The sequence below is a fragment of the Phyllobates terribilis genome, unplaced genomic scaffold (genome assembly GCF_046119375.1).
Source record: "Phyllobates terribilis strain yellow unplaced genomic scaffold, ASM4611937v1 Scaffold_3__8_contigs__length_932513732, whole genome shotgun sequence".
NCBI lineage: Eukaryota > Metazoa > Chordata > Amphibia > Anura > Dendrobatidae > Phyllobates > Phyllobates terribilis.
Genome location: NW_027362763.1, coordinates 533,852,734 through 533,924,822, shown reverse-complemented (window position 1 = coordinate 533,924,822; position 72,089 = coordinate 533,852,734). Strand labels below are relative to the sequence as shown.

The 72,089-nt window shown below is 40.9% G+C and overlaps 1 protein-coding gene across 1 annotated transcript; it reads right to left on the bottom strand.

The window, feature by feature from the left end:
• Positions 1-24,301: 24,301 nt before the first annotated feature.
• SLC35D3 (solute carrier family 35 member D3) lies at positions 24,302-54,027 on the bottom strand. Its single transcript, XM_073671316.1, has 2 exons — positions 53,296-54,027; positions 24,302-30,996 (listed from the first exon to the last, which is right to left on the bottom strand). Exons 1-2 carry the CDS (start codon positions 53,729-53,731, stop codon positions 30,176-30,178), a joined length of 1,257 nt encoding a protein of 418 aa, XP_073527417.1. The 5' UTR covers positions 53,732-54,027; the 3' UTR covers positions 24,302-30,175.
• Between the last annotated feature and the right edge of the window lie 18,062 nt (positions 54,028-72,089).

Sequence of the window (72,089 nt, the reverse complement as noted above, 5' to 3'; positions counted from 1 at the left end):
TTGTTTTTTTATTTTTTTTTCTTTCCATGTTCACTGAATGCTAAAAATGACCAGCCATTATTATTCTCCAGGTCATTACGAGTTCGTAGAAACCAAATATGTATAGGTTCATTTTTATTTAGGCGGTGAAAAAAAATTCCAAAGTTTGCTTAAAAAAAAAAATAGCGCCATTTTCCATGACACATAGCGTCTCAATATTTTGGGATCTGGGGCCGGGTGAGGGCTTATTTTTTGCGCGCCAGGCTGACGTTTTTATTGATATCATTTTGGGGTAGATCCGATGTTTTGATAGCCCGTTATTGCATTTTATTGCAATGTTGCGACGATCAAAAAACTTAATTCTGGTGTTTGGAATTTTTTTCTCGTTACGCCGCTTACCGATCTAATTAATTCTTCTTTTATATTGATAGATCGGGCGATTTTGAATGTGGCAATACCAAATATGTGTATGTGGGGTTTATTTTTTATTTTATTTTGAATGTGGCAAAAGGGGGGTGATTTAAACTTTTATATATATTTTTTTTTTAATATTTTTTAAAACATTTTTTTTACACTTTTTGCTTGCTTCTATAGTCTCCATAGGAGACTAGAAGCAGCAACTGTCTGATCACCTCTGCTACATAGCTGTAATAGGTGGCGCTCATAGCAATCTCTACATGACAATCACTGGGGTCTGCAGCAGACCCAGGGTTGTCATGCCCACCCATCAGTTACCCGCGTTCACCGAAGGGCGAGGTAAGTGTCAGAGATTGACAGTGGCATTTAACTAGTTAACAGCCGTGAGAGGATCGTGATTCCACCCGCGGCTGTTGCAGGCACATGTCAGCTGTAATAATCATGTAATAATGCCCGCACTGAACCGGCCTTTCCGACGTGGTGCGTACTATTACTGACCACGTCGGAAAGGGGTTAAAGTTATCCATGTAGAGGTGATAACCTTTATCCAGCAGTGGGTGCACCAAATCCCACACAATTTTCCCACTCACTCCCAGAACAGGAGGGCATTCAGGGGGATTCAATCCAGGAGTCCTTCCCTTCGTAAACTCTAAACTTGTGAGTGTACCCTGAGGTACTCTCATACAGTTTATACAGCTTGATTCTGTACCTGGCCCTCTTACTGGGCAGGTACTGCTGGAATCCAAGCCACCCCTTAAAATGGATTAAGGATTCATCCACGCAGATGTCCCTTTGAGGCACGTACACTTCAGCAAACTTGTTGTTGAAGTGCTCGATGACCGGCCGAACTTTGAAAAGATGATCAAAGTTTGGGTCATCGCGTGCAGGACACCTTGCATTATCGTTGTAATGCAAGAGCTTGTGGATGGCCTCAAAACGTGTCCGGGTCATGACCATTCGGAACACTGGAGTGTTATAGAAAACGTCAACACTGCAGTATTGCCAAACTGGCTTCTTCAGGATCCTTCCCTATATGAAGGACGAGGCCCCAAAACTTCATAATTTCTACTGTGTCTACAGGGCACCAGTTAGAAAATGATGAAGAGGGGTTTTTGTTCCAAAAATTGATGAGCGTACAAATTAGTTTGGCCCACCACGAGGTTTACAAAATCCTCAGAGAAAAAGACTTTGAAAAGGTCTATTTCTGTGAGGCTGGTGGTGTCAAACTTGATTCCTGATTTTGCCACTAAATCAGGAATCAGTGGCTCATAATTTTCGGGGGGGGGCAAGGTCCATATGGGGTCAGTAGTGGGGGGCGCTGGCTCATCTTCTCTCCTGGGACGACTGCGTGGCAGTTCAGCAACACCTGAGGAGGAAGAGAAGGAGGAAGAAGAGGAGGAAGAGGAGGAGGATGACAACGAGGAGTCTGAAAAATAAAGAAAGATGGGATCCTTTCCCTCGCTGTCGCGGTGCCGCATTAAAGCTAGGACATAATAATCCCTACCTGGCCTAAAAGGCCCAGGGCGCAGTTGCGGATTATTACGCCCAATGTCAGAAAGGAGTTAAGCCCTCTCTCTTTTATACAGTACTATATAAAAATAGAAGAGATAATTTATTTTTATCAATTAACAAAATGCAAAGTGAATGTGTAACATGTCGCAGGGCAGTAGACGTGGGCAAAGCACTCATCTTCAGTGCCCCGACACATTACATGAAAGTGTGGGTCCTGGCGGGGTGTGTGGACTTGTGCTGTGAGGGTCTTGCACCCTTGCAGGCCACATATAGTCAGAGTTGTGGACTTGCCAGGAACAGATGTTTCACACTTCAATGAGGGATACCACCATTCCACAATAATAGTGGAAATGCACTTTTTTTTCTTGGCTTGACAAAGGCACTGCATGGCCGAAACATTGCTAACTCTCCTGTATGTACTCTGGTGTCAATAAAAATATTTTTGTGGAAGGAAGAAAACCGGTGCCATGGATTCTTGCAGTGCAGGTAACTTGGCAAGACTTACATACAAGTGATAGCGAGTACAAAGTCTTATGGACGTTTCCTTTACAATATGAACCATTTTCCACACTTTCAAGGCACATTGTTTCTCCCTACTTCACCACAGCCCAACCTTAATGCTACAATCCTGATTCACAAGTCTCCTTCACTAGCTCAGTGATTCCGCGTCCTATTTCTTCCACTACTAGTACCCTGGATCTTCTCCCCGGGACCCTTCACTTGTCCCCATCTCTCAGTCCTGCTAAAGCCTGATATGTTCTGTGTTATATGCTCCAGGTCTCATGGCTAGGCGTCCTCTCCTAGGATCCGTCTCCAGAGAGGTCCCCTCTATCTCTTTCTGTAACTTTTCTTCAGGATCACACTATCTCCTTCTTTAGTCTCCTCTCAGGGTCACCCTTTTATGCAACTCTTTCCATTCCAAGCTCTGTCTCCCCTTCCTAGCTGGAAGCAGTAATTCTCCCTAAGACTATCCCCTACAGTATAGATGACAGATGGTATGGCTGCATTGGCCTTAACTGTAGCCTGTAGATGAATCCATGCCTGATTCATTTAGATAAATGTTCGATTTTTCCAAGCTTGTAGTGGATAACCTTGTCCATTTGAGTTTGACAAAGCCACCATCCATGCTGAACACCCTCTCTGACATTACTGGAGGCTGGACATGACTGTATGCCTATTCTGTTGACCTAAAAGTCCATGGGTTTGGAGTTTAGGATATCTGCTAGAGAAAGTACACAGTGCAGGTATGAATGAACACAGATTTTCCTGATTATATACCACAATTTCTTAACAATTTTTGAAAAAAATGATAATTTTGGAAAAGAGCATTGCAGTCAGGGAAAATTTTGAATTGATGATTTTCAACAACTTTTGCCTTTTGTCAAAATGTTGATCAAAATGTTACCGAGAAAATTCACTCAATATGCAGTCACAATAAAATGGAATTTTACCCAAAATTAGAGAAATGAGTTTGTTGCATCTAAAAATTGATGCATGTTACACAATAAATTTTGATGTTGAAAAAATGGTACATTTTGAACCCAGACTTGGCAGCCACTGCTTTTTAGTACAATAAATAATATCAACTAGGTATCCACCATTGAGCCTGACCACATTATATTCTTCCACAAAAAGCAGTACAATGCAGGTAGTCTAACATCAATTTTGGTAAAGTTGGACATGAGGGAGTACAATTTCTATGTAATTTGATGACTGAACCAAAGTTTCTTTGGCACACAAAAGAAGAACTGAAGATTAGAGATGAGAGAATCTTGCAATGTTCGGTTCGTTCCAGTTCAGTGAACTTCCTGATGTTAGCCGAATAATTCGCTGAATAACTCACCAAATAATTCGCCGAACATACCGAACCCCATTGGATTCAATGGGAGGCAAAACCAAACGCATACATAACACCTTCAAACGGGCCCAGAAGCTGCCAAAACAGATCAAATTAGGGGCAGACATCAGGAAAATAGCATCAATTGACCCACAGTACAAGTAGTATAATTATTATTATTATTCATTATTATAGCGCCATTTATTTCATGGCGCTTTACATGTGAAAAGTGGTCACCGACTAGTACAGGAGGAGAGAGGATCCTGCCTGTGAGGCTTTATAAACAATCTTCAAGGGATGGATGAGGATACAGTAGGTGAGGGTACAGCTGGTTGTGCAGCGGTATGGTGAATCAAGGGTTACTTCAGGTTCAGGGTCAGTCTGGCCTCGCGGGATACCGGGAAAATCCACGGTGGGCCCTTGCTGCAGAGGAGAGGGGGAAGAAGAGGTGTAAAAAAGAAAAAGCCTGCGGTTTTAAGGGGCACGGGCCCTTTAAAAGCTCAGGCAGAGAATATGCAGGGACGTGCGCACACGGCGTTCATTACCTGAATCGCCGAGGCGCTCGACCCGCTGAAGCTGAGCTCCCGATGTTGCTGGCGTATGATGTCATCATCATGCACCTGCTGCGATGGGAGCACGTGAGTCAGACGCCAGCCTCTGCTACGAGCGCACTGGATCTAAGCAGAGGAGGACACCACACAGCGCCGGAAAATAGGGGGAAGGCAGGCTGGACACATGGGGGCCTGGATGGATATATGGGGGGGGTGCAGGCTGGACACACCAGACCAAGAAGGAAATTCTGGGAGCAGGGTGGACACATGGGGGCCTGGATGAATATATGGGCGACAGGCTGGACACATGGGGGCCTGTATGGATACATGGGGGGTCAGGCTGGACTCATGGGGGTCTGGATGGATACATGGGGGGGGCAGGCTGGACCCATGGGGCCACCATGGATATATTGGGAGGGGGCAGGCTGGACACATGGGGGGCCGAGGTGGATATATTGTGGGGGGCAGGCTGCACACATGGGGGCCGGGATAGATATATTGGTGGGGGCAGGTTGGACACATGGGGGCCAGGATGGATATATGGGGGGCAGGTTGGACACATGTGGGCTAGGATAAATACAGTATATGAAGGGGCCAGACTGGACATATGGGGGCCAGGACAAATATATGGAGGGGACAGCCTGGACATATGGGGGCCAGGATAAGGGACATATGGGGGCCAGAAGGGATATGCGGAGGGGATGAGCAGGATGGATATATGGATATATGCGTGGGGAGGGCCGAAGATGGATATATGGGTGGGGAGGCAAGGCTGGACACATGGGGGGGCAGGCTGGGCAAGGGACATGGGTGCCAGGCTGGACAAGAGACTTAATTATTGTTTGCGGGCAGATTGAGGAACATACATTATTAGTTTATGGTGGCGAGTGGGGAACATTATCACTTTAGGGTCCAATTAGGGACATTATTACTTCTGTAATATCATTTATTTTTTAGGAAACTGTTTTCCACGGGGGGGCAAAAGGGTCGTCCTGTTACTGTGCAGAGCGGCACTATGTCACTTTTTTCCTTCAACTGGTGCAGTGAAGAAGTCGGGGGATAAAGTATGAATGTGCTCTAGAAGAGATCAGTTATTGATTACTGTGTGTTATTTTCTGCATAGATGAATCCTGACTGGATGAAGTGATGGCGGTCTGTGCCAGATGAAGAAGAAGAGCAAAGATGAAGGACTTCACCTAGAGACGTCACTGGTGAGTCAGTGTATTACATGTACACTTACACTATACACGATATAGTATATACAGAGCTCCTGTGTATGTCACTGGTGACCACTGTGTTACCTATACACTATATACAGAGCTCCTGTATATAATGTCACTGGTGATCAGTGTATTACCTCTACACTATATACTATATACAGAGCTCCTGTGTATAATGTCACTGGTGATCACTGTATTACCTGTACACTATATACAGAGCTACTGTGTATAATGTCACTGGTGATCACTGTATTACCTGTACACTGACACTAGATACAGAGCTCCTGTGCATAATGTCACTTGTGATCACTGTATTACCTGTATACTGACATTATATACAGAGCTCCTATGTATAATATTACTGGTGGTAATAGTGTTAGTATTGTGGTTTGTATTCATGATCAGTATTGTAGTATTTGGTCACTATGTGGTGGTAATATGTGGTCTGGTCTTGGTGTCTCTGTTTTTGTTCCTTATATGTGGTATTATTCAGTCACTATGTGGTGGTAATATGTGGTACGGTCATGGTGTGGCAGTATTTGTTCCTTGTATGTGGTATTATTCCGTCACTATGTGGTGGTAATATGTGATCTGGTCATGGTGTGGCGATATTTGATCCTTTTGTATGTGGCATTATTGGTGTTGGTATAGTGGATTGTGTTGTGTATGGCGGTCATTTGTTCTCGCTGATATTAACTAGGAGAAGGTTATTTCAGTTAGGCCACGGCCCCCATCCGTATTTGGTCAGTATTCGGTCACTATTTTTTCTCAGAAGTGGGAGCCAAAACCAGGAGTGGGTGATAAATGCAGAATTGGTGACTTGTTTCTATTATACCTTTTCTCTGATTGTTCCTGACCTGGTTTTGGCTCCCACTTCTGAGAAAAAATACTGACCGAACACTGACCAAATACTGATAGTGGGGCCGTGGCCTTAGAGATTAAATACTTGGACCAGAGCGGCAGAGATGTATTTACCAGGGTTCTCCGGGGAAAACAAGTAATCACCTCTTCACAGGATAAGTGATAAGTTATTGATTTGTGGGGATCTGCACCGATTGGCAGGATGTGGAGCTTTTCTCCTCATTAGACTGGAGCGGCATGTGCAACTCGACCACTGATCCATTCATTCCCTCAGTGGCTGCTCTTTTTTGAAAGCCCCCCAAGAGAATGAATGAGGCTGAGGTCAGACATCCCACCTGCAGCTCCATTTTAAAATGGGGATAAGTTTCCTGTCAGGGATAAAACTTCCCCATTCTTCTAATCGATGCGGTTTCCAATGGTCGGACCCAAACTATCAATAAGTGATCACCTATCCTGTGGAGCCCATGGATCGGTGATAACTTGTTTTAACCAAAGAGCCCCTTTAATGCAAGCCTCCGTAATTGTACATCCCAGTTATGATGTCGCCCAGTAGATGTGCAGGAGCCACCTGTGTTTTACAGTTGATGCTCCACTATAACAGGGATAATGGATAACTGATATTTGAATTTGCTGCAGGGTGGGCCCTTAGTGACAATTCCACCTGTGGACCCCAGACACCCCAGTCCGACCCTGTGCAGTTTGTTTGTTTGATGGAAGAGGTGTGTCTTCAGCTTCCTTTTGAAGGTTTCCATGGTAAGCGAGAGTCTGATAAGTTGGGGTAGAGAGTTGCACAGTAGGGAAGATGCATGGGGAAAATCTTGTATGCGATTGTGGCAAGAAGAGATAAGAGGGAAGTAGAGTAGGAGATCTTGTGAGGATGGGAGGTTGCGCGCAGGTAAGTACAGGGAGACTAGGTCACAGATGTATGGAGAAGACAGGTTTTGTATGGCTTTGTATGCCAAAATTAGGGTTTTCAACTGGAGTCTCTGAGCAATGGGGACCTAGCGCAGGGATTGACAGAGGAGAGAAGCCAGGGAATAGCGGGGTGACAGGTGGATTAGTCGGCCAACAGAGTTTAGGATAGATTGGAGGGGTGCGAGAGTGGTAGAAGGGAAGCCACAGAGCAAGCTGTTGCAGTAGTCAAGGTGGGAGATGATGAGGGCGTGCACTGGTGTTTTTGTAGATTCATGGTTGAGGACTGGGCGGATCCCGGAGATATTTTGGAGTTGGAGTCAGCAGCAAGTGGAAAGGCCTTGGATCTGTTGTTTGAAGGAGAGATCAGAGTCAAACTTGCGGGACTGGTGAGAGTGGGCAGCCATTAACTTTGATGTATAGGTCAGTTTGGGGGGGATGAATGAGATGGTGGAAAGATGATGAATTTGGTTTTATCGATGCACACATTGTGGGATTCTGGTTAGTAAGGAGGTGATATCAGGTCCAGAGTGGTAGATCTGTGTGTGATCAGCATAGAGGTGATACTGAAAGCCGTGACACTCTATGAGCTGTCACAGGCCGAAGGTGTAGATGGAGAAGAGCAGGGGTCCTAAAACTAAATCTTGAGGGACACTGACACATAGGAGGCGAGATGAGGAGGTGATGTGTGAGTGGGAGACTCTGAATGTCCTGTCTGTTAGGTATGAGGAGATCCAACAAAGGGCCAAGGTTGTAATGCTAAGAGATCAGAAAGTCTGTAGCAAGAGGGAATTTTTCATTGTGCCGAAGGCAAATGTCAGGTTCAGGAAGAGGACAAACTAGTGTCGCTTGGATTTGGCGGTTAGTAGGTCGTTGGTGACTTTTGTCAGGGCAGTTTCATGGAGTGGTGCAGTCGGAAGCCAGATTTTAAGCAATCAAAGAGGGAGCAGGAGGAGAGGTGGGAGGACAGTTCAAAATTGACGCGTTGTTCCAGTAGTTTGGAGGCATAGGGGAGAAGTGAGATGGGGCGATAGCTAGACACAGAGGATGGGTGAAGGGAGGGATTTTTGAGGATGGGTGTGATCGAGATATGTTTGAATCATGAGACTATGTCCCCACATTGCAGAAAATGTTTCTGCATCTCCCTGGCAGAAAAAACGCATGCGGATTTTACATGCATTTTTTCTGCCAGGTAGAAGCGTTTGTCAAGCATTTTTAACATGCATTTCCGCATGCGTTTTGTCAAGCTCTTTTCCAAGCGATTTTGAGCATCACTTGGAAAAGTGCTTGACAACTTGGTCACACAATATAAATCCATGAAACCGGCATGGATTTATATTGTGTGACCATCTGCTGCTTTAAATGCAGCATCGATAGTAAAAAAAAAATTTAAATGTTAAAAATAAAAAAAAAAAACATTATACTCACCTTCCGATGGCCCCCGGTCTCCTCAGCGATGCGTCCTGGCTCCCCGGCGGCTCGCGATGGTGTAAAAGGACCTGCCGTGATGTCATTTAGTCATGTGACAGGTCACGCAACCGCCGACGTCAGAGGTCGCGTGACCAGCACATGACTAAATGACGTCATGGAAGGTCCTTTTACACCATCGTGAACCGCCGGAGAGCCAGGATGCATCGCTGACGAGACCGGGGGCCATTGGAAGGTGAGTATAATGTGTTTTTTTATTTTAATTCTTTTTTAACTACAGGTACTATGGTACCCGGGTCTGGAGGAGAGTCTCCTCTTCTCCAGACCCAGCTTCCATCCGCAAATTGAATTGCATAACATTCGCATGCATACTTGTATGCATGCGGATGTTATTCGGTTCAATGCAAGTAAATGGCGACGATTTCACCGCGATTCCGCTACATTAATGGACGTGCTGCGGATTTTTCCGCAATGATAATCCGCAGCGGAAATCTCCGCAGCATGTGCACAGCACATGCGGATTATCATTGGGAAACATGGCAGACAACTTAACATGCGTTTTTAATGTGTTTTCGCCGCAGAAATGCAGCTGCGGAAACGCATTAAATCCGCATCGTGGGCACACAGCCTGAGGGGAAGACACCAGTTGTTAGTGACAGGTTAGGCTTGGGATGAAGACTGTGGTAAGGTTTGGAATGAGGTGGGACGGTATTGGGTCATGTTCACAGGTGGTGAGATGTGATTTGGAGAGTATAGAGGAAAGTTGATCTTCCGTGATGGCAGAGAAGCTGGTTTTGGAGGAGGAGAGTTGAGTAATTATTAGGAGGAGCTGTGGAGACTTTAAGCAAAAGTTTTGCTTTATATTGTCAATCTTCTTCTTGAAGAATGAGGCAAAGTCTACAGCTGAGATGAGAGGAGAGGGAGGGAGATCTGGTGGATGGAGGAGAGAATTGAAAGTAATGAATACCTGTTTAGGGTTGTGAGACTGGTATGATATGAAAGATGGGAAGTAGGTTTGTTTTGCTGCAGTGAGCAATTGCGCAGCATTTTAACAACTTCTGTTACTGAATGGGCTACTCCACTTCCCTTCATTGGCATACACAGCGATACGCTTTGTAGATGAGGGCCAGAAACATGTGCTCCAGTAGATGGCAAGCGCTGCATCAAGTGGCCCCTGCTTCTCTTCCTCCACTTTAACATCACACACAGTATAGTCCTCAGTTGTGGCACCCCAATTACCCTTTTTTTTCCATGTCACAACTCTCCAATCGCCCAACTGACTGTGGGGAACCACAGATGGGCAAGTCTGCAGAGCTGTTCACACATTATATTCTGGGGCATCAGAAGTCTGATCCAAAGTTTCACAGACTCAAGAGGAGGAAAGCATGCGCAGCGATACCCCAAATTATTTTCAGTTTGATCCGGGGCCAAACGAACTAGGGTCGAGCAGAATCCAAACCCTCATCACCAGATGTTAACCCCTGGGGGTGCAGGTGACCCTGATGAGACTCAGATACTTGAGGCGCACACTGACTGAACTGTGCTGTCAGGGCAGGAAGAGGAGGAGGGTGACTCTCAGGGCAAGGAGAGGGAGAACAGAGAGGATGATGATGAGGCTGTAGATCCCACTTGGTGTAAACCCAGAGGCATGCAGTTGAGTAGCTCAGAAGAGGAGGTGGATGAAGATGAGGAGGTTACATTGCGGCTTCCCGCACAGACAGAGAGTTATGCAACCACGACAAATACTGCATCCTCAGCCCCAACTCTAGCAGTGGCCAGCAGCGTTCGTGGGTCTGCAGTTGCCTACCCTGGGTCTTTTTGAGACCGCAAAAAATGACACAACTCATGTTATCTGCCAACTTTGTTAAAAACGACAGAGTAGAGTAAAAAAAAATGCAGTCATATGACTACAACAGGCATGAACTGGCACATGCACGATCAACATGCGTTAATATGGGTATCTCACTGTGCTAAAATACAGACTAACGTGCCTCGCCAAACCCTGGCCGCCCCATAAGCAGCATCTTCTGCTTCTTCCTCCTCCGTCACCACGGCAAGTGTTCTCAAACAGGTCTCTGGCCGCAGAACCTCCACTTGTTTCCCGCTACAGTCGTGGTGAGTGCGAGCCCATCAGCTGTTACGGAAGTGGACTTGCATGCTGTTTTTGACTGATCTCAGACACCGAGCACACCCCATCTTTCTCAATCTGTAACATCTCTGTCTGCACCTCTCTCACAGTCCATCAGCTCGTCGTGTTCACCCTACTCCACCCTCTCTCAGCACAGCATCCAGTCCTCAATCCCACAGTTGTGGTCACGTAAAAGATTGTTTCCTCCTACATATCCCAAAGCAAAGAGCTTGAACTTCACCATCTCCAATATTTTGGCCACGGAAATGTTGCCTTTCCATGTGGTGGATACAGACGGTTTCCGAAAGCTGATAGCCGCTGCAGTCCTCCAGTACCAGTTGCCCAGTTGCCATTACTTCTCTAAGAAAGATGTGCCTGTGCTACACAAACATGTTGTAGACAACATTACCCGTTCCTTGAAAAAATCTATGTCTGCCAGGGTGCATTTCACTACTGACATGTTATGATCTGCAACATGTACTAAGGAAAGATAGGGGAAAGCTGTCCCTAGAGTAAGACTAAGCTGAATCCCTACGATGTAGCGGGCTGCCTGTTCCTTGTGAACAGACCCGCCTTAGTCCTCGGCTAGTCTGAACGAAGACCTATAGAATTAAGGGAGGGGTCCCTAAATGAACTAAGGACTGGGACAAAAATGGGCCACCTCCTAAACAGAAGTTGTTTCAGAGCACAAAAAGACAAACTGACAAAAAGTACTAAAGGTCCCAGAGGACCAAGCGAACTTGACAGAGAAAGGCACAGAAGCACCAGGCTAGAGAGACAGTAGAACACTGAAGTCCAGCACAGCCTGGAGGGCGGAGCTGGAATATAAAGGCAGATGGTCACATGACCACAAACCGCAAGATAGAAAAACAAACAGGAGGGTTCTAACATGACACCTGGAAAAGCAAGCATGGCCTGGGGCGTTACATCTCGCTGACTGGGCACTGGGTGACTGTGGGGGCTGTGGGGGCAGGCGGGGAATGGGCTGCTCCACAAGTCTTGAAATCCCTAAGGCTTGCAGGGCACTTTGGAATGCAGAGCTAAACCACTACCCACCAGAAGATGGAGAACTAAGCTTCTAGACAACAGGGGTTCTAGAACAAAACTACTAAACACCTAGGGTTGGAGAACAAAACAAATACACACAAGAACATGGAGAACCAAACTAATAGACAACAGGGGTTGGAGAACTAAACTACTAAACAGCTATTAAACAGCTAGCTCAAATGTGACCTAGTTTGTGTAGCACTGTAGTAGCAGCAAATATTGAGATTTAGTAATGTGAACCCCTGGATGGAGCAGAATATCAGCATCAAAGAACTAAAAGTTCAAATCTGGCCTAGTTTGTGTAACACTGTAGTATCAGCAAATATTGAGATTAAGAAATGTGAACCCCTGGATTGAGAACAATATCATCACCAAAAAATTACAAGCGGAGATGTGACCTGCTGTATCGCGTTAGTTACAGAAGAAATTTGATTTTATATTGTGGATGAGGCCTGGATACAGTAGAATATATGTGCCAAAAAAATGAAAAGCTGATATGTGGCCTGCTGTATCACGTTAGTAACAGAAGATATTAGATTTTTTTTTTCTGTGGACGAGGCCTGTATACAGCAGAATCTCAGCACCAGAAAATTACAAGCTGAAATGTGGTCTACTGTTTGTATTACAGTAGAAAGACAACAAAGTTAGATTTTATCATGTGTACCCCTGTATGGAGAACAATGTCAGCACCAAAGAATTAAAAGATGAAATGTAGCCTGCAATAGGTAGCACAATAGTAAGCAAACCAATTTTGATTTTATCATGTATAACCCTGTATGGAGAACAATGTCAGTACCAAATAATTTGAAACATCTATTACTAATAGAAAAACTATTTTTTTTTACTGTGACTGAGGCCTGTATACAATATAATACATGCTCCAAACTATTTCAAACTGACATCTGGCCTGCTGTATCACTTTACTAACAGAAGAACTAATTTTTTTTTTTACTGTTGAAGAGGCCTGTATACAATAGAATATAAGCTCCAAACAATTTCAAACCGACATCTGGCCTGCTGTTTTATGTTACTAACAGAAGAACTATTTTTTTTTTAAAGTGGATGAGGCCTTTATACAATAGAATACATGTCCCAAACAATTTCAAACTGACATCTGGCCTGCAGTATCACTTTAGTAACAGAAGAACTAATTTTTTTTTACTGTGGATGAGGACTGTATACAATAGAATACATGCTCCAAACTATTTCAAACTGACATCTGGCCTGTTGTATCACGTTACTAACAGAATAACTTTTTTTTTTTTTACTGTGGATGAGGCCTGTATTAAATAGAATATATGCTCTAAACAATTTCAAACTGAGATCTCCCCTGCTGTATTATGTTAGTATCAGAAGATTTTTTTTTTTTTACTGTGGATGAGGCCTGTATTAAATAGAATATATGCTCCAAACAATTTCAAACTGAGATCTAGCTTGCTGTATCACCTTAATAACAGATGAATTTTTTTTTTACTGTGGATGAGGCTTGTATAACATGGAATATATACTCCAAACAATTTCAAACTGAGATATGGCCTGCTGTATCACATTAGCAACAGAAAAAAATAGATTTTTTTACTCTGAACGAGCTCTGCATACAGCTGAATTTCACCACTACAAAGTGACAAACTAAGATATGACGAGCTGCATCACATTAGTAACAGAAAAAAGCAGATTGTTTTACTCTGAACGAGCTCTGCATACAGCTGAATTTTGCCGCCACAAAATGACAAACTCAGATATGGCAGGCTGTATCATGTTAGTAACAGAAAAATATAGATTTTTTTTACTCTGAACGAGCTCTGCATACAGCTGAATTTCACCACCACAAAATGACAAACTGAGATATGGCTTGCTGCATCACGTTAGTAACAGAAAAAAAATATTTTTTTTTACTCTGAACGAACTCTACATACACCTGAATTTCACCACCACAAAATGACAAACTGAGATGTGGCGTGCTGTATCACATTAGTAACAGAAAAAAAATGTTTGTTTTTTTACTCAGAACGAGCTCTGTATACAGCTGAATTTCACCACCACAAAATGAAAAACTGAGATATGGCATGCTGTATCACGTTAGTAACAAAATAAATATAGTTTTTTACTCTGAACGATCTCTGCATGCAGCTGAATTTCACCGCAACAAAATGACAAACTGAGATTTGGCATGCTGTATCATGTTAGTAACAGGAAAAATTAGATTTTTAAAGGTGTACTCATGCACGGAATACAATAGAAGCAGTGCACAACAGAGTTTTATGCTGACATGCGCCCTGCTGTCTTTGTCTGGACCTCACTAATGGCACAAAAGAAAAAAAACTAGAAGGTCAATTTCACAGCCACACAGGACCCTATCTATATAAACTATCAGGCTTAGAAGCAACTGCCTAGCTAACTATCTAAAATCGCTCAGTATCCAGGAGCAGACCAGGAGCCGCTTCTCTGACTTTTATACTCACAAAATGGCGCTAAAAGAACAAGTCTGCTCTTTATATAGAGAGGTATATGTGATTTCAGCAGCCAATGGCACAAGCCATTGTGTCTAGACAGTGTGGATGGTTCCTGCACCCTGATTGGCTAGCTGCAATTTGCATACATAAAGTTAGAGGAAAAAAATTATGTTTCAAAAACTGTGCTGATGTAAAATAAACATGTGGGAAATGTTAGCTATTAACTATTTTGTGTGACATAACTCTGGTTTAAGGGCATAAAAATAAAATGTTGAAAATTGTGAAATTTACCAAATTTTTGCCAAATTTCCGATTTGCTTCACAAATAAACACAAGTCATATCAAACAAAGTTTACCACTGACATGAAGTACAATATGTCACTGAAAAACAATCTCAGATCAGTGGGATCCGTTGAAGCTTTTCAGAGTTTTTACCACATAAAGTAACACTGGTCAGAATTGTAAAATTTGGCTTGGTCATTAAGGTCAAAATTGGCTCTGTCACTAAGGGGTTAATGGTTTGAAATCAGCTTGTGTAAATGCACACTAAATGCTTCTGTATGATGATGCAATATGTTAGCATTTGGGCCCCTCTTTTAATTTTTGCCTAGGGACATTTTGTCTAAAATAGGCCCTGCTGATATGCTAATACATGAGAGTGAATTAAAAACCTCCCTCTATTAATTTACACTTCTCTAAAAGTGCATTTGAAAATGATACTTTTAAACAAAAACAACTTTTTTAACTCCAGCAAGCCACTGCTGTTGTCTTTGGGTTGGACATAGCTGTAACATCCATGACTGAACATTTTCCTACTACTTCGGTATTTGTTGCTAGGGGGCAGGGGCGGGCTGGGCCTGGGGGCAAGGGGGCAAATGCCCCCTGGGCCAGTGGCTCAGTAGCTGTTTAGGATCGCCTGCTGCTTCAGCAGCTGCTGGGCAGCATTGTACCTTTAAGTGTGACTGCCTGGCCACATCAGAGGTGCTGAGGTAGCACGCTGTGTGCGGCCACGTCCTGTCGGGGCGGCTGGTTGGAGGGGATTCCTGGCTCTCTCTCTCTGCAGTCCAGGCCCTGTGTAGAGCAGGACCGCTGGCTCCGCCTAACTCTTCCTGTACCTCGTTTCAGACAGGTGGTGACAGCTGCCTGTCTGGGTATGTACTGTGCACTGTGGTGGGCTGGATGAAGGGCTAATATTATGAGGGTCTGCAGAAATATATTTTATGGGGGGATCTGCACTAATGTGTATTATGAGGGTTGCTGGGGATTTGTTGCTATGTATATTATGTGAGACTGGTGGTCTGCTACCATATCAAATATCAAATATGAGGGGCTGGGGCTCCACTTTATACTCTGTGTGTGTTTGGGGGGGTTGCACTGTTTACTGCTAGGGGCTGGGGATATATTACCCTGTGCACTGCGTGTGGCACTGAATACTTCTGTGCTGGTGGATGTTATACTGTGAGGGGCATGGGGATAAATTCATCCTTGTACACCCTGAGCTGCTGTGAACTTTGATGGACAGGGGGGGTTACAGCATATACTGTTTGTGGGGAGCAGTCTTATAGCTACCAGGGGGGCACTGTATCTGCGTGCATAGTGCGCCAATACAGTTAAACTCTGTGGCACAGCAGGGAGACACAATCTCCCTGCACTACCGCTCTCAGCCACAGTAGGATGATGTAATGGCTGAGGGACCGGCACATGTACAGGAAGGTCAGAACACCTCGGCCCTTGCATCATCCTGCCATGGCTGAGAGCGGTAGTGCAGGGACATCAACGCATTGGGATCCTGGATTAGGTGAGTATTTGATGTTTTTTATTTTGCTTAAAACTTTTGGTGTGACTTTGGGGGCATCATGGAGTGTGGCCGACCCTCATACAGTTGGGGGGCTCTCATACATTTTAGGGGCTACTGTCGGGGCTCCTCAAAGTGCGGAGGCCATTATACAGCATGGGAGCTAATGTGATTGTCCTCATACAGAATGGGAGCTAATGTGGAGGCCAATATACAGTATCGGAGCTAATGTGGAGGTCAATTTACAGGTTGGGGACTACTAATGTGGGGACCGTCATATAGTGTGGGGGCCAATATACAGTTTGGTGACTAAAGTGGAGGCCATATAGTGTGGAGGCCCTCATACAGTATGGGAGCCAATGCGGGGACTACTGTGAGGACCATCATAAAATGTGGGGACTACAGAGGGGGCCATTATACAATTTGGGGCCATTATACATGGTAAGGACTATTTTGAGGGCATTATATTCTGTTTTGGGGGAGCACTGAGGACATCATACTATGTATAGGGGAGCTATGGGCCCATCATATTAAGTATAGGGACCTGTGAGCCCATCATACTGTGTACAGAGGAGCTGTGAGCCAATCATACTTTGTATAGGGGAGATTTGAGCCCATCATATTGTGTATAGGGGAGATTTGAGCCCATCATACTGTGTATAAGGGAGCTTTGAGCCCATTATACTTTGTATAGGGGAGCTATGGGCCCATTATACTGCACATAAGTTAGCTGTGGGTCCATTATACTGTGTATAAGTGAGCTGTGGGGCATTACACTGCATATAATGAACCTGTGGGGGCATTATACTGCATATAGGGAAGCTGTAGGAGCATTATACTGCATATAGGGAAGCTTTGGGGGTATTATACTGTGTATAGGGGAGCTGTGGGCCCATCAAATAACCGTCAAAGGTGCACATTCGCCATTATTATATGCTAGGAGCAAAATGTGGACACTGTTTTCTAGAATACTTGCACAGGGCATTAATATTTCCTATAGAGCAATTTTACCATCTAGAGGGCATTATTACTATGTAAGGGGCACAGTGGTAGCATAATATGGGGTAGTAAGAGGAGCCCTGTTATTGTGCCACACAGCTAGGGCAGTAATAGGGACACGGCAGCAGCAGCTCAATATTGGAATATCAGCAGGATGAGGAGTTTGTGCAAGTTGTGGATAGATGGGGAGGTTGCTGGAAATGTGAGAAGTCAGAGTTATCTCTTGTAATCTCTGCAGATGTGTCGTGGATGGAGAAGTCGTCATGTCGGTCTAGGACAGATGGAAAAGACGAGAAAAGTAAACGATTCTATCAGAAAGAACGTCAGCTGTAAGTCACCATCTATAACTGTACAGTTATCTCTTACATGATCGGCAGGAGTGGGATCTACCACTATATGATCTCCATGGCTGTAATACCAGTGTTGGCCTTTGTATAGAAATTTATTTTCAGTAATGGTGCGGTCATTTGCTGAGGTTCCCCTATACGCACTATTAGGGTGCGCCACCATAGTTGTAATCAGAGTTACCTGGTTTGGGGCCCACTCATATATTTTGCCCTCAAGCTGAACCCTCAGCTATTACTCTGTTGGGGAGCTTTGTGAACTGTCTCTGAATGAATTAGAAGTTTGTGGAGCTGGTTAAAGAGGTTATTCAGGAATATTTTTTTCTATTATGGGCCTAAGTACTAATAGGAAGGTAATTACTAACTACCTGCCTGTTATGCCCTGCGTCGATCTCTGCTGGCACAGAGTGGTCACTGAGTGCTCCTGCAATTCTGCAGAATCCGCTGACGTCACGTTGACAGAGCAGCATCTTTTCTTCTGTTCTGTTGACTGGGCATGACTGCTCACGTCCGGCTGATTGACAGCCAGCTCCCTGCTGCATAACTGTGGGGAGCCATCTGTCAATCATCATGATGCCAACAGTCATGCCCCGACAACAGAGCAGCCCGGAAGAAGAAGAGCAGTCCATGACAGGCAGGTAGAAATAAATTAGTCACGGAAAATACCTTTAACAGCATGTAGAGGTTAATCAGAGAGGTCCAGCGTCAGTCTCCTCCCATGAAGCAATAGATGTCCTTATTAAAAAGGTTGGGCCAGGTTTTTAAGTTATCAAATAGGAGATAACTTTCTGATCGCTGGAAGACTGACCACTGGGACTCCGTCCTACTAGTGATGAGCGAGTATGTTCTGTTAACCCTTTCAGCGAGCATGCTCGGGTGCTCGCTGAGTATCTTTACCGTGCTCGGGTGTTATGTTTGAGTCACTCCATGCGCATGATTTGCGACTGTTTGACAGTTTTAATACATGTGAGGAATGCCCAAGAAACAGACATTCCTCACATGTATTAAAGAAAACACCCGAGCATGCTTGTAAATCTCTAGTAGCGAACATACTCGCTCATCACTACTTCCTACCAATCTGGAGAACGATGCTGTAGAGAGCCCCCCCATCTGAATGGAGCTGGGGTCGAGCATGTGCACCTTTGCTCCATTCATTCTCAATGCAAGTGCCAGAGATAGCAAAGCATTTTATCTAAATTATCTTTTTTTTAATTATCTTGTTTCTGGGTAAATGATAAAATAAAACTGTTTTTTTTCACAGCGCATTATGCAGGGATGACATTGTATGTGGACTGTTGTGGGTTTCTATGCTAGAGCAGCTCTTTAGTCTCAGTCTGAATTGTTTACATACAGTATGTGTTAGTAGATGTTCCTCTCTGTGTGTAATAGTGCATTGTGCGGTTGTATCCTTTTATTTCACAGATACAGCACGTACCGCCTTATAGTCTTTGGTGATATTCACATGTCTGTCTTTTTTCACAGACCGCATGTCCATACAAAACTCATAGAGACATGTCTGTTTTTTCTCTGGTATCACAGATGAAAAGGGCTAATACAAGTCTATGGGCCCGTGAAAAACTCTTCCAGGACACGGATGGCAGCAGTGTACTATCTGTGGGCTGTATGTGTTTAACATTGCGAAGGATAGAATAAGCTTCATAGTGTATCCATTCGTGAAAAATTCTGATGACACTGATGGTAAAAAATGGACACACTGATGACACCGGTACCATTTTTCAAGTTTAAACACAGACATGTGAATGAGGCCTTAGGGAATTCCATTTATTTTTTCTGTTTTAGGAATAAACAAGTGGAATTAATACCCGAAACGATCCTTTGTGTAACTGATGGAAGCTGTGGGGTTCTCCGTTTTGCACATTAATTCCACCGGTCTGTTCCTAATATAGAAAAGACATTATGATCTCGCTTTGGCCGAACATGTACACTTGAAAAAATGCAGATGGAGTATTCAGAAGCACCGAGGAGCCATTGACTGTGATGGTCAGACATAGTGCACCCATTCCTGTGATGGTCAGACATAGTGCACCCATACTTCTGTTGATTCTCCTTATGCCACATATACGTTTAGTTATAAAAGACGCATATACTTGGCATAAAGACAGTTGGACATAAGCATTATTGGTGTGTTTTATTCCGTCTGCAGAGCGCTACCTTTGAATACGTTTATGTGTATTTTTCCAAATATATTCACTTGTCTGATGCTGCAATTGTAATGTAGACAATCCCTTATTCTAGATTTGTGTCACGTTTTTAATTGTATCCCAAGTTTCTTACAGACAAGGATATGCACTGTATGTAAACTATAGGCTGTTTGTTTTTATTATGTTTTACAACGGTGGTAGATATATTTTTCTTATGATTCTGTAAAAGTGTGATGTATTGAGTCCACTCAATTGTGACTTTGGTGTAGTGGACTACTAGATTTGTATTAGGGTTGATTATTTTCTGTGTCTGAGAGAGACAACTAGTAAGTCCACAGCCCCACTATCAGTATTTGGTCAGTATTCGGTCAGTATTTTTTCTCAGGAGCGGGAGCCAAAACCAGGTGAGAAACAATCAGAGAAAAGGTATAATAGAAACAAGTCACCAATTCTGCATTTATCACCCATTCCTAGTTTTGGCTCCCACTCCTGAGAAAAAACACTGACCGAATACTGATCAAATACTGATAGCGGGACTGTGGCCTTATACTGTAATGTTATTATGATCTTATATCACTGTAATACGCTGCATCAACTACATCTAAAACTATATAAATGACAATACTAATTTTTAGTCCTTCTAAATAATCGAGCTTAATAATGTATACAGTATAGAATCGCAAATGTGCTTCCCCCAGGATAAAATTTGCCAACCAGCCCCTGCTAGGGGGGGGCCACACTGAAGCTGTTAATGCCACTGGGTAACAGTAGCATGTTTCAATTCAACTTTTGGATATCTAAGACTTGCCTCTTCTTCCAATTCATTTGTGTTTTGCAGTAGAGAGCAGTTTATTAGTGTATTTAGCTCCCTGCAGGGAGCCATGGGCTGGTCTCCTCCCTATTTAAACCCCCAGCCGTCAGTCTCAGCTGACAGTCATAAGTTATACTTACCTGGTTTATACTCCTACTGCTCTGTCTTCATTGGCCATGCTAGATTTCCATTTTTTTATTTTTGGACAGCTTTGACTTTCCGCCTACCTTCTATCTCTGACTTTGCCCTCCTGGTACTGATCTCAATATCCCTCTGACCTCATGCCCAATTTCCGATTTTGTTCTGAGTCAGTCTTCTCTGGTTTTGAACTGGCTTGACTACCCTCCTATCTGCCAGTTCGCTCCACTGGCCCGTAGCCATTTTGTGGATGTAACCCAGGAGACCCTATGTAATCCAAATCCCTTTGAAGGGGTTTAACTCTGAAGGCCAGTGTTCCTCTGGGATCTGCTAAGTGAATTGGCTTGTGCAATGTCTGTTTGTGGAAGCCCTGCTAGGCTTTGACACACAGTGCACTGTTACAATGGCATTTCTATTTCAGCATAATGCATGATCTGCCTAGTGTACTTCTTTTTTATGATTTTGTGTATGTTTATATCATTCCAGGCATTTGTATTACGCATGTGCACAAGATATCACGTTTTTTAGAACACATGAGCAGAACTCCTCTAGGCTATTAGACATGGAGCTATTAGCCTGGAGCTTTCCTCAGATACAAATAGCTTTGTAGAACGAGAATTACTCCAAACATGTGGGCTAGCTGTTCTTCTCGGAGATTATATGAGGGCAGGCATTTAGTAAGTACATTATTTTTTCAAAGAGAACCTATCAGCACAGTTTTGTAATTTAAAGTAAAGAAAGACATAGCTAGAATGGCGCTGTGATACAGATTAAATTGATACCTTTGGTGAAGAAATCTACTTTGTTGTCCTTCAGTAATCACCATTTGAAGTTTTTTGCTAGTTGGATTTCGGTGCTCAGGGGCCGGACTGTACACTGGGTCTTCTTTTCCATGTCTCTGATTCCTCGGCCAGTCGCCTGCCTCTGGTCTGTAAATAACCTGCATACTCTGTTTGAAATCTCAGCAGTGACCTGTCATTCACAGACCGGAGGCAGGTGGAGGAGGCCGGGGTATCACAGACAGGGAGAAGACCTAATGTATAGTCCAGCCCATATGCAACAAAATATAAACAGCAGAAAACTTCAAATGCTGATTACAGAAGAGCAAAGCGGACTCCTTCACCAAAGGTGTCAATTTAATCTGTATTACAGCACCATTACAGCCCTGTCTTTACTTTACAAAATCGTGGTGACAGGTTCTTTTTAAAGAGTAACTGTCATTGTAGGTTTTATTTCATAAATCAATAGTACACATGAAAAAAAGCAACTTTGCAATATATGTTATCAGTGAAAACTGCTTCTTTCTCTGCCGCCATTGATCAGGCATTATCAAAATTTTCAATTCGGAGGTAAAATCTGTATTCAGTGAAGACAGACTTTCCGTTACTGAGATAGAAGATGGCAGCTGCTACTGATAAGATTATATGTAGGAGGATTGAGAGAGGCGCCAGAGACAGAGCTCCTCCTCCAATTTACGTAGAATCTTATCAGTAGCAACTGCCATCTCGGGCATACAAATAATTGGTGGAGGAAGGTTGAACTTATTGAATCTTTTTTCAACCTATGTAACTATATACGAATTTTGCCTAACGCAAAGACATTAGCTCATTTTGTTGAGACATAACATACAAATATCTGTGGTGAAGAGTGATATGGTAAAACGTCATTCAGTTTGAATGTTATCTATTATTTCTCTTATTTAGTTAAACTCATTGATTTTTCTTCTTGTTAGTTTTTTCTTTTTGGACAGTACTTATTAAAATTACTTATTAAAGCAATGTTACATGTTTTCAAGTATAAATACTGAATGTATTTAGATCAATATTATTAATTTATTTTAAGTTAATGTTACTCATTTGTATAAGGGCCATGGTTCTAATATGACTTAATAAATGAGAGTTGCCTAAAACTGCAGGCATTTTATGCTATAGTTTCTTGTTTATTTTTCATAATTACATTCAAGCATAATATTGTACATAATGTGGTGATACATGATTTTAATATTTTTCAGAGTACCCATAGGACAAACATTATACTGTGTATTTATTTTCTGGTGATATACTAACTTAATATGTTTGATCTGAAAAATCCAAAATTCAGTCTGATGGGATTCTATATAGACATGATTTACTAAGCCGATCTGAGGGTCTAACAAGTACCGTAACTATATGCACATAGTAATGTCATAATACTGGGATATCATATCGCGCACATAAAAAAGAGTAGCGTGCACACTGTGATATCATGGCATGAAACAAAGAACAAACATTTCTCATATGTATACGTTATAATGTCCAGTCCAGTAATGCAGTGATGTCAGAGGAATAATACAAAACATATAGTAATTTCCAGAGACAGGATTTTGTGTGCAACAGTAGAAAACATGGGGTTTTATAGTGAAACTTATGAAGGGGCCACATTCAATCTTCCACACAACCTTCTATTACCTATAGTTATCATTAACTGGACCTTAGTTCTCAGTGGAAATAGGCATCCTTAGTTGTTGGGTTCCATAACACATACTATGCCTGCTACCCTGGTAGATACAGCCATGAAATGGCTATATATTTTTATTGTTTGCAATACCCCAGGCACCTTACATGACAATAGATCCCTGTGGTTATCAAAGTCCATTCAGTAGAACTACACTGGATCAGAGTGTTACAGCCTGAAAGAAAACCTCTCACCAGATTTTTGCTGTGGAAACTGAAATCTGCATAATATAGGGGCAGATACCCTGATTCCAGTGATGTGTCACTTATAGGGCTGCTTGGTGTATTTTTGATAAAATCACTTTTTATCTGTTGCAGATCTGGCAGTTCTCTGAATGCTGAGCTCTGCATAACTCCACCCACACCACTGATTGGCAGCTTTCTGTGTACACTGTACATTTGCAGAAAGCTGATAATCAGTAGCGAGGACAAGTTTTCACAAAGCAGGAGGACTACATGACATGAAACAACTAGTGCTCTAGTGATAATCTCTTGCTGATAAAACACTTATTTGAAATTACAAGCAGCCCAGTAAGCGATACATCGCTGGCATCAGGGCATCTGTCCCTACATAATGCTGATCTCATATTAAATAGCAAAAATCTGCTGACAGATTCATTAATACAGAATAATATAGCACTGTTAGAAATCAACGAATCTTTTGAATTACAATTTTGTAAGCTTTGGCAAATTTTTTCCAAAAATTTGTTTTGCGGTAAATTGCAAGTGCTCCAATAGCCCTGAAGGGATGTGTATAATACTATGAGGTCTCTTAGGACTGAATCCAGCTCATTTCAAGCTGCATAATGCAAACACAGCCCTTTTTATGTCAAAGTGACATTTACATGTATGGCTATGGATAAATGATTGTTAACTGCACTTCACATCTGTGTTATCACATGCATGATTTGTACATTTTTTCAGTGTTTTATGGCTTTCGCTAACTATTTATATTCCTAAGCTGTGAGCTGTTTTGTCCTTTCACTAAACAGAGTCCACTCAAAATAGCTACTGCATTCCCTGCCCCTGCTTTTATAGAGGTTATGATAATCCCTGCTGATTGACTAAGTTTTTATGTGATGTGAGAGTTGCAAGGTAATATGGGGAAGACTGTACGGCAATGCACAATGTCATATGAGCCTTCTCTTACTAGTCTTGAACTGAAAAAAGAGGAATTGAGGCTCAACAATTTTATTTTAGAATTAAAACATTTTTTCCTTTTATTTACTTTTGTTGACAGATCGTACATAGCTTTAGTTTTAAATGAAGGAAGAATCATAAAACAGAACTCCATCCGGTCATGTTTTGCAAATATTTAATGTGAAAGAGAGCATAAATACTTATATGCTAAAAGAAATTTCAGTCTTTTACCATTTCTATCATCTAAAATATATCACATTTCGTCTCCTTGTATATAACTTTATTGGTTTTGTACATTAGGTTTGGAAACCAACATTCATATTTGTCATCTTTCTGGTCTCAGACCATGTTTAAGAACATATAAACTTCAGATTTTACCAATAAATATAGGTTAACACTTTTCATTTATCTTCACATAATTCAGTACATTTACTAGAACGCCATGGTACAAACAATAAATAGTATTTCTCAGTTTTTACAGTTTAAGAAAGTACACATTTTACAAGGCTTCAATAATTGTAGTGCAGCAATGCATCATATTTCAGTGCACAATAGTTAATTAAGTGGTTGTAACAATACAGTATATTCTTAGAAACACTTTGCAAAATGTATGTGAATTTTTTAATATGTTCATTCCTTCTAATAAAAGAAACTGTATGCCTTCAGAATAGTCTTGTGCATAACCAGAGACCTTTATTTTTTATCTTCAAGGAGCAAGTGCAATTTATTATGGTTATTCTTATAAAAGAAAGTCTGCCATTAAAAATATATATTCATAGAAACATAGAATGTGAAAATCATGTTAATTTATCTGGTAAGACTATTAATGGAATATATGCATCCTACTCTTTATTGGAGTTTTTTTTTAGCTAAAAGTGTTATCCTAGTAAAGCAAAAAAATATTTTGCAAGAGTAAACATACACTCTTCAACATTAAAATTGCAACACCAAGAAGGAAAAGTTATGGAATTATGAAAATCACAGGATCAATAGACATATTAATGATATGCAAACGATGAACAAAATTTTCAAAACATTTCCATTTTTCAATATCGAGTATAAGCGTGATGTATAGAAATACCCCCACTTACACGCCTTGGCATGCGATCAATGCGGTTAATAATAGCTGTCTGAGGAATGTTCTGCGAAGCTGAATGTACTTGGGAAGGGAAATTATCAAGATCCACTGCTGACAGCTCCATTTCTGCATGCCGACCAATGATGTTCCAGATATGCTCAAAGAGAGACAAGTCTGGAGACGCTATAGGCTATGTGGTTTGCTCACAGTAGCACGAGCCCAATGCAGCCTGGCGGTGTTGTGTTGAAAAACAGCTTCTCCTAGAACACTTTGGAGACATGGCTGTATTACTGCTTCCATAACCAATGTAATAATCAAGCTGTTAGTGTAATCTAGAATGAAAACTAGAGGGTCTGGCTACCGTACATTATATCACCCAACATTATGCTTAGAAACATTATACTTCCATGATATACCCAACATTATACTTCCATGAGTAGGATCGGTTTGATGTTCCCTTTCTGAAGGCCTCTGAGTTATATTAAATCTTTTTTCACAAAACTATTTATCAATCTGCTCAATTACACCTGCTATACTGTATATAACATGGTGTCAGAATATTGGGCAATATATTCCACACTGGTCTTGATAAACGGTAAGCTGCGCCAAATACATTGAGAGGTGTCCGTCTCTTAATAAATTTGGTGCATCTTTCAGTCTTTCAGATTCTGTGCACCAGCATAGGAAGTGTACTCTAGTCAGTGACTAGAGTACATTTCTGTTGGAATTTATACTTGTGTTGCTATATTTTTGCACAACTATAACAACATTTTTCAACATTTCAAACAGTTTTAAACCAGAATTCTAGTGCAAACTGTTTGATGTATTAGTGCTTAAATTGGTACTTGTTTATCTTCAAAAATCTAAGATTTGTAGAGCACCCATCAGTGGCAACCAAAGGGAATAGACAGCACAGCAAAAGTGAAAAAATAATTCCCTTTGAAGTGCTGACTGGCACCACTACATCCCACAACGTCCAAGAAAGGGTATCTTGTGCCCCAACTCTATGTTCATAACTCCAGTACATTTTTAACATCCCTTTATTCTTATGTTGGAGGCTATGTCCCTGAAACCTCGAATGCAATACAGCATCATGGACTGCTGCTATAGTATGTATGCTATTAGCACCATATAAAAACATTAGACATATATTTCGTTCATTATTAATCGGGGCATGAGTTTTTTGGCTCTTGACTTTTTCTCAACTGATGAAGAGTTATTCATGGGAGATTTATGCAAAGTATACTTCTAGAGCAGAGATTCTTTCCATTGATCACTGGATAGTGAGGAGGTTAACAGAACTTTAAATTTAACATCAGGAAAAACCTTGTAGTCCCGAATTTCAGAACAATTTATACAGCCATCAGCCCTCTTTTAACCACGTAAAGAAATGCTATTTTCGTACTTATCATTTCCATTCTTTAGGTATACTAAATAGGTTCGCCAGGTTCATACTAAAATATCCTGAAGAATAGATCCTTTAAAATAACAAAATCATCATTCCTTATTTCTTGACATCCTCATACTCACTACTCCACTGACAATGTATATGGTTAGCATAGTGGCTCAGTGGTTAGCACTGCTGTTTTGAAGCGCTGGCTCCTGGACTCAAATCTCACCAAGGAGGAGGTTCCGGATCAGCAAGGACTTCAATAGTGTTCATTTCAGTATTTCAAAGTAAATTAAGTCTTTGAGACATTTTACCATGGGACTAGCCAAGCCCTTTAGGATCTTCCAAAATGTTTTTTAAAGACTGTTTTTTACTGCGTGACATTCAGATGCTAACATAACCTTTCCCTTTACCTTGTCGCAAGAGTTCTTTATTATTTGTTGAAAGCCTTCAGAAAATGAGAAAAACAAAAAGTATGATTCTGAATCAGTGGATTCTTATTACTGTGATAAAACAACAGTCTCACATAATGTAAGAGAAGACCAATATCCAAAAAAATGTTTCAAGCATTCAAGGTTCTTGAGTATAGATCTGGGTAAAGACTTAAATTTAGCTTTACATGAACCTAGCCTCCTCTTCCAATTTTTAAAATTTGTATTATGATGGACATGTACCATTATCATTAGTCATTATGGCATTTTCAAATAATCCATTACGGTCTTTTGTACCATTTATTAGAGCGAGTGCCTCATGACAATGCCACCCAGTAGCAATTAAAGGGAATGAGTCAGCTGGTTTTTGCTATGGAATCTGATAGCAGCACAAGGATGAGATAGCCTGATTTCAGAGATGTGTCACTTACTGGACAGCTTGGTGCAGTTTTTATAGAATCCGTTTTTTTGCCTAGATGTAGCAGAAGCTAAAACTTCTGGACTCTGAATAACCCTGCCCACACCCCTGACTGCCAGCTTTCTGTATATACTGTGAACTGTCAGCCAGCTGCCAATCAGAGGTGGGGGCGGGGTTACATAGATCAGCCTGACAGGTCTGCACGTGAGATGTAGTCCTCTAGTGATAATCTATTGCTGATAAAACACTGATTGTATTGCAGCTACAGCGCACAACCTAATAAGTGACACATCCCTAAAATCAGGCTCTCAGCTCTTACATTATGCTGCTCTCAGATTAAATAGCAAAAAACTGATAAGAGATTCCCTTTAAGTAGAGATAGAGGACAGAGCAGTGCCAAGAATCCAAGAAAAGTTCAATTGAAAATTACAAAGAATACATTATAATATCTTCCCTTTCGTTTATAGCAGAGGCTATAGGGGATAGCCAGAGGTTAAAGCTAAGCATATGCACTAGTGCCACATAAGAGAAATATCAGTACTATAAAGGACATACTGTATTTAAGAATTTGTTACAGATTTTGAATTGAGCCCAGAAGCATCAAATTACACATCTGAATTTGTAGTATTATTGATAACGATAAAACCACTTATAAGGGTTTTCTACTTTTAGAAAAATGGTCCCCAAACAATCAGATACTAGTTAAAAAACAAATACTGATTGTACTCACTCTCACCAGGTCCAGTGTCAGCTCCCCACTGCTACTGCATTTGCTGCAAAGGTAATTTCACTTCAACAGAGCACAACCCTGCTGCAGCCAATCACTGAGATCAGTGACTCATGCCGTCTACATAGGCAGAGTAGGTGAGCTCAGTGATTGGCTAAAACACAGAGATAGGAGCAGCTGTTGACAGCTAGACCGGCTGGTAAGGGTAAATATTATTTGAGTCTGTTTTTTGACTAGTATCGGATCAGTTGGGGGCAACTTTACTAAAAGTGGAAATCCCTTTAAAGGGAACCTGTCAGCAGATTTGACCTATCTAAACTATTAATATGGGCATACAGGTTATAGACTGCTGAAAAAAAAGCCCTACCTGTCTGCCTCATATCAGATGCCTTGTTGTTGAGAAATCATCTTTTATCACATTATGTAAATGACCTCTTCCAGGTTGGGGAGGATGTTGTCTGGAAGATAACTCTGCCTCCAGAGCTTGTTTTAAATATAAGGGGGACTTACCAGTGTGATGTGTGATGGCCGCTCCTCTCTCCTGATCTCACTGCAGAGCTGTGTGTGATTATACCTGACACATCTGCAGGTTCCTCTCAGCTTCCAGCTCACAGGTAGACAGGGTTATAATATTATTACAATACAGCAGAGCTGTGAGAGCTGCAGCAAATGTGTCTGTAAGAAGACAAAGTTCAGACCTCCTGTTCTGTGTTAGTTACTTGTCTCACACTGGTAACTCCCCCTTCATGTAAAATAATCTCTGGAGGCAGAGTTATCTTCCAGACATCCTCCCCAGAGCCTGGAAGAGTTAATTTATATAAAGTGATAAAAGATAATTTCTCAACAACAAGGCATCTGATATGAGGCATACAGGTAGGAGTTTTTTCAGCAATCTATAATTTGTATGCCCATATTACTAGTTTCCCTTTAATGAGCCTATTAGTAAGTAATTAGTAAGTAATGCCACGTGTTCTTCTTAAATTAATAGGGCATAAAGATATCATAGCAAAAGGGAAATATATCCCACTTAATAAAATATTACTTTATAAAATATGAGTCATGCATAACAATCCTGGGACATAACATCATGGCATGTGCAGAGATTCTATTACGTAAAGGACACATGAAAGAAAACTAATTGGGGCTCTACTAAATCACGTAACTTGTTTTTTTGTTTTTGTTTATCTTACCTTTTTACTTTTTTGATCTATGCTCAAAGCAAAATTATGCAACTGAAATATGATCAAAACTTTCATCCTCAATTCTAAATGAGGAAAGTAATAGACATGAGATGAATGGTAAGAATATCTGATATATAATCTTTTAGATGAGGCAAAACATAATTGATTACATTTAATTTAGAGAATAGCTCATGGAATGCCCCATTGGTTGTGTAAACACAGAACTGATATAATGAATGTTTCTTATTTGCGTGACATTTAGTCGTGAATGTAAATATGTATCCTCTGGTTAAATTTCCGTTTTCAAATATTACTTGGAAGATGCATAAACATTGTTTCTATTTTTTTCTTAGTAGGAAGACTGTAATAATGCATACATGATAAATACATGATAAATTTATACGGCTGAATGCAAATGTAACGCTCTCTATTACAGATGGAAGAGGTCTTAAAAGTGTGTGAATGTATATATGAAAAAATTTAAGCAAGACATATGTTTAGAGAAGAGATTGATCACCGAGATGGTGAGAAGGGTAGCAGATCTTTAAATGTGACACCTGAAAAAACATTATAGTCCTGAATTTCAGAACAATTTATACAGCCATATAAATAAATATGTGTGTGTTTATGTGTGTGTTTAATTGAAAGTGTGCCAACATTTCTGCAGTATACTTCCCTCATGATTTAAGTTCCATCATTACCATACTTTATCAAAATGTTATAGTTAAGGACTAGGAAGTTCCTCATTTTCTATAAGGTAATCCTTTTTCAAAAATCTAGTACCCCTGACCATCCTCCATACTCCAAGATATGCATCTTTCAACAGACTCTTATTCTCTTCTTCAAAAGTCTTAGTAGGCCCATGTGATTGTAAAACTGCAGCCAATGTGCTTTCTTTCTTTTCTTCAGTAGGATTCTCAGTCTCAACCATTGGCTTTACTGGTTCTTGTCCCTCAGAGCCATTGTCCTGTAAGATTTCCTCCATTACAAAAGGTGGCTGCCCATCTTGAGCCTCTTTTTCATCTTTCATTGCTTCCTTTTCCAAATCTTCATAGTTGATTTGTCTTCTGGTGTCAAAAAATTTGGCCACACAGTAAATTATGGAACCAAGTGTGTTGACAACTACACCGGCAATGAAAAGGGAAGTAGGTGCCACGTCGTTGAATGCAAGCATGCCTACTGTAATGGTGGCAATGCTCTTCACCACTCCAACAAAACTTGTTGTGACAGCGGAATTTAAATATGTACAGTGTAATGTAGTAAAATTCATGGCACAACCAATCAGGGTACATGCAATGAAAGTGCAAACCATCACTGGGTCTTTCCAACCTGGGAAGGACCATGCATTGATCATGTCCATACTGGCAAAGGAGCATATTATGAGCACAGGAGTTGCAGTAATGGCAATGATGTACTGTGCAGTTAGAGGCCCGTGGTCATTATCTGTGCTTGTTTTTTGGATAATTACAAGATAGGCAGCATGAACTAATACAGCCAGCACTCCAGTTATGTATCCTATGGGTTCTCCACTCAGGTCACCAGCCCCTGTTTAAAATATAAGAAAAAAAAAATTGAAATTGAACATAAGTATTTAAGAAAAATGGTATTTAACAATGAATGCAATTAACATAATATAGAGAATGTATAAGTGGAGGAGAAAGGTTGAACTTGATGGACCTGTGTCATTAGCCATTCTATGTAACTATGTAGGTAAAATAATATATAAAACAGCTATGGAAATGATAAAAAATCAAGTGCTCTCCATTAAAATGTACCTCCAGTCATCAATCTATAGTAAAAAAAAACCTGTAATCTCATTCTCTACAGTACTGTTTAATAGTGTCATTCACTTTGAGACTGCACACTTCACTCATTCATTTCAACATAGAGCAAAGAAAGAGACATGAATCACTTCTTTTTAGGAGAGGGAGAGAGATAGATGGCTAAATAAATATAGAATGAGAGCTCCAACTTAACTGGTTAATGAGCTATAACATTCATTTTCGGCATATGTGTTACATAGCCGACATCTGTTTGCTCCAGTTGCTACTGTTTAACCAGTTAAATGCTGCTGTCTGTCTCTGACGGCAGCCTTTAAATAAAGTCACTGATGATGCGCGTCCACTGTCTACATCATCTACTGGCGACCCGATCCCAAAGAACTGATGGGTTACCATGGCAGCTGGGGTCCAATGAAGTCCCCATAACAGCCATGTCAGTCCTCTTTTGAAGCTCAGCCATAGGCTGGGCTTTGGAGAAGAACTGTGAATTTGCTATATACTGCAATACTGCAGTATTGCAGTATATAGTGTATGCAATCAAATGATCAAAGGTTCAAGTTTCCTAGGCAGACTAAAAAAGTAAAGTAAAAATAAAAATGTTTTAAAAAAACATAACACCTCTCTTTTCAAATTAAAGAAATTAAAAAATTAAAAATAGAAACATATTTGGTATTGTCATTTTCCAAAAAAGTCTAACAAAATATGAATTTATTTAAACCCTACATTAACTGTTGAAAAGAAAAAAAAATGGAGCAGCAGAATTGCCATCTTTTGGGATTGTCCTCCAACCATCCTCCTAGATGATGCTCCTCCATTTATACCATCGAATGGAGTGAAATTCAATTGATCTGTGGTCTGATACTGGATAAATATAAGGTGCTTATTGGGACATAACCCCAACTCTCCACTATAGGACATTAACCTCTGTCCATGTTCCATGTGTTACACTGATTGGAGTGAAATTAAATGGTCCTTTGGTTCTAATTGGGACATAAGTTTAATTGTACCTCAATATGATGAGGAGACCAAATGCCACCACTCAACTATTCTATTCAGGATATGCAACACCAAACACTATCCATGGTCTGTTTTTCACTGATGGGGCTGGAACTAACTATGGTATTTGAGGTTGAAAGTACTCGCATAAGAAGTGGTAACCAAACGTCCCCTTGATGGCCTCAACTGTCCATTTCAGGATGATAACCCTTATTAATACTCTATATACTGCACTGATTGAGGTGGAATTGAATATATTATTTATTCATACCAATTGGAGTAGAATTGTCTGCATGCTTCAGTGCCCTCCAACAGAACGTTACAACCTAATATCTCAATCAGGACACTGATTCCAATCATCCCTCTTGGTCTCAGGACTGTGGGGACACAATAATTTAATGACCTCTCATGCTCTATTAAGATTAGCGTCCTAATACTTTCACCAATAGGCATGGCTCCTTGCCCAGAGCTGGAATAAACTATACCCTGTAAGGTTTCCTATTTTTTTTTTTGCTTATGTTCTGTATTGTTTGCTGAATGTTATAACCAATTATTTTAATGGTCTAATAAAAGTCAAGTATTACATACTCCACAATATGTTATTTTAATTTATCTTTATTTTTATTTTATACCATTTTTCACACCATTAACCTAAAATAACTTGAATATATTTGTAAAAAATGTGATTTTAAAGCTGTGTGTGTCTCTGCACAGGGAAGGGTTTGTGAGGTCTTTCATTTCTAATTTTTTTATCATTCCAAGAGAGGGTTTCCAACTTTATTTATTATTTTTTCTGGACAGTTTTTCAAAAAATCACGGACAGACAACTTTTTTTTTTACGGATACATTAAATGATCATAATAAATCACTATGATTATAAGTGACACATGTCTACAGACCATAAAGCCTACATGAAACATTAGCTGCATTCACAGTGAACTGTAAAAGGGTGATAAATACAGTAATAAAAATCTGTACAAGTCTCTCCAGCTTCAAAAATGGACGTGAAAAAAGTGCCTTATTTTTGACACATTAACTGAACATTTATGCCACGGCCCAACTATCAGTATTTGGTCAGTATTTTTTCTCAGGAGTGGGAGCCAAAACCAGGAGTGGGTGATAAATGCAGAATTGGTGACTTGTTTCTATTATACCTTTTCTCTGATTGTTCCTCACCTGGTTTGGCTCCAACTCCAGAGAAAAAATACTGACCGAAAACTGGTATACTATGGTATCATGGCATGCTATGATTAAGAGCGGTTTACCACTGGAAATGCGTCAGTTTTCTATATCCCCTTGTATGTGTTTTGTCATTTTTTTAATAGATCTACAATAAAATAACTTTTTTATATTATCTACAGATGGATGTGTGGAATTTCCTCTTCTACTGCCTATTATCACTGCAAACTGCCAGCTGAATACTGCACCCACCATGTTGGATTATTTGAAGCGGATATCTCTATTAAAACGCTGGTGAGCTTCCCACCCTTTCTTTGTTTTTTTTGATAATCTAAAACACTCGAATGTGAATCAGTAGTGTGATCTGTGTAACCCCGCACCACCACCATTAGCATCTCATTGACCATGCACAGTGTATACAGGAAGCTGCCAATCAGGGGTGTGGGGTCATACACAGAGCAGAAGACATAGGTCTGCTACATCTCCATCAGAAAAACAGGTATTCTATGAAAACTACACCAAGCAGCCCAGTAAGTGATACATCCCTGGAATCAGGCTTTCTTGCCCTATGTTACACTGCTATCAGATAATACAAAAACCTGCTAACAGATTCCCTTTAAGAAGCGATACCCAAATGGTCCATCAATTTATAGATTGGAAAACTCACTATGTAGTTTATGCAATTTTTGGTCTGTTTATACACAATTATATAGGTAAAATGATCCAAAAATTAAAAAAAAAATCTTTTGTGAATATATTAAATCTATATGTACTGGCATAGGTTTTATGCGTTTAATTGACCACATAAAAATGTGAATAATGCTGATCCAAAAGTACTGTGTTTTGCTGGCCTGGAGTATGCTTCGCTGCTCACTCAAGGTGGCAAACTAAATAAGTTCCTGCTCCAGCAGGTAACAAAGAGGATTATACATAGTGAAGCTATAGGAAAACTAAGATTCAAAGATAAAAATTATTTGTGTTTCTATAAAATGATATTTGTTATTAATGTATAGATCGTTTTAACATTCTCCCATTTGATATGCTGAGTGAGATGTTTATGATTACCATGGCAAATGTTATGCACTAATGCCATTAAGCAAACTGGTCAAAAGAGGCATCATTTGACGCAATATCGATGTTGCCTGGAGCAGACTGTGTTATTCTCTTGCTTCCATAAAAGATGTAGTCCACTACTATACATAATGCCCCCATCAATTTATAGAGAGGGAAGAAGTGTTTTTGTAATTACCTTGTGTTGTCATTTTTGCCTGTGAGCGGCGCTATCGCTGGCCGCTCACAGGCATCTTGTGACCCCCGCTGCAGCCTGTTCTGACACCCCCCTGATTGATGGGCTGTGGGCGGAGTTTCCCCACGCGTCACAGCCCAGCATCCACCACGCATTTTCCTTAGGCTATGTGCCCACGAAAATTTCTGCTTCATTTCTGCATGTCCTTTCCCGGAAAAACGCATGCGGAATTCCGCAAGCGTTTATTGCGTTTTTCGCGCGTTTTCGACATGCGGAATTGCCTTGCGTTTTTTATTGCATTGCAAAGGCAATTCCGCATGCGGAAACGCAAAATTAATTAACATGCTGCGGATTTTTGTGCGCATCAAAAGCGCTGTGGAAGAATTCGCAGCATGGGCATAGAACTTGCGGAAACTCATTGGGGACCATGGGGTGCGGATTACCAAGCGTTTTACAAGCGTTTCCGCTGCGGAATTCCGCATCAAATACGCTTGTAAACCGCTACGTGGGCACATACCCTAACTGATGCAGAGGAAAGGGAAAGTGTGCGGTGGATACTAGGCTGTGACGCGCGGTGAAACCCCGCCCACAGCCCATCAATCAGCGGGGAGCGCAACACTGAATCACGCCCAGCTGCAGCCGGTACTTGCCGTGACATCAGCAGATGTCAGAACAGGCTGCAGCCGGAGTCACGTGATGCCTATTGAGCGACCAAGAATGACAACACAAGGTAATTACAAAAACACTTCTTTCCACTCTTTAAATCGATGGGGGCATTATGTATAGTAATGGACAACCTCTTTAAGCACCTCTTTTTAAATAAAGAGTAGAGCTCACCATTGGTGAGTGTCACCACTGTTTTTGTCTCTCATTTATATATAGCAGGTATATTTACAGATCTGTTCAAAACCTGTGTTTCCAATGTACCTCTGCGTACAGTGTCCTTCCTTATTATGTATATTGCCATACTATAGCATAGCTCCCAACTGTCCCGTATTGGGTGGGACTGTCCCGATTTGAGGGCACAGTCCCGCGTCCCGTCACGGCTCAGTTGTGCGACCACTGCAGTTAGGGCTTGTTTATTGATAGAGCCATGACGCCCCGTCTCCCAGATGACACAGCCAAGCTGCTACACTGCTTGCCGAAGAAGAACGTGAGAGGAACGAATCATCCTGTGTGCTGTATCCCAGCCGCCGCAGCCTCAGGCACTGGCAGCCTGGAAAGTGACATCTAACAAACAAAGCAGCACACTGTAACGCTAAGTTTGCAAACATGAAATATATGAAGTTTGAATAGTATTACTGCTCTAGAAAAATAGAAAATAAATGAGAAATCTTAGCGCATAAATTGGCCAATTCATGTGTACCTGGTAGCCACGGTAAGACGATTCTCAAAATACCAGGACCCTATCAATGTGAACTCCTCTCTAAGAGACTATGTCTGCTTGTGTGTGGGATAATAAGCTAGTGCTGTAATTAAAACCGCCAAAACAAGAAACAGGAGTGAACAGGTGCTTACTAGGAGCAGCTACCTCCATATACAACTAATAGGCAAAGCAGCACACTGCAACGCTAAGTATGCGAACATGAACTTGTGCCGGCCAGTTTTTTCTATTTCTGTGTATAAGCTTTGACTGAGCACTCCGCCTCTAGGCCACAGGCGGTTTTAATTACAGCAGGAACTTATTATCCCACACACAAGCAGACATATGTCTCTTAGAGAGGAGTTCACATTGATAGGGTCCTGGTATTTTGAGAAACGCCTTACCGTGGCTACCAGGTACACATGAATTGGCCAACTTATGCGCTAAGATTTCCATTTATTCCTATTTTCTGCACCAGTAATGCTATTCAAATTTCATATATTTCATGTTCGCATACTTAGCGTTACAGTGTGCTGCTTTGTGTGTTAGTTGTATATTCGAGGTAGCTGCTCCTAGTAAGCACCTGTTCACACCTGTTTCTTGTTTTGGAAGTGCCGGACAGTTTTTTCTGTGAGAGCGACATAGCTGTGCTCAGCAAGTACAAAGGGGCCGGGGGCACAATTTTAAAAGAAAAGTGTTATCCCCCTGCTGCAGTGGCATTAGCTAACCAATCTAACTAATGCTCAAACTAGTGCTAGGTCACTGATCTATCTGCTCTGCATACTTGGCCTAGCAGCACAGTGGCCGGGCACAGGCAGATCGGGGAGCCGCGTCATCAGCACTGTGACCACAGCAGTGCTTGTGCTCAGCGGCTGCTATCATCAGAAGTGCGGGCTGCGGCCACACACAGGAGGAGCTGGACTGGAAACTATCAAATCCATGGGCTGAAGTCGGGACCAGAAGAGCGAGTGAGTTATGAGGGGATGATTTGTTAGTTTGCAGCCCATTACATGGACACATTCCTCATCTCACGCCCTCACCTCTTCCTAATCCTATAACCTGGCAGTGAGGTGACTGACCCAGCTGCAGCAGCGACCCCTTGCTAGGGACTATAAATAAGAGAAGCTTGTAAAACTGTCAGCCTTCCCTCTCAGAATTCTCCCGTCTTGCAGAATTTGGAGGGGCTGCTGTCTCTTTTCATATTAGTTTATTGATCTATGAATGCAAGGATAGAAGTGCAGTGATCACTGACACAAAAGAGCACAATAAGCAGGTGACAAGATTTAATTACATTAAGGACCTGAGGAAAGTTGGGTATTAACTAGTATAGGCATTGTCATGATGTCTGTAAAACGCTGTGGAATATGATGGCGCTATATAAGCAAAGCAGACATTTTGATCGTGCATCGAGCGTTTGACAGCCTCTTTAGAAAGGCTGATCTTCCATTTCCAATTATCAGCCACAGTGTAATTGTACCTTAAAAAATATTGATTGGGGTGTGGCCAGGGGGCGTGGCCAAAATTTGCCACAGACTCTCTTAATCAAAAGTTAGGAGGTATGCTATATTAGATGAGGTGACTGCCTTTAATATTATATACAGTGTCCTCATTATAATATATAGAGACATATGGTGCCACGTGTTGTCATTTACAGCATTTAAAGGCATGCCTTTGTTAGCACATATCCCACTGGTTTACAGACCGTGGTCAACAGTATACACTATATGTGACTTGCAGAAGTAGTGCTGTTGCTTCAAAATCATCCAGCAACTATTAGAAGTAACACAGTCACAGGAGACAGGGATATTTTTAACAGAGCCCCAGTGGGATTGTGGGGAAGTTGTTTACTGTCTGGCTGGAGCCGAAGAGAAAGGTGGTGCATGATCTGCATCTCACAGAAGGCAAGGGAACAGAATTCAGGTCAGGAGGGAAGCTAAACACAGGTCAGATAGACTCCCTGAGCTAACAGTGTGGCGTATTATCGGGCAGAAAGATAAGGACTGGAAGGAATCCTGTCATAGGGATCATCTCCCTCATCAAACCCTCCCCCTCCATCTCCATGCAGGATAAAGCATGTTGTGTACTATTGTGTCCTTGTGAAGGAAAAGCCTGTGCTTGTGTATGCATTAAAACTGTGCTGTACTGTGCTACTGGATAGACTGTGTACTACTGTGCTGCGAAGGAGATTGTACTGTTGTTACTGGAGCCTGTTGCTCAAAGAGGCATTTACATTGCACTGGCCGTGCCTCATTAAATGTTACTGTTCTACAGTTTATGAGGACTCTTTCAAATGTGTCTGGTCAGCAATTGAATCTTTCCTGTGACTGAGAGAAGCTGCAGCCTATGGTTGCCCTGAATAACGGTTTCCCCAGGATTCCAACTAATTCATGTAACTGGTCTCACCCCTATCTAAACTTAGGCGGTGTACGTGTAACATATGTTATGATCTGCTACAGAGACTAAGGAAAGACAGGAGATCTGTCCCTACAATAGAACTAAACTAGATCCCTACGATGTAACGGGGAACCTGATCCTGCGATCAGACCCGCTAAAGTCCTCGGCTAGTCTGTACGAAGACCTATAGATGTGAGGGAGGTATCCTTACAAGAACTAGGGACTGGGATAAGTTGGACACCTCCTAGCAGAAATAATAGCAGTCAAAGACAAACACACAACAAAAAGCATAGAGGTCAGAAGACCTAGCAAAACTAAGAGAGAACGGCTAGCTCAAGAGTAGTAAATACAATGAAGTCCAGCAAGGCAAGGAGGGCGGAGCCGGATTAAATAGGCAAAAATGGTCATGTGACCAGCAAACTAAAAAAAACCTAACAGGAGAGTTCTAACAGTACCCCCTCTTCTAAGAGGATCCTCCGGATCCCCTAGGCCCAGGCTTACCAGGAAACCTCCTGTGAAACGCTCTGACAAGTCTGGAAGCAGAAACATCATCCGCCCTCACCCATGAGTTATCCTCAGGTCCGAAACCCTTCCAAGCGACGAGATACTGCAAACTCCCTCTATACCGTCTAGAATTTAGGATGCGGGAAATTTCATATTCCCCGTCCTCCACCACCGGAGGAACAGTGGCAGAGGCGTCACCATCCGACACATCAGCTTTTTTCAATAGAGAAACATGAAACACCGGGTTAATCTTCCAGGACGTAGGGACCTCCAACCTAACAGCAGATTGGTTAACTATCTGAAGCACCTTAAAGGGCCCTACGAACTTGGGACCCAATTTTTTAGAAGGAATCCTCAATCGCAGATTCTTAGAGGACCACTTGGTCCCCACTAACTGGTTAAATAAATCAGGAATCAATGGCAGTGGGTAAGGATTGCGTACAGTAATTTTATTAATCTCACGAAAGTCCAGACAAGGACGTAAACCGCCATCTTTCTTTTTTACAAAAAAAAATCCAACAGCCACAGGAGACTTGGAAGGCCTAATGTGACCAGCGGCCAAGCTTGTCTGTATATATTCCTCCAAAGCCTTTCTCTCAGGAATAGTCAGATTAAATAAACGACTTTTAGGAAGAGTCGCTCCAGGGACAAATTCAATGGTACAATCATAGTCTCTATGGGGAGGCAAAATTTGCGACTCCTCCTCAGAAAAAACTCTCCAAAAATCCTGAATAGGTACAGGTAATTCCCCTTTTTCCACAGCAGCAATGCACCCGTTACAACACTTGTCATAACACTTAGGGCTCCAGGACTTAATTTCATTGGTAGACCAATCCAATACAGGATTGTGCAATTTTAACCAGGGTAACCCCAATATTACTGGAGAAGGCAAATTATCCAATACCACCAAATCCAAATTCTCTTGATGAATACCATTAATAGTGAGGGGAAATTCACAGACCTTGTGAGTAACACTCTTCAAGGGAGAGCCATCAACAGAAACCACAGAAATAGGGGATGACAAAGTTTTAGGTTCTAATCTAAGTTTTTCCAAGAATCCCCCATTAATCACATTCAGAGTAGAACCACAATCCAAAAATACCCGAAATTCAATTAATTCATCCTGAGCAGCAGTAGTGGCAGATAGGAATACTCCCTTAGAATTTAAACAGGCAATACGGGCATGACTGACCATTTTTTTTTCTTTCTTCATACGAAGCACACAGCTCTTAATAAAATGACCAGAATTTCCGCAATAGAAGCACAGGCCTTCAGAAAGCCTGCGGTCTTTTTCCTGAGAGCGGGGTGCCATCGCCCCAATCTCCATCGGCTCTCCATTGTCAGCACAGACCCTCTCAAGACTCGGAGCTGACATAGCAGAGGATTTGCTCTCATTAATCCTTGCACGCAGTCTCCTGTCCACCCGTATAGCTAATTGCATTGCCTCCTGCAAGTTTCCAGGTGTGGGATAAGCAATCAGTAAATCATTAACCCTTTCACCTAGCCCTGCAAAAAACAAGCTTTTCAAAGCTGAATCGTTCCACCCCACCTGGGCAGACCACCGACGGAAGTGAGAACAATATTTTTCCACATTACCCGATCCCTGCCTCAAACGTCTTAATTCAGACTCAGCAGATGAGACACGATCAGGATCATCGTACAACAAACCCAAAGCAGAAAAAAAACTATCCACTGATCTAAAGCACGGATCACTAGGTTGGAGAGAGAAGGCCCATCCCTGAGGATCTTTGCGCAAAAGTGACATTATGAACCCTATGCGCTGTGATTCATCACCAGAGGATCCGGGTCTCAAACGAAAATACAATAAACAAGCATTTTTAAAAGAAAAAAAATCTTGTTGTTCGCCAAAAAATAAATCAGGCAGACGTACCTTTGGTTCAACAAAATGTGCTCCAGGATAGCTACTCACGTGTTGTTGGAGCTTGACCACCTCCAGAGAGAGTCCCTGCAAGCGTTGAGCCAAATCTTGAACCGAGACCATGATGGAAAACTGGGTGTCTTTCCTTAGAGAAAATTTTTTTTTTTTTTTTTCTTTTAGGGCTGGACTTACTGTTATGATCTGCTACAGAGACTAAGGAAAGACAGGAGATCTGTCCCTACAATAGAACTAAACTAGATCCCTACGATGTAACGGGGAACCTGATCCTGCGATCAGACCCGCTAAAGTCCTCGGCTAGTCTGTACGAAGACCTATAGATGTGAGGGAGGTATCCCTACAAGAACTAGGGACTGGGATAAGTTGGACACCTCCTAGCAGAAATAGTAGCAGTCAAAGACAAACACACAACAAAAAGCATAGAGGTCAGAAGACCTAGCAAAACTAACAGAGAACGGCAACAGAGCACCAAGTTAGCTCAAGAGTAGTAAATACAATGAAGTCCAGCAAGGCAAGGAGGGCGGAGCCAGATTAAATAGGCAAAAATGGTCATGTGACCAGCAAACTCAAAAAAACCTAACAGGAGAGTTCTAACAACATATACTTCAATCATTTCCTATTTTTTCACCTCTGGATAACTACATAAATATTCAGTCTCATTCTTTTTTTTTGTCTTAGTATTAGTGTTGAGTGAGTATGTTCTGTTCCGAGTATGCTCGGGCCGAGCTCCGAGTATTTACAGCTGCTCGGTGATATGTTTGAATCGCTCCCGTGTGCATGATTTGTAACTGTTTGACAGCTTTATTACATGTGAGGAATGTCTACTTCTTACACATTCCTGACATGCATTAAAACTGTCAAACAGTTGCAAATCATGCACACGGGAGCGATTCAAACATATCACCGAGCAGCTGTAAATACTCGGAGCACAGGGAAGGAGTCCGGGGGCCGTCGGAAGGTGAATATAATCTTTATTTTTAATTTATTCCTTTTTTTACAGCTTTTAGGGTACCTGGGTGTGGAGGAGAGTCTCCTGTCCTCCACACCCGGGTACCATCCGCACATTAGAACGCGCCAATTACGCAAGTACAGATGCAGTCTTGCGGAATTGGCACGTTCTAATGCAAGTCAATGGCGGCGAAAACGCAGCACTTCCGCAAAATAATTGGTAGTGCTGTTTTTTTCCGCAATGATAATCCGCAGCGGAAATTTCCGCAGCATGTGCACAGCACATGCAGATTATCATTGGAGAACATGGCAGACCTTCTACCATGCGTTTTTTAAGCATTTCTGCAGCGTTTTTGCCGCTGCATAAGAGCTTAAAAAACGCATTGTGGGCACACAGCCTAAGACTGTGGACATTTTTGCATCTTAATCCAGAAGACCATTTGTGAGGTCAGACACTGATGTAGGATGAGAAGCTTGCAATCTCTATGCTTTGTGCACTAAGGTACAGTTATGCTGGAACAGAAAAGGGCCTTCCTCAAACTGTTCCAACAAAGTTGGAAGCATACAATTGTCCAAAATGTCTTGGTATGCTGAAGCATTAGGATTTCCCTTGTTCTAAAACATTATCTCTCCTCTACCAAACTTTACAATTGGCACAATGCAGTCAGTCTGGTAACTATCTCCTGGAATTTGCCAAGTCCAGACTTGTCCTTCAGACTGCCAGATAGACAAGTGTGATTTGTCACTCCACAAAACACGTTTCCTGAGTGAAAATTTTGTTAATACAAGAGGAGATTTGGAACTTTACAGTTATATTGAGTCAGCAGAATGTTGGTGACTTTTTTGCACTATGTGCCCCAGAATTCGAAGACTCCCTCTGTAACCACGCAGTCTACGTGTATTTGTCACTGAGGTTAGTAAATGCTTCCTGTTTTCAATAATGCCACTCACAGTTGCTTGTACAATATTTAGGAAGAAAAAAAATTCACAAACTGACATGTAACTGTGGTCGTCCCTTATTACAGCACCACACTGCAATTCAGTGATCTCTTTAGAGCACACCATTCTATCACAAATGTTTGTAAAAGCAGATTGTATGGCTAGGGGCATGATTTTATTCACCTGTGGTAATCGGATTAAATGAAAAACCTGAGATCCATATTAAAAGGTCCCAATATTTTGGTCTATTAGTTTATATTTATAATATATGTCCATTATATTTTACGAAATGCATTTATTTTTAACTAATAAAGCTATGTTTGAAATATCAACTGTTCTGTGATGACAAAAAGTGTTCTTCATATTTCTTTGATATTTCATACTCAAATTGAGTTTCTACAATGAACATATTTTTAGGGTTAAATCACATTCTACAAGATCAATTTATCCTTCTGAATAGTAAGGTAATTTTAATAGTTTAACGTCTTCCCGCTGAAGCCAGTTTTCATCTTCCTGACCAGGTCAAATTTTTCAAATCCAACATGAATGACTATGGAACTATCATAATGTGTGGTGAGGCTATGAGGGCATTATACTCAGTGGGGGACTGTGGGGGCAATCATACAGTGTGTAGGGGCTGTGGGGCCAGTATATGCATAGGGGCTGTGGGACCATTATACCGTGTGGAGGCTGTGGAACCTTCATACTATATGGGGGGTTATGGGGACCTTCATACTTTGTGTGGGTTGGTAGGGGCTATTATGCTGTGAGGGCATCATACTGTATGTGGGGAGCTGTGAAGGCCAATATATTGTGTGTGGTGGGCTGTGGAGGCCATCATACTGAGTGTGGGGGCTGTTTAGGTCATCATATTGTGTCTGGGAGAATGTGGAGCCATCATACTGTGTGGAAGGCTGTTAAAAAATCATAGTTTGTGGGGGGTTGTGCAGCTTTCATACTGTCTGTGGGGGCATCATACTGTGTGTGGTGGCCTGCGGAGGCTTTCATACTGTGTGTGATGGGCTGTGGAAGCCATCATACTCTGTGGAGGGGGCTGTTGGACTATCATACTGTCTGTGGGTGGCTGTGGATGCATCATAGTGTGTGGGGGGCTGTAAGGTCATCACATGGTGTGGTGGGCTGGGTGAGCCATATTACTATCTATGGATAGCTGTGGGAGCCATTATGATGTGTGCAGGTGGCTTTGGGAGCTTCATATTGTGTGTGGGGTGGTGTTGCGATCATCATACTATGTGTTGGCAGCTTTGCAGGCCATAGCAATATGTGAGGAGTTGGGGGGCCATCGTACTATCTGGGGGACAGTGGAGAAATCATACTCTGTGGTGGGTTGTGGGGACATTCTACTGCGTGGGGGGGGCATAGAGGTAATCATTACTGTATGTAGGGGGACAGTGCACATTATTACTGCGTGTGAGGATTTCTTGGATCATTGTTACTGTATATGGGGAAATCCAAGGGATGTTAAAACTATATGTGCAGGAATCTGAGACAATATTACAGCATGTAGACCGGCAAATGGGACACTATTACTTTTGTTGACGTACTTGGGGCATTATAAATTGCTAAGGGGACACTCGGTAGACATTACATTTTTTAGGAGCATTTAAGGAACAATATTAAATATTAATTGGGCACTTTTATAACATTATAGGCGACCTCAGTGTATTGTAACTGTCAAAGGGGTACATGGGAGGCATCATTACTTTTTTTGGGGGGGAAGGGGCAAAATGTGATCACTATTATTTTCTAGGCATTCAAAAAAAAGCATTAATATTTTTTAGGGAGAAATTTTACCATATACAGTGGGTACGGAACTCTCTTTTTTCATTGCAGACATTTGGTAAATTCTAAAAAGTTATTTTTTTTTTCATTAGAGTACACTCTGCACTCCATCTTGACTGAAAAAAACAGAAATGTAGAAATTTTTGCTAATTTATTGAAAAAGAAAAACTGAAATATCACATGGTCATAAGTATTCAAACCCTTTGCTCAGTATTGAGTAGAAGCACCCTTTTCAGCTAGTACAGCGTTTAGTTCAGGGCTCTGGCTGGGCCAGTCAATAATGGTCACAGAGTTGTTCTGAAGCCCACTCCTTTGTTATTTTAGCTGCGTGTTTAGGGTCATAGTCTTGTTAGAAGGTGAACCTTCGGCCAAGTCTGAGGTCCAGAGCACTCTGGAAGAGGTTTTCATCCAGGATATCTCTGTACTTGGCCGCATTCATGTTTCCTTCAATTGTAACCAGTTGTCCTGTCCCTGAAGCTGAAAAACACCCCCACAGCATGATGCTGCCACCACCATGTTTCACTGTTGGGATTGTATTGGGCAGGTGATGAGCAGTGCATGGTTTTCTCCACACAAACCGCTTAGAATTATCACCAAAAAGTTCTATCTTCATTTCATCAGATGAGAGCAAACTCTATGCGGGCTTTTATATGTCTTGCACTGAGGAGAGGCTTCCGTCGAGCCACTCTGCCATAAAGGCCCGACTGGTGGAGGGCTGCAGTGATATTTGACTTTGTGGAACTTTCTCCCATCTCCCTACTGCATCTCTGGAGCTCAGCCACAGTGATCTTGGGGTTCTTCTTTACCTCTCTTACCAAGGCTCTTCTCCCACGATTGCTCAGTTTGGCTGGACGGCCAGGTCTAGGAAGACTTCTGGTGGTCTCAAACTTCTTCCATTTAAGGATTATGGAGGCCACTGTGCTCTTAGGAACCTTGAGTAATGCAGAAATTATTTTAGAACCTTGGCCAGATCTGTGCCTTGCCACAATTCTGTCTCTGAGCTCCTTGGGCAGTTCCTTTGAGCTCATGATTCTGATTTGGTCTGACATGCACTGTGAGCTGTGAGGTCTTATATAGACAGGTGTGTGCCTTTCCAAATCAAGTCCTATCAGTTTAATTAAACACAGCTGGATACCAATGAAGGAGTAGAACCATCTCAAGGAGGATCACAAGGAAATGGACAGCATGTGACTTAAATATGAGTGCCTGAGCAAAGGGTCTGAATACTTATGACCATGTGATATTTCAGTTTTTCTTTTTTAATAAATTTGCAAAATTTTTTACATTTCTGGGGGCGGGTTTCAGTCAAGATGGGGTGCAGAGTGTACTTTAATGAGAAAAAAAAAAAACTTTTTAGAATTTACCAAATGGCTGCAATGAAACAAAGAGTGAAAAATTTAAAGAGGTCTGAATACTTTCCGTACCCACTGTAGATGGCACATTTTACTATTTAAGAGGCACAGTGGTGAGTATTAGTATGTCAGGAAGTGAGAGGAGTACAGTTACAAAATGAAATAACAGTTCTCGTAGAAGGGACAAATACAGCAGGCGTAGAAATGGGGTATCAACCGGATGGAATTTTGTGCAGGTTGGTCATAGAAGGAGATGGTGCTGGAAATGTAAGAAGTAAAATGTGTCTTTGTTGTAAACTTTGTAGATGAGTAGTGGCTGGAAGAAGTGAAGGGATGTCTGTCTGGGACAGATGGAAAAGACAGGAAAAGTGAATGACCTCATCAGAAAGAAGGTCATCTGTAAGTCACTATAACTGTATTGTAATCTCTTAATATGTTTCTCAGAACTAGTATCTACCACTATATAGTCAACATGTGGCTATAATATTAGTCTTAGTTTTTTGTATAGTCATTTAATTTCAGTAACAGCATGGTGATCTGCTGAGGTTTCCCTTTACCCCCTTTGTTAGGGTGTGCCACCATAGTTGTAAACATGCTTTCCTACGTTGAGGGTCCACTCAGGTGTGTTTTGCTCCCTGTGTGCTGAACCCCTAGCTATGCCATGTTATAACTATGATTTTGATACTGTTTTTCATGACACATTGTACTTTTATCTTAGTGGTAAATTTAGATGAATAAGAATCACATTTTTTTATCCAAATATCTGACAGAAATTTAGAAACATTCACAACTTTTGATAGTCATATTACACAAAACAGTTAATAAAAAATCATTTACCTTACATCTACTTTACTTCAGCATGTTTTTGAAAATTTAGAAAGCTTAAAAGTTTAGCAGCAAATTTTCTTTTTTTAGTGACATTTACAAAACCTGTTTTTTTTGTGACAACTTCATTTTATAGTGACTATAAGATATCTATCTTTAAAAAAAAACAAGACGCTATTTTAAACAACTGCACCCCTCAATGTATTTAAAACAGCAATCAGGATGTTTGTTAATTGTCCAACTGCTTCACAGGAATTAACACAGATTGGAAGGAAAAAAAAGAAATATTTTTTTTGTTTACAAAAATGTTCATTTAGCCACCAATTATTCATTTTCACAGGAGTAACAGGAGAAAATGGACCCAACAATTTTCTTGTCCAATTTCTCCTGAGTATTCCAATACCCCAAAGGTGTTTGGACACTACTGTTTTGTCACACAGCAGGGCTTGGAAGGGAAGGAGTACTTTTTGACTTTAGGAGTGCAAATTTAGCTGGATTAGATTGCGAACGCCATGTCGCATTAGACGAGCCCCCGACATAACAAATCAGCAGAAACCTCTCACAAGTGACCCCATTTTTGAAACTACACCACTCAAGAATTTCATATAGGGTTCTGGTAAGCATCTTGACCCCACCGATGCTTCACAAAATTTTATACCATTGGCCATGAAAATTAAATATTATAATTTTTAACATGGAAATGTTGGCTTAGCCCCAAATTTGTCACTTTCACAAGGATGACAGGAGAAAAAAGACATTAAAATTTCTTCTGAGCACGCCAATAGCCCACATGTGTGCGGAAACTACTGTTGGGAGCATGGCAGGGCTCAGAAGAGAAGGAGCACTATTAGACTTCTGGAGCACAATTTTAGCTTGAATAGACTACGGACGCAATGTCACATTTACGGAGTCCCTGAAGTGCCAAAACAGCAGAAAACCCAACAAGTGGCCCCATTTTGCAAACTACATGTTTAAAGGAATTTATCTAGGGGTGAGGTGAGCATTTTGAACCCACAAGTGATTCACAGAATTTTATAACAGTGGACAGTAAAAATGAAAAAGTACATTTTTCCACTAAAATGTTGCTTTAGGTCCAAATTTCTAATTTTCACAAGGGGTACTAGGAGAAAATGAACCCCACAATTTGTTATGCTATTTCTCCTGAATATGCCAATATCCCAGATGTGGTCAGAAACTACTCTCCAGGCAAATTGGAAAGTTCAAAACAGAAGGAGTGCCATTTTGGAGTGCAGTTTTTGTGCAAATGGTTTGCCATGTCAAATTACCAGAGCCTCTAAGGTCCCCGAACAGCAGAACACCCCCAAAAGTGACCCTATTTTATAGACAAAATGCCTCAATTAATTCATCTAAAGATGTAGTGAGTTTGTTGACACCATAGGTGTTTCACAGACTTTCATGCCATTGAGTCATGAAGAAAATAAATTAAATTTGTACCACTAAAATGTTTTCTCAAGGGGAAGTAGGTGAAAATGTCCCCATAATTTGTTATGAAATGTTTCCTAAATGTGGCAGTACACTTTATATGGTTGTATAGTACAGTTTGGGAGCTCATCAGAAGAAAGGAGCACAATTTGACTTTTGGAACATAGATTTTCATTGAATAAATAGTGTGTGGGCGCCATTAGCAAATCCTCTAAGATGCTAGAACAGTAGAAACCCCCCTCAAGTGACGCCATTTGGAAATTCCCCCATCAATGAATTAATCTTCTGGTGAAGTGACTATATTCACCCTACAAGTGTTTTCCAGAAACAAGCATGCAGTTGTAGTTGCAGAGTGAAAATTACAAATACGCCAGCTTAGTGCCCATACGTTGTGCCCAGCATATATTTCTGGAGAAACGCACTTCGTAAATTGTTAAGTGGGCTTTCCTCGCTCCAGTAATTCCAAACATGTGGATGCTAAGTGCAGTTACTGCATACTGTGGAGCTCAGAAGGGATGGGGGGCATTTGGATTGCAAGTTCAGATTTTGTTGGATATTTTTCCTTGGGTGGGAGGAAGGTGAAGGCATGATGGTTTTCTAGAGCCTTTTCCTACCAGTAACATGGAAACCCCTATATTTCCATTGACAGATGATGAACTTGAGAGGAGGCTTGTTTTTTGTGGGATGAGTTGAAGATTTTATTGGTACTATTTGGGGCACATAACATTTTTGTCACTTTCTATTCCATTTTTTTGAGAGACACAATGAACAAAAAATAGCAATTCACAAATTGTTTTTATTTTATTATGCTGTTCACTGCAGCAAAAGTGATAAGACAACTTTATTTAAAAAAAAATGTTTATTCATCACCATATTCTGTGAGCTATAACTTTTTTTATTTTTCTGCCAGTGGAGTTGAGTGAGCACTTGCTTTTTGTGGGACAAGATGATATTTTCAGTGATACAATTTGTTTTTGTCTTTTTGATTGCATTTTACTTCATTTCTTGTACAGCATAATGATGATAAAACAGTGTTTTTGCCTTGGTTTTAATAAAAAATGTTATGGTATTCACTGTAGGGGTTAAATAGTGTGACAGATTTATAACTCAGGCCATTCCAAATGTGACAATACCAAATAAGTGTACTTTTTTATATATATATTAAAAATGCGATTTATTAGAGGAACATTTTTTTCTGATTTTTATGCTCTTTACTTTATTTTATTTAGTTTATAATATTTTGCAAAAAATTTAACTTTTCTTCACTTTTTTTATTTAGTACCTGTGTGGATCTTGAACATTTTATAGTGTAACTGCTGATAAAACACCTGGTAATACTTATGTATTGCAGGGTATTAAATCTGTCAATGTTACACTAACAGGAGGCCTGTTAGACCCTTCTTATGGCAGGGCCTAACAGGCCATACTTGGCAGACCTGGAGTTCATTCTTTGAACACCAGCTGCCATGACAACTATCCACAACCATTTTGGTGGGGAAAATGGGGTGTGAGAGAGAGCCCCCTTCCTCTCATAAACCTCTGGATGCAGTTGCAATTGACTGCAGCATCTAGAAGCTTAAACAGCGAGGGATGGTGCTCAGTTGTCAGTTAAGCCAAGCTCCTGCAGTGACTGCATTGGACATAGCTCCTTTGCCTGCATGATCATCTGGATGTAACAGTACATCCATTTGTGGGAACACCTCAGCAAATAATAAGTAAGTAAGTAAGTCCAATGTAGGAGAGGAGTTAACTTGCAAATATGATTAAATCTCTGAAGAAAAGGCTCATTAATTATGTGTTTAAGTATGTTAAAAGTTTTAAGAAGTTTCAATATAGGTGAACATTTCTTTGAGTAACCTAAGTACTAGAATAAGCCGAGACTGTTTTCAGCTGTTGGGCAGAAATATTAAAAATATTTTATTAACAGACAAGAATAAGTTTGGCAATAAAACGTTATGCCTACAGTGAAGGACAGTGGTGTCAGTGTACTTATGTGGGGCTGCATGAGTGCTTAATTTCATTGACGGTATCATGAATTCACAGATGTACTGTTCTATATTGAAAGAGAAAATGCTACCATCACTTTGTGTTCTTCGTAGACCTGCACTTTTCCATCATGACAATGATTCAAAATGTACATCTGTTGCATTTCCGAAGAAGAACAGGGTGAACGTGATTCAGTGGCCAAGTATGTCTCCTGAACACAATTGAACAAGTATGGGAAATTCTGAAGAGACAAGTTGAGAGTCACTCTCCAACCAGTATCCAGACTCTAATGTGTAGTGTAGTCATTCTTGCATTAACTAATTTGAGTAAAATTGAAGATGAAAGTTATATTATTAACCTTACTTTCATGTTATGGTTTGAAAAATGTTCTATGAAACTCAGTCTTGTCAAAATTTTGGAAATTGTTCTGTTCAGTGAGATATTGATTCAAATCTTACTTTTCAAAGAGGTTATACTCCATAGTCATTTATATTGAGCACTCTCTCTATATATATATGTGTATAGGACTGTGAACATTTTTTAGGCAGGTGTGGGAAAAATGAGTAAGAGTGCCTTCTATAAATAAAAGTGTTCACAGCTTATTTTTATCAATTAACCAAATGCAAAGAGAATGACCAAAAGTGAAATCTAAATCAAATCAATATTTGACTTCAAAACAGCATTAATTCTAGGTACGCTTTCACGAAGTCATGAATTTTGTAAGATTACAGTGAGATGTGCGAGTAACGTATTATACCAAACAGGTGACGATGATCATCATCTTCATATGTAGGTTGAAACACAATCATTAACTGTAAAAGAAAAAGCTGTGAATGAGGCTCAAAACCGGGTAAGGAACAACCAAACTGTGCTATAAAGTTGAGTTTGTGGAAGACAGTTTCATGTCACAGGTCATACACATGGCTAGACTAAGCACAGTACAAGACACAAGGTAATTATACTGCATCAGCAACATCTCTTCCAGGCAAAGATTTCACAGCAGTCTGGGATTTCCAGTGTGCTGTTCAAGCTATTTTGAAGAAGCTCCAAGAAATAAGACGGTAGACGCGGTCATCATGTTTACCTCCGTTCGGAATTAGATGTCCAGCAGTGTTATCAGCTCAGAACTAGCAGCTACCAGTCACACTCAGCTACACTCCTGTACTGTTTAGGAGAGTATGGCCAGAAGTTGTCTTCATGGAAAAATTGCGGACAAATAGTCATACACCCAACACTGAAACAAGGCCAATTGACTCAACAATGCACAAAACTATAATAAGAGAAAAATGGCAGCAGGTGCTCTGGAATAATGAAGTCAAAATTTAATATATTTGTCTGTAATAGAAGGTAATTTGTTTACTGAAGAGCTGGCTGAAAAGCTGTAGAATAATTAGTGTCTGCAGGTAACAGTGAAGCATGGTGGAGGTTTCTTGAAAGCTTGGGGCTATATTTCAGCAAATAGATTTGGGTATTTGGTCAATTTAATGGTGTCCTCAATGCTAAGATAAAAGACAGATACTTATCCATCAAGCAGTACCATCAGGGAGGCATCTGATTGGCTCTAAATTTATTCTGCAGCAGGACAATGACTCCAAACATATAGCTAATATCATAAATAACTATCTTCAGTGTAAAGAAGAACAATGAGTCCTGGAAGTGATATGTTCCCACACAGACTACTAATCACAGTATCATCAAGTCTGTCTGGGATTACAAGATGAGATAGACAAATTGGCAGAAGCCTACATTCACGGATCTGTGGTTAGTTCTCCAAGATGTTTGCAACAACCTCCACGCCAAGTTCCATCAAGGATTATGTGCAAAGGTAGCTAGAAAAATGTATGCCGAATTGGTAAAAGACAGTTGCACCAAATACTAATTTGATTTAAATTTCTCTTTTGTTCATTCACTTTATGTTTTGGTAATTGATAACAAATAAACTATTAACACTTCTAATTTTGAAAGTATTCAAACTTTGAAGCATTTTTTCCTCACCTGTCTAAAAGTCACATAAATTAGCTTGAAACGGAAAGAACATACGTTCCTTCAGTAGTTTCAGCCGTATAAGAAGGAAGAAAAGGTACTCGATAATGTTAATTGTATCCAGCAGTATCTCTCAATACTACTTATTTTTAGATATTTGCACAAAACAAGGCTCTGCAGATTTCTTCTTCATGCTTTATAAATTAGCATGATAATACCAGAGAAAATCCAGGGTGTTAAATACAGTACAATCTGACATAATAAATACAATGTGAACCTGAATAAGTTCATAAGAAGACAGGTTAATAGGGGATTTTGTGCAAGCTGCGGGGGTGACTACAAAAACATGAGACGTGATGACACAAATTCATTGTCACACTTTTTTTTTCTTCAAGGGCTAATAAAATATATAAAGATGTACTAAGTCCAGTATCACTATATTTATATAGTATGATAACATTGTTTGATAAATATGATATGTTATATCCCAGAGGTCATCTGACTCATTCTTTAATACTGCATGCTACATACTGTATGCCTGTATGCTATGTATAAGACGAAAGCATAGTAATACAGGCAAGTCACCTACTTCTTCAGTGGGACTTCTAGGACACCTGCACTACACCCTGATATATTGTGTACTGCAGACATAAAGCAACCTACCTTCACCTGGCTGCATGGAAAAATGTTCTTACACATCGTCCAGTCACTATTATTTAGAGTTTATTAATAATTCAAAAATAAATTAGATTTATTTATTTTTGCCAATTTGATTACTTGGGGTAAGTGAAGGAGGTATCATGTTGCCCGCAATGAACTGAAAGTCAGCTTTATGCAGAATAATCACCACTTTCATTCTGAGGGTTTTAAAAAATCCAACCATTTATAAGATAAAGTAATGGTACAGTAAGCAAGTATGACAAGTGCTGCAAAACTAGGGAGCAAGGAAGGAGAAGAGACAAAGCTTCAGCCTGTGGGTTACAGAGGTGACAATAAAAACAGCTGCTAATATCATGGTGACAGGTCTTATGGGGTGAGGTGGTGATCATGGGGAAAGTCTATCTCTCTGGGTATCCTGTTACACAATGAGTTAAGAACAGGAGCCTGAAAGGTCTTTTTAGGAGCAAATAATGACAGCAGCAGCCTCTTGCCTAACATGCAGTATGAGGCAGCAGATGGAAGTGAGTGGATGTGAAGGCACTTACCTGCCAGAGCAGCCCCACAAGTGGTGATGAAGACTGCAATCAGCACCCCTACAGAGGGCAGCCCGTTCCTAAGCACCAGTACTCCAATCAGTAGGGTCACCAGGGGCAGACATCGCTTGAATACAACGTACATAGGGAGACTGAGTCCCCGCAGAGACCACAGTGTCAGGCTGGACTGCAGGGTGGAGAGAATAGTCACCCCTGCAAACATCCGAGCCAGCTGGAAGCCATATGGAGGCACAGAGATCTTCCCACAGCGCCTGAGCACCTCCAGGGTGAGAGCTGCAGTGGAGCTGGTCATGCACTGCACTAGGGTTAGGAAGGAGAAGTGGTACTTGCTTATTAGGAACTTGAGCAGGATGTTCAGGGAGCCAGAGAAAACCCCATGTGCTACAGCCACAGAGATCCCCAGCAAGCGTCCCTTGCAGAGCTGCATCCTGAGCACAAGGCAGAAACTCAGCACCAAGAACACTTTCCACGCAGAGGGGAATCCCCTGATGTCTTAGAGCCTGCCTGAGACTGTGCACTAACTGTACCCAGTGAATCCCCTCCAAGACACTGTGTGCTCAGCCTATGGACAGCAACTGGAGCAGCAGCATCACCTCCCTATTGGAGAAGCTGGAGAAGAAGAGGAGGAAAAAGTAACAACGATCAATAAGGGGACAAAAATCACACTCTGGATAGGATATGTGTCTGGAATGCCTCCCCCTCCCCCACACAGGGACCTGGCTCTGACGCATTTGGACAGGGTGCCTATGCAGATTCCACTTAGGTAATTCATTGGGAGTAGTCACATTGCTTTTCTCATGGCTCAAATGAAAAGAATAGAAAACAAATAGTAACATAGTGTGTATATGTATATACACACATATATTAAGCTATTTATATACTCTATATATATATATATATATATATATATATATTATATATATAGTATATTTTTGCATGTATATATACTTGGTATGTGTATGTATATGTACTTGGTATATGCATGAGTGTATATATATATATATATACATATATTATGCTATTTGAATATGTTTTGTACATGTCATGCATTTATATATAGTGTATATATTTGTATGTGTATATATACTTGGTGTGTATATATATATATCATATATGTATATATATATATATTTGGTATGCATATACACTATATATACAGTATATACGGTATGTATATACATATATATCTTCCTGGTATTGGGTCACAATGATCACTGACTAAATCAATAGGTTTCCTTTAATTGATTGATGGCAGAGGTCACACAACAATGGCTCTGAGGTAAAGGCAATGACTATTGAGTGGCTATCAAATCAAATAAACTCTTACCCACCAGAAAGCATTCTCACTAAGGTAAGTGACTATTACCTAAACTACTCATTGGTTTTATTAGTGGCTGTCAGTTCCAACCTGTTGTTATTATGATGCATTATTAAACTTGAAATGAAATACATATAAGTAAATGTTACTTATCACAGACTTCTATATATTGCAGAGATAGTACAGACACTGCAGTCTGGGGTATAGTGTTGAGGAGGTCACTCACCATGCTGCAGCAGTTTAGGAAACTTTTTTCCCCTTGATGCAAACAACCCTGGGTGTAATGTAGCTTCATTCAGTTATCACACATCTGCCTCGTCCATTAGAATCAGGGACTGCTATTAGGGACCCCCGATAGATGTATATAAAGGGTTCATTGATAAAGGTAGAACTTGTTGATCTACTGCTTCCCCTGTGCTGAACTCTTCCCAGCCTGCTGCACCTCACTTGGGAATTGTATCATCTGCCAGCACTGTGAGGGTTAAACGCATGTTTCATTGGAGGCAGAGAATAGATGCCAGTGGTGATCAGTCAGTGTGAAGCTTTGGGCAGCAGATCACCAGTCTATCCTCCCCAGAAGCTGGAGGGTGAGGCATGGCTGTGGAGCTGGCTGTGGGGCTGGCAGTCAGGCGGTCCTGGCATGGTGCTGAAGGACAGCTCCCCATTACCAGCGCTGTCACAGCATTGCGGCAAGTGCTGCTGGCCAGACAATTGTTGCAACTTCTCATCATATGTCCAGACTTATGGAAGTATCAGGATTAGGATATCCTTATTATAGGCATTTATATATCAGCCTGTAGTAATGTTTAATACACAGCTAGGGATAGCATAGTTACTGTATGTAGTCACAGATTGGCACACCCTTATGGCAGGTATCATACCAGGTATGTGCTCTTAGATGAAGGTGGGCTCTTCCTGATCTGTGTTCAGACCCATGGATAGAATTAAATAATAGCTTATCATTGTCTCCGGTGCTGTTTATTGTGCCTAAACAACCAAGTATTAAAAGGAAACCTGAGATAAAACGTGAGTTTTTGTCACTTTTAGGGCTCACTCAATCTTGCATATAAATAATCGGTCCTATTGTCATCCAGCAGTGGGACGATATTTCCTCACTTGTCCTCCGTGTACTGTCCGTATACAATCTGTCCTTTTACTCAGCAGCTATTAATCATTTACAGACCATATACAGTTTCCTATATTACAGATTTGTAATGTATCTGTAAGAATCGGATGCTGATACTGATGGTCCTTATGGCATATGATTTTTTTCTTACTGTCTGATTTCTGAGTGAAGTCGCAGCATGATGAATACAGAAGAGAAAAAACAGATCTGCACGGCCTCACTGAGTAACATTGGGCTGAGTGCAATCTGATTTTTTATGGTATTGTACTCGTCCGATTTATACGCTAGTGTGAGCGAGCCCTAATGTGGATATTTTTTATGTGTTATTTATGTATAGGGCATTTCTTGGCTTCAACCTATTCCGAAGTCAAATTTGGAGCATTTATTTTCAGGTAGAAATGCCTCAAGAAGTAACATGTTGCTTTTTTTTTCCGCATACGAAAAATAAACAGCACTAGAGAAATGTTTTCCCATTGAAAGAAATAGGAAGCTTATTGAAAGAGTATTTGATGCTTTTTTTCATGTCAATTTTGAAGCAGAATCTGCTCCTAAATCCAAGTAAAAAATACCATTAAAAGGCACTTTAAACTATGGTTAATCTACACTAGTGCAATAGTTCTTAGAAAGTGTCCAAATTAGTAGGAAGCGCTGCCTTGCAGAGATGCTCCTGGTGGCATGTGCCAAATCTCTCTGTCCTCACATGGATTTGTGTGCTAACCCTCTATTCATATTATGCTGGGCACAATAGTTATTAGAACAATGGCCATCTCTACTGCCATACAAGTGTACAGCTGATTCATAACAGTGTTCTTACTGCTTAGATATTCTACTTAGTGGTGTATGTTCTCCCCGTGGGTTTCCTCCGGGTTCTCCGGTTTCCTCCCACACTCCAAAGACATACTGATAGGAAATGTAGATTGTGAGCCCCAATGGGAGCAGTGATGATGATGTATGTAATGTGCTGCGGAATATGATGGCACTTTATAAATAAGAATAATAAATAAACTCTACCTATGAACTTACGGATCATTTTAACTACTTTTTAGAAGAACTCTTCCAGGTCTCTTAATTAGGGCTCAGTACCTGACTTTAGTGCATATCTGAAAACATTCAAAGTGGGAGGTAATAGACTCAGATTCTCCTTATAATTGGCAAGGGTGAGAGAAAACCCTGTATATTTCCAGTGCCACTGGTGACACAGAACCCAGCAGCATAGCAGAACTGTACCCGGTCCGGATTTACTTTTGTAAACAGACTTTCTTGGAGACTTTTGCTCCAATGGTGATCAAACTTTCAGTTTATTCATTTATGACCAGTCTATAAGAGGGTATATACAGTATCAGAGATTTTTCTTGATCTCCAGGATCACAATTCTCTTAATCTTCTTTTTTTTAAAATCACAATAGTAATAATCAGGATGAGCTTAGATATATTCAAATTCTTCCCCGGCTTTATCTGGCTGTCATCTCTTATTCCGATCTTTGGTGATTTACTTAGAGAAATCCATTGCGATTGTTGAGCGTGAAATCATAGCAACCTGAGAGTTCAGAAAGGTCATAGAAATTATTAGAGGTGCTGTCTGGCGGCAAAAAAAGACAGTTTTTTTCCTTATAAATGATAAAAAAATTAACTTTTTTATAAACTTTATCAATCTGCTTAGATACACCTATGTGTAACTCCCTCGTCTGATATGGGCAGCCAACTTAATAGATAAACCAGACCCGTCCTCTGTCTTTTTCTTTCTCAGCCATGATGGACAATTGGGCTGGTTTAAGGTATTGAACTCAAGCAGTCATCCATCCTCCTTCATTACATAAAGATCCCAGCCTGTGTCTGAATGAAGAGGAGGTGCTGGGATCCGAAGAGGAATAGCATGTTCAAATCTATTAGATTAACCCCTACCCGACATGGCGATTTTCCATTTTTGCTTTTTAATTTTTTCCTCCCTTTCTTCCATATTTTTCCTATTGACATAGCCATGTTAGGGCTTATTTTTTGAGGGACGAGTTGTACTTTTGAATTACACCATCCTTTTTACCTTGCGATGTACTATAAAATGGGAAAAATTTCTATTTTTGGCAAAATTGAACAAAAAAACACAATTCTGCAATTGCTTTTTGAATCTTGTATTTACAGCATTCGTTGTGCAGTAAAAATAATGTTGGCAATATGATTCTCCTGATCAGTATGATTGCGATGATACCAAAGATGCATAGTTTATTTTTAATTTAAATAGTGAGAGTAAAACAGTGTAGCAATACTTTATTGAACCACCAAACGGACAATAAACGCATGGAACAGCCTCAGCAAATAACCAAGATGGTACCAACATTATACAGTCTCACCCTTCCGCTGGCCCGCCTGAGAATAGAACAGCTGCGACTTTGGAACTTCCAGGGCCAACTACCTCAACCAGTGACCCCCCCGCTTTTGGCAGGCCCCCACAGAGAGAAGATAACGGCAAGCTTAGGAAGCCAACAGTCCATTGAGATACAAGGCCAGGAGACCTGAGGGTCCCACCCTGGTCTCTCCGAGAGTTTCCATGGGGCCAGATGTCCAGCTGGTCCCAATCTGGCTTCTCCAAATGTTTCCATGTGTCCCTGGCGACCAGAGGGTTTCACTTAGCAACCCCAAACAACATATCCATGGGGCCAGATGACTTCATCATCCCAACCTGGTCTCCCCAAATGTATCCATGGGCTCTCTGATGGTCAGTGGAGCAGATCCATATTTTTACAGTCAGGGCCATATATCCTTAGGCTGGAATCATGTAGAATCCAAATCTGTGTCTCTTTGGATAAAGCCATGCTACCAAGCTGATGGTCTGAAGAGAGTCTGATATTGATTCTCCATGTAAATTCTCTTTCAAATCTGTTTCAAATCTGCCTGCTACAGAGGCATTTGTTTCTTAAATAGTTCACATTTGTTCTTCCAAGTACACATCCACAGGGCAAGGGTTAGGGAGGGTATTATTCCACAGGGCTCAGGTCTCATTATTTGAGCCTTTAATCAATTGTCATAGTCGGTATAGCAGGGGGGACTCTTTAAATCAACATCTAGCTGGCTTTAGTATAATATGCAATTAACATAGTAACAAACATCATTGTTTCAGAATCAAGAGAAGACAACATTCAGGGTTATACAAATATTGGTCTGTCTTTCTTGACCCACCAAAGAAACACACACAAGTTCTAAAGTCAACACAAACACCATAGTGCATTTCTCTTGGCTTAACAAATCTAGACGTCCGGCTGATTAAGATAAGCTGTTTCATCACACCGTCATTCGAATTTCTGGACTCCGGGTGGAACCCAGTGGGTGAGGCTGCAGCCCTCAGGGAGCATTTTATTTCCTACTTGTGCAGAGTTGTGCCTGCGAGCACAACCTCACAGGGTGAGTAATTATCACCCTAAAGTGTTCCATCCACCTTGTATGATTTGCACTAGGGGCACTTCCCCATTTTTTCTTTAGTGGTATTTAAAGGGAATATGTCAGCAGGTTTTTGCTGTTTAATCTGAGAGCAGCATAACATAGTGCAAGAAAGCCTGATTACAGGGATGTATCACTTACTTGGCTGCTTGATGTAGTTTTCATAGAATACCTGTTTTGACTAATGTAGATGAGGCAGAGTTAAGTCTTCTGATCTGCGTATAGTCCGGCCCACATCCCTGACTTGCAGCTTCCTGTGTACATTGAGCTACTCTGTGATGGGGGCGGGGTTAGCCTGATTGGTCAGCACATGAGTTGTAGTCCTGGCTGTGTTAATCTCCTGCTGATAAAATACTGTTTGTATTGAAGCTACCACATACAGCCCAATAAGTGACACATCCTTGGAATCAGGGTCTTGTGCCCTAAATTATGCTGTTCTCAGATAAAATAATAAAAACCTGCTGACAGGTTCCTTTTAAGAAATTAACAACAGAGGAAGGAGCTCAGCTCCACTCGCTTCTGTTAGAGGCAGATGATGACTGAATAACACAACCCGCATCTGAGCCCGCATCAAAGACAGGGACTTGATATCGGATGTACGATTTCATCCAATGTTGGTAAGGGGTTAAAAGAGTAATTTGGCTATGGTGTTAGTGACGTCATGTCTACAGATATCTGCTGGCTCGTATGTGAGACTGCCAGGTATCATGCGCCTGTCCTATTCATGAGACTAGGATAGGTCCCTGATCGGGACCGCAAGGCAGCCAAAAGATGTCTGTAAATGTGAGATCACGGGCCCCACTCACATCCTATGTAGAAGTGAGAGGAGCTAGATTACCCCTTTAACTGAAAAGACATCCAGACATTTGCACATGGTTTCTTTTCATTTAGATCTAAACCAAAAAGGGTGCCTGTATGTAGATATGATCAATATGTAAGAAATAGTCTATTTGTGTTAGTACCAACTCTCCAGGGGTTAATGAAGAAGATAATATCCAGATGTATTATGTTTTCATGTCAGGCATTTCAATGTGCTCATCTTACACTGTTTTGACATTGTAGTCAGGCTTTAGAAACTTTGCATATGTAGAAGTGCGCTTTTTCCTGCTTAACTTGCAAGTTAAAATAGACAACAAAATTCATGTTGTGACATGTTACTGGGTCAATTATGCATTGGATCTTCTATTTCTCAAGATTTTAGTGTAACATTGTCAAGAGAAGTGTGAACATTTATCATCTTGAAAGAATATTTCTACTAAAGGCATTCTTAGCCATACGTTTTGCAGGTATGTTCCCTTCTAATCAAAAACATTCAGATTCTGAGTTTTGAAAGCTTTGGCTGTAATTATTCAATGCCCACTAATAAAATTGCAGTAGGTGTAAATTATGAGCAGGTTTACTCTCTGTATAGTGGATCATAAAGAAAGATGATCACATATAGGTTGATTATATGGCTTTTCCTGGATGCTGAAAACCCATTATAAATAATAATAATAGCTATACAACTCAAGGTAACCTCAGTGTCATGTTCCAAAGAAGTTGCACGGAGATGTTTAATCGGGTCTTATCATTGTAGACCTGCTTCGGTGCTTCTCAGTGGGTATTTTTTTTTCAGATCAAAACTATGAAAAAGTAAAAAACTGTGTTCTCTCCATGTCAAAAACTAGTGCAGCTGCTATTTATTCTGGCAATTAGTGGTCAAACCATTTCTGATCAGATATTGATGGAAAATTTACTAGCAATAAACCATCATTTTCTCTCCTGAAACATTGCCTGTGGATGAAATGATTGATCTCTTGCACCTAATCATGTTATTTCTTTCAGTTCTATATTGTCTGTTCTTTTTTTATTGCTGTTTGCATCCTAAAGCCATTTTTATATATGTACTATAGCTTCATGGATTATTGCCAACCTACTCCCTTGAACACTACTTCAATTGTCTGCAGCTGATATTATTAATACCTCACATCATTGTACACACACATCCATTACCTGCAGGCTGAAGCTTCTGTATTCTATGAATTAGACTGTCTAGCAAAGTCTAATGTTAAAAACTTGATACCGGACTGGATTAAGAACTTTGCCACATGATTATTTTTGTCTACCCTGGGCTTCAAATGCCCCCAGCTAGTGCTATGTTTACCACCAAATAAGTTGACTTTTGTGAGAAGATTGCAGGTTTGGCTTCCTGCTCATGACTCTAATGCAAACCATGATTAATATCTAACCACAGTCATACAACACAAGTCTCATTTAGCTAAAAAAAATTCAGAGGTCCTTTACATTGATATAGAGTTTTGCTTGACATATCTGACAGATTTACATGCAGTTCAATTAGTATTCAAAATGGGCATGCAGAAAGTTTCATATCTGGATGTAATGCCAAGTCATTTAAGTTGGCAACAACACATAAAACATATTTATATGAAGAAAAATGGTAAAATGGCTACTAAAAACAGGTAGATTTCCATAAAGTGTCAGATAGAAGAAAGGATATCAACTGTGAAAGCAAGCATTATAATAGTGAATGAGCATAAAAACCTCCACACCTCCAAATATCCTGTATAGTAAATAACAGTACACAGCAGGGACACATTTATAAGATTATCTCAGCACGGGAACATTTTTTTTAATTTATCCAATTGGGGAATTTATTACTAATCCAAGATCTATAAATTAAAATGTACTTTGTTCGTGGACAACCCCTTTAACTCTAGACTGTTGTAAAGAGTGATCAGATGAATTGCAAAAAATTGCAAAGTCATTTCTTGCCATCAAAATTAACTTAGTCATAAATAACCCCATTTCCATTGAATTTCAGTCCTGCCTCAAAAGTACCTACATACATAATTTCAAGGATATTGTCATTAGCTCAGGAAAGTGTTAATGAGGACAAGGCAGCTGATATTTCTCTGTCATACTATTTGGATTATGCAGTAAAAGCAGATTGCTTACTTTAAAAAAGAGCTGGTGCTTGAAATCATTGTCTTCTTCTGTTAACTATGCTTACTACCAAGGAAACACATGCAGTCATCATAGTTTTGCATCAGAATGGCTTTACAGGCAAGAATAGGGCTACTTGTAAGATTGCCCATAAATCAGCCATTTACCGGATCATCCAATACTTCAAACAAAGAGGTTCAATTGTTGTGAAGAAGGTTTTATGGCTCCAAGAAAGTACCAGGAACATCTAATAAAAAGGATTCATCTAAGAATCGATTAAACACCACTGTAGAGATTTCTTAGGAATGGCAGCAGGCAGGTGTCACCACTGCATTTGCATGCACAGTGAGGGAAAGGCTTTTGGAGTCTAGTCTGATGTCAAGAAGGCCAGCAAAGAAGCCACTGCTCTGCAATAAAAATATCAAGGACAGACTGACATTTTGCAGGAAGAAGAGGGATTGGACTGCAGCAGACTGGGGTACAGTTAATTTCCCCTATGAAGCCCCAAAGACCATGAACTGCAGTAACCATACTGATCTCGCTGCTCATCACAGCATCCAGGTTCACACACTACTCTCAGTGTGTTCCGGCTATTGTGGTGAGTTGGTAACGTTACTGATGTCACCGCTCATCACAGCCTCTGGATGTAGCATAGTCAGGGAATCGTCGTGGTGCTTCCATATTATGGATTTACAGCATACCCCTGTGGATTATATTATTTTTGGTAACAAATGGGTAAAAGAGGGTAATTGTCAGGGAGTGCTTTTTGCAATTAACCCCTTCCCAAAAGTTTTAGTATATATACTTCATTGTCGGGAAGGAAATAATTATTTTTTCTATAAAATAGTTTTCATTGTGTAAAAGCAACAAAACATTAAAAAAAACTATGTAAATGAGGTATCGCTGTAATCGTACTGACCCGAAAATAAAGCTGCCTTATCAATTTTACCACACACTGAATGACATAAAAAAATCCACAAAAAAATAATTGCTGTTTTTGTTCATTCTGCCTCCCAAAAATCAGAATAGAAAGGGTTAAAAAAATGTCACATTTCCGAAAATGGTACAAATAAAAGCGTCAACTCGTCCTGCAAGAAACAAGATGTCAAATGACTCTGTCAGCTGAATTATGGAAAAATTATAGCTATTAAAATATGGCGATATGCAATAAAAAGCGTCTTTTAGTGTGTGACTGCGGCCAATCATAAAAACATATAAATCTGGTATCGCTGTAATCACACCAACCCGAAGAATAAGGTCGCCTAATCACTTATACTGCTCGAGGAACGACGTAAAAAATAAATAAAACCAAATATTCACCTGCTGTTGATTTGTTCATTTAGCCTCCCAAAGATCGCAGTAAGGCTCGGCGCACATTTAACATGTTCTTACACTGGGGTTTCCGTGTAAATCTCTGAAATACGTGATTCAGACAGAACGCCCGTTGTAAGATTCCATGAGGCAGATGGAGGCACTGTGGATGCCGTCTGATCTGTGATCCGGCAGTGTCTGTCTTTTTTGGCGTGCATAAAAGTGCCATCGGCTACAGTTTTGTGCACTTTTGAAAAGGAGAACACTGAACAGAGGCCAGATGGAGTACAGAGTAACTCTGCTGCCTCATTATAGTGAATGGATCCCTCAGGGGGTCACCTGAATCACGTCACTCAGAGATTAAGATGTTAACCCTGATATAAGTGCTCAGCGTAAAGCGCAGGATAAATGTGATCTAAAACGTTATGTAAAATGTTCCCAACAAAAGCATCAACTCAATCCACAAAAAAAGCAAGTCCCCACTCAGGTCCGTCATCTGTTATCGGAAATATAGGGGACTTCCACATTACTGGTAGCACAAAGGCTCTAGAAGAGCGCCAATGGCTCCTCGTCCCAAAAAAGAATTCAGCGAATTCTGCTCTCTAAAATCCAAATGCACCGCTCCCTTCTGAGCTCCAGTGTGTGCTTAAACCGCAGTTAGCGTTCACATGTTTGGCATTTCTGTAGCAATGAGAGCCCGCCTAATTTACATGTACAAGTCTCCAGAAGCAAGAGCTGGGCATAACGTACTGGTCAGTACAACAGCATTTTGCAATTTTCAATCAGCAACATTCACTGCTGGTTGTTTCTGGAAAAGGCCCATGGAGGCAAAATCGTCACTACACCAGTAGATAAATTCCCAAAGGGGTATAATTTCCAAAATCGGGTCACTTGATGGGGGATTCTGCTTTCTAGCACTTAAGGGCTCTGTTTATGGAGTCCACATACTATTCTAGGAAAATCTGTGTTCCATGTGGCAAATAGCTCTCCATCCCTCCCGAGTCTCACCGTGTGGCTAAGCAGTATTGTACAGCCACATATGGGGTATTGCCACATTCAGCAGAAATAGTGGAACAAATTTTGGTGCCATTTTTATTCATTTCCCAGTGTGAAAATGTAAAATCTGGGACTGAAACTAAATTTTGGTGGTAAAAATGTAATTATTTTTTTCTTCATTGCCCAAAGGTATAAAATTCCTGTGGTGTCAATATGATTACGGCACCCCTAGAAGGATTCATTGAGAGGTGTAGTTTGTAAAATGGGGTCTCTCATGGTGGGGTGTGTCACGGGTGTGTCAGAAATGACAGACAGTCACCCTGCAGTTGCTTGCAGGAGATCTCTACATTTGGCTTTACAGACATCTTCTTAGAGGCTGTCTCTAGGACCCAGCGGCTACCTTCCTCTGGCTAATTTACACCCTGGCCTGGGTATATAAATACCTGCTGTGTTCCAGAGGGAGGTGCCGGCGATATTCATTACTTCTTGTGAAGGCTTTAGCAAGAGCAGTACTTCTTCCTCTCTGGAGCTTGCATTTGTCTGGAGTCATCTAAAGCTAAGCAATTTCCCCCTGTTTGTTCTCCCTTGTTGTTTTTAGTGTTCAGTGGGGATGGACTAGTGCTCATCTCCTCCCTTCCCTAGCCTTAGCCATATGCCAGGGAAAGACAGGGCGAGGCACTCGTGCCACGCCAGAGAGGCAACGGGAGATTAGGGAGATAAATAAGTGGCTCAAGAACTGGTGTAGGAAGGAGGGATTTGGGTTCCTGGAGAACTGGGCCGACTTCTCAGTTGGCTACAGACTCTACGCTAGGGACCGGCTGCACCTTAATGGGGAGGGTGCAGCTGTGCTGGGGGAGAAAATGGCTAGAAGGTTGGAGGAGTGTTTAAACTAGGGATTGGGGGGGAGGGTATTCATTTTACAGGTGGGGAAGATAGTGCAGATAGTGACCTGGGCACAAATAAAGAAATTGGGGGTGGGGTTAGAACAGTCAATAAAGTAAGAAGGAATAGAGGTACAGAGAGATACATAAAATGCATGTACACTAATGCCAGAAGCCTCACCAACAAAATGGAGGAATTAGAATTAATTTTGTTGGAAAATAATTATGACATGGTAGGGATATCTGAGACGTGGCTGGGCGAGAGCCATGACTGGGCAGTTAATTTACAGGGCTATAGTCTGTTCAGAAATGACCGTACAAACAAGCGAGGGGGGGTGTGTGTTTATATGTAAAATCATCCTTAAAACCTGTCTTGCGGGAGGATATATGTGAATCTAATGAAAATGTAGAGTCCCTGTGGGTGGAGATAAGGGGAGGGGGAAAAAATAATAAATTACTGATAGGGGTTTGTTATAAGTCTCCAAAAATAATGGAAACAGCAGAGAATATCCTCGTAAAGAAAATAGATGAAGCAGCGACTCAAGGAGAAGTCATTATTATGGGAGACTTCAACTACCCTGATATACATTGGGGGACAGAAACATGTAGTTCAAGCAAAGGAAATAGGTTTTTAACTACTATGAGAGACAATTACCTTTCACAACTGGTTCAGGACCCAACAAGAAGGGGGGCACTGCTAGACCTAATATTAACCAATAGGCCAGACCGCATATCAAATATACGAGTTGAGGGTCACTTGGGTAATAGTGATCACAAAATAATACTTTTTCATGTAACCTTTAATAAGATGTGTAGTAGAGGGGTTACAAGGACACTAAATTTCAGGAAGGCAAATCTCCAACGGTTAAGAGATGATCTTAGTGCAACAAACTGGGACAATATCCTGAGACATAAAGCCACACAAAGCAAATGGGAGACATTTATTAACATCCTGTATAGGAACTGTGTACAATATATACCCTATGGGAATAAACATGCTAGAAATAGGAGGAAACCACTATGGCTAAATAGAGCTGTAAGGGGCGCAATAAGTGACAAAAAGAAAGCATTTAGAGAACTAAAGCAGGTAGGTAGTGATGAGGCATTAAATAAATATAGAAAATTAAATAAATTATGTAAAAACCAAATCAAGGCAGCAAAGATTGAGGCAGAGAGAATCATTGCCAGAGAAAGTAAAAATAACCCCAACATATTCTTTAACTACATAAATAGTAAAAAACTAAAAAATGATAGTGTTGGCCCCCTTAAAAATAGTCTGGGTGAAATGGTGGATGAGGATGAGGAAAAAGCCAATATGCTAAATGATTTTTTTTCAACCGTATTTACACAAGAAAATCGCATGACAGAAAACATGATTAGTGATAACAAAAATTCTCCAGTAAATGTCACTTGCTTAACCCAGCAGGAAGTACAGCGGCGTCTAAAAATCACTAAAGTTGACAAATCCCCAGGCCCGGATGGGATACACCCGCGAGTACTGCAGGAATTAAGTAACGTCATAGATAGACCATTATTTTTAATCTTTAAAGATTCCATAATAACAGGGTCTGTACCACAGGACTGGCGTATAGCAAATGTGGTGCCAATATTCAAAAAGGGGACAAAAACTGAACTTGGAAATTATAGGCCGGTAAGCTTAACCTCTATTGTGGTTAAAATCCTGGAGGGTTTCCTAAGAGATGCTATAATAGAGTATCTGAAGAAGAATAACCTCATGACCCAATATCAACATGGGTTTACGAGGGACCGTTCCTGTCAAACTAATCTGATCAGTTTTTATGAGGAGGCAAGTTCTGGACTGGACCAAGGAAATGCAGTGGATGTTGTGTATATGGACTTTTCAAAAGCTTTTGATACGGTTCCACACAAAAGGTTGATACATAAAATGAGAACAATGGGGATAGGGGAAAATATACAGTTATATGAAAAAGTTTGGGCACCCCTATTAATCTTAAGCTTAATGTTTTATAAAAATTGGTGTTTTTGAAACAGCTATTTCAGTTTGACATATGTAATAACTGTTGGACACAGTAATGTTTCTGCCTTGAAATGAGGTTTATTGTACTAACAGAAAATGTGTAATCTGCATTCAAACAAAATTTGACAGGTGCATAAGTATGGGCACCCTTATCATTTTCTTGTTTTAAATACTCCTACCTACTTTTTACTGACTTACTAAAGCACTTTTTTTGGTTTTGTAACCTCATTGAGCTTTGAACTTCATAGCCAGGTGTATGCAATCATGAGAAAAGCTACTTAAAGTGGCCACTTGCAAGTTGTTCTCCTGTTTGAATCTCCTCTGAAGAGTGGCATCATGGGCTCCTCAAAACAACTGTCAAATGATCTGAAAACAAAGATTATTCAACATAGTTGTTCAGGGGAAGGATACAAAAAGCTGTCTCAGAGATTTAACCTGTCAGTTTCCACTGTGAGGAACATAGTAAGGAAATGGAAGAACACAGGGACAGTTCTTGATAAGGCCAGAAGTGGCAGGCCAAGAAAAACATCAGAAAGGCAGAGAAGAAGAATGGTGAGAACAGTCAAGGACAATCCTCAGACCACCTCCAGAGAGCTGCAGCATCAACTTGCTGCAGATGGTGTCACTGTGCATCGGTCAACTATAAAACGCACTTTGCACAAGGAGAAGCTGTATGGGAGAGTGATGCGAAAGAAGCTGTTTCTGCAAGCACGCCACAAACAGAGTCGGCTGAGGTATGCAAAAGCACATTTGGAGAAGCCAATTTCTTTTTGGAAGAAGGTCCTGTGGACTGATGAAACCAAGATTGAGTTGTTTGGTCATACAAAAAGGCGTTATGCATGGCGGCAAAAAAACACAGCATTCCAAGAAAAACACATGCTACCCACAGTAAAATTTGGTGGAGGTTCCATCATGCTTTGGGGCTGTGTGGCCAATGCCGGCACCGGGAATCTTGTTAAAGTTGAGGGACGCATGGATTCCACTCAGCATCAGCAGATTCTTGACAATAATGTTCAAGAATCAGTGATAAAGTTGAAGTTACGCAGGGGATGGATCTTTCAGCAAGACAATGATCCAAAACACCGCTCCAAATCTACTCAGGCATTCATGCAGAGGAACAATTACAATGTTCTGGAATGGCCATCCCAGTCTCCAGACCTGAATATCATTGAACATCTGTGGGATCATTTGAAGAGGGCTGTCCATGCTCGGCGACCATCAAACTTAACTGAACTGGAATTGTTTTGTAAAGAGGAATGGTCAAAAATACCTTCATCCAGGATCCAGGAACTCATTAAAAGCTACAGGAAGTGACTAGAGGCTGTTATTTTTGCAAAAGGAGGATCTACTAAATATTAATGTCACTTTTCTGGTGAGGTGCCCATACTTATGCACCTGTCAAATTTTGTTTGAATGCAGATTGCACATTTTCTGTTAGTACAATAAACCTCATTTCAAGGCAGAAACATTACTGTGTCCAACAGTTATTACATATATCAAACTGAAATAGCTGTTGCAAAAACACAAATTTTTATAAAACAATAAGCTTAAGATTAATAGGGGTGCCCAAACTTTTTCATATAACTGTATGTATGTGGGTTAAGAATTGGCTCAGTGATAGGAAACAAAGGGTGGTTATTAATGGAAAACACTCAGACTGGGTCTCAGTTAACAGTGGGGTACCACAGGGGTCAGTATTGGGCCCCCTTATTTTTAACATATTTATTAATGACCTTGTAGGGGGCAAACAGAGTAATATTTCAATATTTGCAGACGACACTAAACTCTGCAGGATAATCAATACAGAGGAGGACAATTTTATATAACAGGACAATCTATGTAAACTAGAAGCTTGGGCTGATAAATGGCAAATGAGCTTTAATGGGGATAAATGTAAGGTAATGCACTTGGGCAGAGGAAATAAAATGTATAATTATATGCTTAATTGTAAAACACTGGGCAAAACTGTAACTGAAAAAGACCTGGGTGTATTGGTGGACGACAATCTCACGTTTAGTGGCCAGTGTCAGGCTGCTGCTGCAAAGGCAAATAAAATAATGGGATGCATTAAAAGAGGCATAGATGCTCATGAGAAGAACATAATTTTACCTCTATACAAGTCATTAGTGCAACCACACTTAGAATACTGTGTACAGTTCTGGTCACCGGTGTATAAGAAAGACATAGCTGAACTAGAGCGGGTGCAAAGAAGAGCGACCAAGGTTATTAGAGGACTGGGGGGTAAATACGGTTGAAAAAAAATCATTTAGCATATTGGCTTTTTCCTCATCCTCATCCACCATTTCACCCAGACTATTTTTAAGGGGGCCAACACTATCATTTTTTAGTTTTTTACTATTTATGTAGTTAAAGAATATGTTGGGGTTATTTTTACTTTCTCTGGCAATGAGTCTCTCTGCCTCAATCTTTGCTGCCTTGATTTGGTTTTTACATAATTTATTTAATTTTCTATATTTATTTAATGCCTCATCACTTATTACACTTGGGGTTATTTACTGTGGAAAAAGGAAGGCTTAGGGGTGATCTTATTACTATGTACAAGTATATGAGGGGACAGTACAAAGACCTTTCTACTGATCTTTTTACTCTGAGGCCTGAGACGGGGACAAGGGGGCATCTTCTACGCTTGGAGGAAAGAACGTTTAAACATAATCACAGACGGGGATTCTTTACTGTAAGAGCAGTGAGACTATGGAACTCTCTGTCGCATGATGTTGTAATGAGTGATTCACTGTTAAAATTTAAGAAGGGCATGGATGCCTTTCTTGAAAAGTATAATATTACAGGTTATAAATACTAGATTCCTTGATAGGGCGTTGATCCAGGGAACTAGTCTGATTGTCGTATGGAGTCGGGAAGGAATTTTTTTCCCCAATGTGGAGCTTAGTGTTTGCCACATGGGTTTTTTTTGCCTTCCTCTGGATCAACAAGTTAGGCTATGGGTTGAACTAGATGGACTTAGTCTTCCTTCAACCTTAAAAACTATGTTACTATGTTTCCCTTGCTACGGTCTCTATGGAAATATTACCTGCTTTTCTGTCTGGTTTTGAGGACGTTTTTTCTGAGAGGGGGTGTCAGGATTTGCTTCCTCATCGTGCTTATGACTTTCCTTTTAACCTGACCCCGGAGCTAAACTACCGAAGTCCAGACTGTATAATCTTTCTGACCCTGAGAGACAAGCCGTGAAGAATTTCATTGCGGAAGGTCTGAAGAAGGGACATATCAGACCCTCATCTTCGCCCGTGGCAGCAGGGTTCCTTCTTTGTGAAGAAAAAAGATGGCGGTCTACGTCCCTGTTTAGATTTCTGGGAATTTAATCAAATTACCATCCGTGATCTATACCCTCTTCCACTGATTCCTGATTTGTTCAGCCAGGTTATAGGAGCTAAGGTATTCTCCAAGCTGGATTTAAGGGGAGCCTACAATCTGGTTAGAATCAGAGAAGGGGACGAATGGAAAACAGCATTCAGTACCCTGGAAGGACATTTCGAGAGTCTGGTTATGCCCTTTGGTTTGACCAACGCACCTGCTTTATTCCAGCATTTCATAAATGATATTTTACATAATTTGGTGGGGAGGTTTGTGGTGGTCTATCTGGCGATATTTTGGCTTACTCAGCTGATTTTGAGACACATCAGGGGCATGTTAAGCAGGTCTTCCAGATATTAAGGGATAACAAACTTTATGCCAAACTGGAAAAATGTGTTTTCGCTGTTCAGGAGGTGCATTTTTGGGATACTTGTTGTCATATTCAGGTTTTCAGATGGATCCGGAGATCGATGCAGTCCTTGATTGGGGATGTCCCAAGAACCTGAAGGCTCTACAACGTTTTCTGGACTTTACTAATTTTTACCGGAAATGTATCCAAAATGACTCTGTAATTGTGAAACCCCTTACTGACATGACTAAAAAGGGGTCTGATTTTTCCAAATGGTCGGATGCTTCCCTCCAGGCTTTTTCTTCCTTAAAGAATCATTTTGCCCCTGCACCTATACTCAGTCAACCCAATGTTTCCCAACCCTTTATTGTGGAGGTTGATGTGTCGGTTATCGGGGTTAGGGCTGTGTTGTCTCATGGTCAGTCCCCTGGTAAATGGCGTCCATGCGCCTTCTTTTCTAAAAAATTGTCTTCGGCTGAAAGAAATTATGACGTGGGTAATAGGGAACTTTTGGCGATAAAATTGGCGTTCGAAGAATGGCAACATTGGTTGGAGGGGGGCTGTCCATCCAATTACTGTTATCACTGACCATAAGAATCTGTCATATCTCCAGTCAGCTAAACGTCTCAACCCTAGGCAAGCCAGATGGTCCCTGTTTTTTACTAGGTTCAATTTTGTGGTCACTTTTCGTCCAGGGGTCAAAAACATCAAGGCTAATGCTTTGTCCTGGAGTTTCCCTGGTGGTGGTGACCATGAGAACCCTGCCCCGATATTACAGAAAGGGATAGTCATTTCGGTACTGTATCCTGAACTGGAGGGTGAAGTGTTGGAAGCTCAGGGGGATTCCCCTGCCTCCTGCCCTTCAGGAAGGTTACTTGTACCATCTGATCTGCGCCGTAAAGTAATTAAGGAATATCATAACTCTGTGCTTGCTGGGCATCCAGGTGGTAAGGCAACCGCGGACCTCCTCTCTTGTCGTGTTTGGTGGCCGGGGTTGCATCGGGATGTGATTGAACACGTAGCTGCTTGTAGTATTTGCGCGCGTTCTAAGGGTTCGCATACCCGTCCATCTGGTACTCTTCTTCCGCTACTAATCCCTAGTA

Excerpts from the sequence above, each read along its gene's own strand:
- SLC35D3 (XM_073671316.1), bottom strand. The coding sequence starts at position 53,731 with ATGCAGCTCTGCAAGGGACGCTTGCTGGGGATCTCTGTGGCTGTAGCA. Across the intron at positions 30,997-53,295 it reads TTGTGGGGCTGCTCTGGCAG|GGGCTGGTGACCTGAGTGGA; the intron begins GTAAGTGCCTTC and ends TATTTTAAACAG.